Below are 70,900 nucleotides of genomic sequence, written 5' to 3'. Positions count from 1 at the left end.
TAAACTTTCCTCCACTGAGCTTCATGTGTCACTGCTATGAACTCTAAATCTACATTCTTGCTTCCAGCACCTAAATTTGGAAGCCTTTTCCAAGGTCTCAGATCAAATCCTCTGTTAAATTCTAAGCTTTGCTTACAAGACCAAAGGTCTGAGAATTCCCTACATTTCGGGTTCCAACAGCACTGATGCAGTGAGTTACAGAGTGCCCAGGACCTGTCTTGTAAGTCAACTCCGTCAGGAACAAGGCGGCTGCCAGGGGGCTGCTCATGGCCTCTGACACCCAATTGCTCAGGGCTTCCCAGTGCCCCAGCCCCTCAGGCTCTCCCCCAGCCCGGCCAAGCTGCCCGGCAGCAGCGCCGCAGCCCCACAGGAGCTCCAGAGGAGCCCCAGCCAGAGGCACCTGGGAGCCCTCAGCAATGCAGCCAGCAGCACACGGCCAGGAGGACACAGATGGCGCTTCCTGCCTGCCACAGGCCTTGTGGCCATCTCCAGGCACCGCTCCAGCAGGGATCCCCGCAGCTCCGGCCCTGCCCACCCGCTCTGGCGGCAGCACAAAGGCTTCAGCAGAACCACCACAGGCCAAGGGGCTTCTGGCCATTGTCCCTGCAGCACTGCACGCCTGGGCAGCTGGCTGAGTGCAAGCACCATTTTCCCCCTTCAGGGACCCCTCAGCTTGCTCTGCTGCTGAGCACAAGCATCTTTTTCACCGTTTCCTCTCTCTTGCCCTGCAGATCCTGGGCAGCAAAGAAAAGCTCCTGGGAGTCTGTGAATCATAACACAGTCTATATTTACAGAAATTCAAAAGAGGAAAAAAAAAAAAAAAAAAGAAAAATCTTAAAAGATAAAGGAAAATTCCCACTGGCTAGGGTTGCCCCCACCAAGTGTGCCTTGCCCATCAGTTCTCCTCAGAGCTCCGACAATGCAGCCAGCCGAGCCCTGACAGACGAGGCCGACTCTTCCATGCCCTGCGCAGCTGATCTTGCAGCCTCTGGAAGATGGAATAGTGCCCACGCTGAATTGCCCGGAGGACATGCAGTGTTTGGAGTGCCAGCTCTGACACGGCACTGCTCATATCCTCCGTCAGGAGTTCAAGGGCTGCATGAGAGAGGAACAGAGCCACAGTCAGATCCCGGATCTGCACGGAGACGAGGAGAGCCCCCTGCCAGGGCCATCCCAGCCGGCTCTTGCCATGGCCAGGAGGGAGCAGGGACCAAGGGCATCAGCCCAAAGCTGCTGGCCAGGAATGCCCCACATGGCCCTGAAACCTCTGTGCGTTCAGCCCACGGGAGCAGAGCCCTCCACAGCCGGGGCAGGGCTTGCAGGTCTCCATGCCAGTTCCTGCTGTCAGCCCACTGCCCTCACTCACCGCTGCAGATCATCAGGAGCTCTCCTGGCTGCCCCCTGAGGTGCCGCCCGGCCATCCCTGTGAACACAGAGCCTGTCACGGCGGCAGCGGCACAGCTCCCTGCCAGCGGCGCTGCCAGCGCTGCGGCCACACGCCCTGCTGGCCCGGCAGGGCTCAGCCCGGGCCCTTGCCGCATGCTGCCGCCCAAGGGCACGGCTGCCAGAGGGCGGCAGCAGCGCCCGGGCCAGGCGGGGCTCCACGGCGCCGGGCCCGGATGGCGCTGCCGGGGCAGCGGGCGGGCCTGGGGCCGAGCTGCGGCGGGCCGGGGAGGGAGCCCGGCCTCGGGGCTCACCCATGAACCTGATGGCCGCCTCTCGCAGGGGCTCGTGGGGGCTCTCCAGGTAGCGCAGGGCCCGGCGCAGCTGCTCGGCCGCTCGGCTCGTGTCCTCTGCCAGCTGCAGAGAGCGGCAGCAGGGAAGACTTGGCGCGGGCTCAGCCCCTGTGGCGGGCGCTCCCTGCGCCCAGCCCCGGCCTCCCCTGCCCGCACAGCCCTGAGGCGCGGCCAGCAGCCGCTGGCGCCGGGCTGCGCAGGGGGCAGAGGGCTGGCTGCTGCCTGGGGAGCCGCGGGGCCGCCCCGCAGCCCTGCCGGTTCTTAAGGCTGTTCTTACCAACACCTCGGCAAACGCCAACAGCTTCTCTGCCTCCACCAGCTCTTTGAGATCCCTCCTCTTCAGGAACCCGGCCGCACAATGCAGCGTTTCCCGAGAAGCCTGGAGAGCAGCAGAGACCCAGAGATAGCCCCACAGCCCAGGGCACAGGACTCACATCCCTGTGCCACAGCCTGGAGGAGGCTGCAGCTCGGGATGTGAGCAGGGCAGCCGGCAGCCCAGCCCCCTGTCAGGGGGACACCAGCAGCCCACGAGTCCTCACCTCGGCCACACGCTGATTCTCATCGTGGCAGTGGAAGAAGAGTGCAGGAAGGCTCTGGCACACCACTGACTTAAGAGGCTTTTTTCCCTCCTCTGCTACCAAATCCATCACCTTGAAGAAGAGGTCAAGGGAGAGCAGCTGCACATGGCTGTTGTCCTGAATGAAAGAAAAAAACTCAGCGCCATCTACTCCAGGCCCACCTGAAGAGTACAAAAATCCACAGTGCACAAAGTTTCAGGGCAGCACCCAGTGCCCGAGGCTGGGGATACAAATCCTTACGTGGTCGAAGAGCAGCAGGAGAGCCTCAGCCAGCTTCGGGGCAGTGGTGCTGGATACCAGCATGTCTTTGCTCTTGAGCAAATTAGTGAACACAGAGAGCGTCATGCCCACCAGCTCTCCGTCTGCATCACCCAGCAGCTCCAGAAGGCTTGGAGACAGAGTGCCCATTCTCCTGGCCTGTGTGGAACACAAGGCTGTGCTGGGAAGCCATGGACGGCTGCAGCGCCAGCACCGCCCTGACACTGCAACCCCACCCTGCTGCTGCAGGGCCCACAGGCCAAAGGCCTGCCCCAAAGCAGTGGGGCAGGTGAGGCAGGAGAGCTGGGAGCAGCTGCCTCAGCTGCTGAAGCCCTGCCAGCCCATGGGGCTGCTTTCCCCAGGGCAGCTTCAGCCGCTGCCCCTTCTCACCATCGAGGGATCCTTGCTGAGCACCACGAGGCCTCTGAGCGCTAGGCGACGCCTCTCCCTGCACTCGTTCCTCAGGTGCCTTGACATGATCTCCAGGATGATGTCAGCACATTCCCTCAAGTCCAGGCACTCGAGGACCTGAAAGGCACAGGGCAGTGACAGGGCACCCGGCCAGCAGCAGCCCGGAACCGCACAGGGCTGGGCCCAGGCAGCAGCACAGGGTACGGGCACCGTCCCAGGCAGCTGCGGCTACGAGAGGGCAGAGAGCTGGGAGGCAGCTCAGCCAGGCAGCGCTGGCCTTCAGGCTCACCTCCACAAGGAACGCCAGGCCGGGCAGATCCCAGTGTGGCTCCTCCCTGCTGAGCAGCCCAAGCAGGCGCAGAGCAATCCCAGAACACAAGGAGAGGGAGACACGGCGCATCTCTCTGGAAGGGGAAAAAAGACACCAAGAGCCTGAGGTGGGGGGACCAAACCTTGCCCAGGACTGACTCACAGAGGTCTGGTCTTTGCCCAGCATCCCTGGAGAGGATGTGAGCGCTGTGGGAGGTGGCCCCTTCTGGGCACCCTCCTCTCCCAGCCTTTTCCAGTCTCCTTGGCCGTCCCTTGGTGACAAGGCCCTCTGGCCCATGACCACAGGGACTGTGTGGGGCACCCGGGCACAGGGCACAAATGCTGGGGGCAGTGTGGAGGAGAAGGGGGTCTCACCTGGCCAGCAGACCCACGGCATAGTGCTGGGTGTGAGCACACAGCAGCGTGTCCCAGCCACACTTACGCTCCATAGCCATCACCTCCTGGTCACACTCCAGTCGACAGAGCAGAGCCTTCATGGCCTGCACTGCAAACCTGTGTGCAGAGCAAAGCCCAGGTCACACTGGGAGCACTGGCACTGGCCACACGGGCAGGGGAAGGGCAGGAGGACTGGGACCTGCTGGGCTTGCTGGGAAGGCGGTGTTCCTCCTGGCATGCTCTCCAGAAGTTTTCAACTTCCTCTGGTGGCATCTGCTGCTGTGTGGTGATGACAACATGGAAGAGCAGAGCCACAAACAGGCGGGAGGAATGAAGGATCATGGCCTCATGGCATTTAGGCACAATGACCCAGATCACCAGAGTTGCCTGCAGAAGAAGCAGCCCAAGACAGTGCTCAGTGCCCTGGTGTCCATGGGGCAGGGCCCAGGGGCAGATGCAGGGGGAGCAGTGGGCCTAGTGCCCCCTGAGTCTGCCCCTAGACCAAGTTTCATCCCAGCGACTGAGGCAGGGAGAGGATGGAGAGCTGCTGGAGAGGCAACCAGGTGGCAAGCAAAGGCCTGTTCCAGAAACTCACAGCCAGGGCAAAAATATCCTTGTTGTCCCCATCGGAGGTGCATGTGCTGTGCACAGGCCAATCCTCCATCACACAGAGCAGTGTTGCCAGCACCTTCTCCATTGTTGGTCGTGATGAGCCTATGGCTCTCCACATCATTGCAGCAGCTCTGTGGGATCAGGGCTCTGTGTCAGGGGAATCTCAGTCACAGTACCATGCCCTGTGCAGCTGTGGGGGCACAGGTGACAGAGCCCCGGTGCCCTGAGGGGCAGGGAGGGAGCATTGGCAGCAGGCTGGGCAAAGAGAGGGGCCCGAGGGTCCTGGAGCTCTCTACCTGTCTGGCAGAGCCCATTGGACAGGCTGTGATGGGCCACGGGCCCTAAAGGCTGGTGAGCCCTGAGCTCTCAAGGCACGTAGGCCCCGTACCTGTCACACGTTGGGGCACAGTGCAGGAGGGTCAGCGCCACGTCTGCAGGGTGTTCCTCAGCCAGCCTCACAATGTCACTGTGCAGCCTGGCATCCACAGTGACGTGGGACATGAGATTCTGGTGGATGTTCTTCACCATGGCTGGCACCTGGAGGAGGCATGGGGAAGACCTGGAGCGCTGTCTATGGGAGCAACTTCCCCAGTTTCCCCCCAAGAAGTGCCTCCTTTCCCGTCACAATCTACTGGCCTCAAAGGCTGAGGGGGCCCAGTGACCGAGGCTTGAGGGGACACACGGCCCTGGGAGGCCTCCAGTCCTGGCCCCAGGCTGCTTACCTGCTGCTGATAAGGAACAGCACTGTCCTGGAAAAAATCCACAGTGGAAGCACAAATCTCAGGGGGAGTGGGCATGGCTCCAGTATTTTTCAAGGCCTCAATCTCTTCATTGTCAGTGTTTTTTATGACTCCATCCTCAGTCACTGATGTGGGAAGAGCCTGTGGCCAGGTTTCAGTCCCTGAGGTGTCCAAGTCTTGCGAGAGCCCAGCTGAATCTGGGCTGACATCAGGCTCTGCTTGGAGCTGGGTCAGCCCCGAGTCAGGCTCAGCTGGGCCCTCAGCTGCTGTGGTGTTGGTCTTTCTACGCCGAATGTGCGGGAATTTTCGGAACATCTGCCAAAGAATAAAGGACAGGGAAGCCAGGAATGCTCCAAGTGTAGTGCTTGGCTGAGCAGGGACAGCAGGCCCAGCCCAGGTGGGCATGGCTGCAGGTACCTGCGCTGTTCTGCGGAAGCGGCCACAGCTGGATTGCTGCTCTTGTGTGCGCTCCACGGCTGCATCTGGCAAAGAGCGAGCACAGCCAGAGCTGAGGGGCTGCGGGAGAGGCCGGAGAACACAGCCCAGCCCTGGGCTCCCCAGGCAGGGACAGCCCCGGGATGCCCCAGGGGGATGGAGCACGGCCACTGCGGGGTGTCTGCCTGGGCCCTCTTGCGTCCTGTCCATGGGCATGGCCCCAGGGGATGGGATGGGATGGGACGGGACGGGACGGGACGGGACGGGACGGGACGGGATGGGATGGGATGGGATGGGATGGGATGGGATGGAATGGGGCCAGGCTGGCTGCAGGCTCCAGTCCTACGGCCCAGCTCTGCCACTCACTGTCCTGCAGTGTCTGGATCTGCTCTGGCTCTTCAAGTTGCTCTCCTGAAGCAGCTCCAGGGCCTTTCTCATTTTTCCCCCGGAAGCATTTGAACAGGCTGAAAAATCTGCCTGCCATTCTAACTTCCAGCCTTGAAGGCACCTTCTAGAGAGATGCCTCAGGATATTGCCAAGTCAGCAATTTCAGTTGTGCCTTGAAGATTTCTGAGACAGAGAGGTCTCAGGGTAGCTGCAGGACAGCAAGTCCTGCACTCTAGTCTTGGGCGCTCCTGCCACAATGACAGGAGATTCCTGGTAAATTACTCAGGTCAGCAAGTCCCACAGTCTGGCCTCGAGGTCAGCTGCAGGAACAACACCTCAGAACAGCTCCAGGTCAGACAGGAACGAGTGCACTGTGTGGGGGCTCCTCACAGCACCGCTCTGTCCCGTCCTGTCCCGTCGCCTGCTCCGAGCGCTGTGGAGTGTTCTTGTCACCCCCAGCTCCTATGTCACCACGTGTCACAAAGGACACACTCCTCCATTCCATGCCACGGTGACTGTGCTGCAGTGTGTCACAAAGGGCCCTTGCACACACTGCCACCTGCCCTGGGGCCCTGCCCAGCCCACCCAAAGTGGCCCCGGTTGGAAGGAATCCCTGGCCCCAAGTGTCTAAGGCAGCCCGACAGGATCTTTAGGAAGGGCTCAGCCCATCAGCAAACGCTGCCCTGCTCTGCAGGCTCAGGGCAGCAGAAGGAGCCCCCAGGGCTGCCGAGGCAGCCGCGCTGGCAAGGGCACGGGGCCTTCCACGGAAGCTGGCACGGCCTCCTTGGGACACGTCCCGGCTGCTGGCCATCCTAAAGCCGCGGCTGGGACAGGCACAGGGAACGTGTGGGGCCAGGGCACCAATGCTGCTCTGAGCCCTGGGGCCCGGGCAGCGCTGCCATCAGCAGGTGTGGCAGAGTCCCCACCCAAGCAGAGCTGCCACCCCCTGAGCCCTGGCAGCGCTGCTGCCCCTCTCCTGCCCCAGAGACCTGTGCCCCGGGGGGCTTGTGTGCCACAGGGAGCCAAAGCCCACGTGCACTGGGGGCTGTGCTCCTCCCTGCAGGGGCTGTTGGCAGCAGCACCTGGAGCACTGCTGCACCACTTGGTGTCTGTGAGAAGGCAGAGGCTGTTAGTCAGTCCTGAAATGATTTGCTCATGGAAGGGATTGGCAGTAGCACCACAACACCATCAGCTGCTGAGTTTCCCTGGACAATTGGATTGTTCAGGGGCACTGTAGTGTTTCATTGTGATCTTCTGTCAGTTCTTCTGGGAAAAACACTAGCCCCGTCTGTGATGTTCAGTGCTCCATTTGCTGTGTGTCTGTCTATGTCTTAGCTGATGCAAAGCAAATATTTCCTCCAGATCCAAAGAGCTGTGCCTGAAAATTCACAGAGCTACATCCATTTCTGATTTTTTTAAAAAGTTTGCCAGAGCCCGCTGATAATTTTCAAGGTTTTCAGAGAACCACAGAATAATGAGGTTGGAAGCCATGTCTAGGATCATCAAGTCCAACCTATGCCCCAACACCTCAATTAGACTATAGCACCAAATGCCATATTCCACCTTTTTTAAAACACATCCAAAGATACTGATTCCACCACCTCCCTGGGAAGAACATTCCAGTACTTTATTATTCTTTTGGTTAACTTTTTTTTCCTAATATCCAGCCTGTACCTTCCCTGACGTATCTTGAGACTGTGTCCTCTTGTTCTGTCAGTCGCTGCCCGGTGGAAGAGACTGACCCCCACCTGTCTACAACCTCCCTTCAGGAAGTTGTAGAGAGCAATAAGGTCACCTCTAAGCCTCCGTTTCTCCAGGCTAAACAACCCCAGTTCCTTCAAACATTCCTCATAGGGCTTGTGTTCCAAGCCCCTCACCAGCCTTGTTGCCCTCCTCTGGACGTGCTCAAGCATCTCAACATCCTTCCTAAACTGAGGGGCCCAGAACTGGACACAGTACTCAAGGTGCGGCCTCACCAGCGCCGAGTACAGGGCAAGAATGACCTCCCTGCTCCTGCTGGCCACACAATTCCTACTGCAGGCCGGGATGCCATTGGCCTTCTTGGCCACCAAGGCACATTGCTGGCTCATATTCAACCAGCTGTCAACCAGCACCCCCAGGTCCCTTTCTGCCTGAACACTGTCTAGCCACACTGTCGCCAGCTTGTAACATTGTAGGGGATTTTTGTGGCCAAAACGTAGAACTCGGCACTTAGACTTATTAAACTTCATGCTGCTGGACTCTGCCCATCCATCCAACTGATCCAAGTCTCTCTGCAGAGCCCTCCTTCCTTCCAGGAGATCAACACAAGCTCCCAGCTTAGTGTCAGCTGCAAATTTACTAATGAAGGACTCGATGCCCTCATCCATGTCGTCTATCAAAATATGAAATAGAACTGGTCCCAGCACAGAGCCCTGAGGGACAGCACTGGTGACTGGCCTCCAGCTGGATGCAGCACCGTTCACCATCACTCTCTGGCCCGGCCATCCAGCCAGTTCCTAACCCAGCCAAGAGTGCTCCTGTCCAAGCCGTGGGCTGCCAGCTTCTCCAGGAGTGTGCTGTGGGAGACAGTATCAAAGGCCTTGCTGAAGTCTAAATAGACCACATGCACAGCCTTTCCTGCGTCCACCAGGCGGGTCAGCTGGTCACAGAAGGAGACCAGGCTGGTCACACATGGCCTACCCTTCGTAACCCCTGATGACTGGCTCTGATACCCTGGCCATGCTGTAAGTGCTGTGTGATAGCACTCAGTGTGAACTGTTCCATCTTACCTGGTACTGAGGTCAGGCTAACTGGCCTGTAATTGCCAGGATCCTCCTTACCACCTTTTTTGTAAACAGGTGTCACATTGGCCAGTTTCCAATCATCTGGAACCTCACCAGTGAGCCACGACTCCTGGTAAATGATGGAGAGCGGCTTGGCAACCTCATCTGCCAGCTCCCTCATCACCCTAGGGTGAATCCCATCTGGTCCCATTGATTTTTAAATATCCAAGTGTCCCAGCAGTTCTCTGACTGCCTCCTCTTGGATAATAAGAGGACCATTCTGATCCCTGGCACCACCTACCAACCCTTGAGGACAGTTGTCATGAGGATAAGCTGTCTTACCACTAAAGACTGAGGTGAAGAAAACATTAAGCACTTCCGCCTTTTCCGCATCTTTAGTAACTAGTTTGCCTGCTCCATCCAATAAGGAACCGAGGTTGGTTATACCCTTCCTTTTACCATTAATATATTTGTAAAAACTTTTTTTTATTATTTTTAACAGAAGTTGCCAAGTTGAGTTCAAACTGAGCTTTGGCCTCCCTAATTTTTTTTCTACATGCCCTGGCAGCACCCTTAAATAATTCCTCAGAAATCACTCCCTCCTTAAAAAGATGATACATCTTTTTCTTATTTCTAAGTTCCTTCAAAACCTCATTACTCATCCAGACTGGACGTTTGCCTCGTCTACTCATCTTTTGGCACACAGGGACAGTCTGTTCTTGTGCCCTCAAGATCTCTGCTTTGAAGCACACCCATCTCTCCTGGACTCCTTTGTTTTTAAAGGCTGATTCCCAAGGAATTCTCTGGACAAGTCTTTTAAATAGGCCAAAATCTGCCCTCCGGAAGTCCAGTGTAGAGATCTTATTGATATTCCTCCTTACTTCACCAATTATTGAGAATTCTATAGTTTCATGATCACTATGCCCAAGCGGCCTACAACCTCCACATCACCTACCAGTCCATCTCTATTTGTAAACAATAGGTCTAACATAGCCCCTCCCCTGGTGGATTTGCCCACCAGTTGTGACAAAAAGTTATCCTCCACACATTCTAAAAACCTTCTAGATTGCTGGTTTTTTGCTGTATTGAGTTCCCAGCAGATGTCTGGTAGGTTGAAGTCACCTACAAGAACAAGGGCTGATGATCCTGAGACTTTGTTCAGTTGTTTATAGAATAAGTTGTCCACCTCTTCATCCTGGTTGGGTGGACGATAGCAGACTCCCAGTAGGATGTCAGCCTTGTTGGCCTTCCTCTTAATTTTTACCCATAGGGACTCAACTTCATCATCATTAGTCTCAATACCTGTGACATCCAAAACCTCCCTAATATAAAGGGCCACCCCTCCACCTCTTCTCCCTTTTCTGTCTTTTCTGAAGAGCTTGTAGCCATCCAGTGCAGTGCTCCAACTATGTGAGTCATCCCACCACGTTTCTGTGATGGCAACTACATCATAGTCCTGCTGATGCACCATGGCCTCCAGCTCTTCTTGTTTGTTACCCATGCTGCGTGCATTGGTATACATGCATCTCAGCTGGGCTGCTGATTTCTCCCCTAACACAGTCTTACCACCCCTGGGCCTGCTTCCAAACAGCCCAGCTGCATCCCCTTCCCCCTTCAAACCTAGTTTAAAGCCCTCTCAATAAGGTCTGCCAGTTCATGAGCTAAAAACCTCCTACCCTTAACAGAGAGATGTACCCCATCTGATTCCAATAGAGCAGGTGCCATAAAGGTTGCTCCATGATCAAAGAATCCAAAATTTTGCCGATAACACCAACCCTTGAGCCATTTGTTAATGATATGAATTTTCCTATTCCTTTCATTATTTTTCTCTGCCACCAAAGGGACTGAGCAGAACACTACCTGTGCACCTGTCCTATCAACCACTTGACCCAGTGCCCTAAACTCCCTTTTAATCACCTTGACACTCCTCTTTTCAATCTCATCACTGCCAGCTTGGAGTATCAGCAGTGGGTAATAATCAGAGGACTGAATCAGCCTAGGAAGTTTCTCAGTGATGTTTCGTACCTGGGCCCCAGGGAGGCAGCAGACCTCCCTGTGGGATGGGTCAGGTCGACATACGGGGCCCTCTGTCCCCCTCAGAAGGGAATCACCCATCACGATTACCCTTCTTTTTTTCTTGACATTAGAGGTGGTAATCCTCTTTTTAGGCAAGTCATAATTGGGAGGCTCACTGGGTAGATGATTTTCCTCTAAATCATCTCTCTGGCTGTCTAGATCCAGTGCCTCATACCTATTCTGAAGTGGCACCTGGCTAGGGGATGGGGGGCAGGAGGGGTTTTTTGTTATTACCACCCCGAGCAGGGACCCATTTCCACTCCCCTTCATCTACCAGGTGCCCCTCTATTGCCTGAGAGTGAAAGACATATGAGCCCTCTGACTCCTGGTGGGCCTCCCTTAAAGATGTAAGGCTGAACTCCACCAGTCTATTTCCTTTTCACTATCCCTGATACTCCTTAACCTTTCAACTTCTTCCCTAAGCTCAGCCACTAGCGAAAGGAGGTCATTCACTTGTTCACACCTCAGGCAGGCCTTCTCCATAACATCCCCTGAAGCCACTGATAAGCTCAAACACTCCGGGCAGGAATGGGTCTGTACGGACACATCCTTTTTGGAGGGCTCTACTTGGTCATATACACTTGTACCAACCACAGATTTTGACCAGGTTAAAACCATTGCTTAGGAGAAAGCCCAAGATCAATCAACCAATAAAACAATACTTCACCAAACTAGCTGGAACCTGCAGCCCTGCCTGCTTGCCCTGCCTGCGCGAACGGCTGTGACCCTGTTTGCCTGCTCCTGTTCACCGCACTCCGGGTCGCCGCGCTCCCCAGAGGTCTCTTACAATGGGTCACTCCGGAACAAGGAAGCTCCACCTCCTGCTCCTGAGTGGCTCACAAAGCAATTAAGGTCATTAAAGTCCTTGTGCTGTGTCTGTGCTGCTGAGCTGGGCTGGGCTCCTGGCACAGAGGCAGCTCCTGGTAAGCAAGAAGAGCTTCAAAAGCACATTTCTCTTGATGAGCAGCTCTTCTGCCAGCCCAGCAGGGCTGGGGCACTGCCTGCAGCCACCCCAGGCACAGCCCAGAGGCACAGAGAGCTTCAATCAGTCAGGGCTGGGAAGGTGCTGAGAAGTGCCTGGGGCAGAATCACTGCCAGCCCTTGGCACAGGAACCTCTGGCTGCAGGACAATGCAGCTGCAGCTCCTGGATTGATCTCCTAAAGCTGGAACATCCCAATGCCTGCAGACTCTATGAGTACATTCTCTGATTGTCTCTTGTGCAGAGCAGCCAGGGGTGGCCAGGGCTGTCCTGCAGAGCAGGCTCCTGCAGCCCAGGGCACTGTGCTGGGGCAGGGACTCTGCTGCCTGCCAGGGACAGCTCTCAGCCGGCCCTGGCAGCTGCTCCCAGCACTGGGGGACAAGATCTGGGGGGGAGGAGACAGCTGGTAAGGCTTGGAAGTGTTCTCCTTGTGTGGTGAGGATGCTGCATTGGTCAGGATTGCTCCCAGCATAACATTTAACTGCCGAACATCTACAAGTAGATTATACAGCTAACACAGCTAGTCAGGGGCTGGATAAAAGGGAAAATCCTGCTTTTTAAATCTACTGCTGTTGGTTGCCTGGATAGGAAATTCCATATAGATGTTAATCTCAGTTCAGGTGAAGAAAAATAAAAACAATTTTCTCAAATCTGAACAAACCAGGCAGTGACAGCAATCACCACAGTTCACTTTAAAGGCAGCATCAGTGTCGATTTTCCAGCCTGCTCAGGGTTGCTCTGATGTTGCCATCAGAGCCTGCAGAGCCAGAGCTGCCCCTGGGCAGTGCCAGAGCTGGGAGGGGTCTGCAGGGCAGAGCTGAGCCCCCAGGGCTGGGCTGGGCTCTGGCAGCACTGGCAGGGCCCAGCCCTGGGCACAGGGAAGCAGCTGCTGGCAGGGACAGCTCCAGGCAGCAGAGCCCTGGGCAGGCAGTGGGGGGAAAGTGTCCCCAGCCCGTGCTGGAATATTTAAAATCCTCTCCTAATGCAACTATTCTATGATTAATTTTTATACAGATCCCCATGCCAAGGCACCACAAATGTCCAACAGCAGGTCCATCAGCCACTTCCTCCTGCTGGCATTGGCAGACACGCGGCAGCTGCAGCTCCTGCACTTCTGCCTCTTGCTGGGCATCTCCCTGGCTGCCCTCCTGGGCAACGGCCTCATCATCAGTGCCGTAGCCTGCGGCCACCACCTGCACACGCCCATGTTCTTCTTCCTGCTCAACCTGGCCCTCAGTGACCTGGGTTCCATCTGCACCACTGTCCCCAAAGCCATGCACAATTCCCTCTGGGACACCACCACCATCTCCTACACAGGATGTGCTGCTCAGGTTTTTCTGCTTATCTTCTTCCTTGGATCAGAGCTTGCCCTCCTGACCATCATGTGCTACGACCGCTACGTGTCCATCTGCAAACCCCTGCACTACGGGACCCTCCTGGGCAGCAGAGCTTGTGCCCACATGGCAGCAGCTGCCTGGGCCAGTGCCTTTCTCTATTCACTGCTGCACACGGCCAATACATTTTCCCTGCCCCTGTGCCATGGCAATGTTCTGGGCCAGTTCTTCTGTGAAATCCCCCAGATCCTCAAACTCTCCTGTTCACACTCAAACCTCAAGGAACTTGGGCTCATTGCTATTAGTGCCTGTTTAGCACTTGGCTGTTTTGTGTTCATTGTTTTTTCCTATGTGCAGATCTTCAGGGCTGTGCTGAGGATCCCCTCTGAGCAGGGATGGCACAAAGCCTTTTTCACCTGCCTCCCTCACCTGGCTGTGGTCTCTCTGTTCTTCAGCACTGTCATGTTTGCTCACCTGAAGTCCCCCTCCATGTCCTCCCCATGCCTGGATCTGGCCCTGTCAGTTCTGTACTCAGTGGTGCCTCCAGCCCTGAACCCCCTCATCTACAGCCTGAGGAACCAGGAGCTCAAGGCTGCAGTGTGGAGACTGACGACTGGATGGTTTCACAAACATTAAACTGCAGGCCAATTTGGGAAAATCACTTGTAATAAAAGTCATCTTTGATACTTCTTGATTTCCTTGTCCAGATGCTTCTCTTTGTTTTACTTTTTTCATATTGTCCAAAAAGAAAAGTTATTGTTTGTGTAATTTTTCATTTTGTTTCTCCCCACCTTCCCTGTGGCCACAGACTGTCAATGAGGGGCTGCGCTTTCAGTGGCTTTAAAGGAACTAAAGGATCTCCCAGCACAGTTTTCTGCAGAGATGCCCTTTTGTTGCCTTCTCTGGAGCTGCAGCAGCAATGTCTGTGTGCAGAGATGGGGGCAGATCAGTGCTGGCACAGCAGCTGTGCCCAGCAGCAGCAGCAGCAGCACTTGGTGTTGCCAGTGCTGCTGCCGTGGCCCTGCCCCGCTGCCCTGGTGGCCCTGGTGTTGCTGCAGGACCTGAGTGCTCTCGGGGCCGGGCACAGTCCTGGGGGTGGCAGTGCCGGAGCTGCAGCAGGGACAGGCCATGGGCACTGCTGGGGCAGCGCTGACGCCTCAGGCCAGGCCCTGGGGGCTCCAGGCTCCTTGCCCAGGCTCTCTCAAGAACACGGCCAGGCCAATGCTCAGCACAGAAGAGCCCCAGGGTGAGCAGCCCCAGGCTGGCCGTGGGCAGGCTGGGGGTAAACAGCATGGCTGGGGCTCTGCAAGGGCTCTGGGGGAGATGGGAAGGAGCAGCAGAGCAGGGGCTGATCCATCCCCAGTGTGCTGCACAGCCCAGGGCAGCGTCCCAGGGCATCCTGATGGAGCTGCCAACAACATCCCCCCTCTGCAGCCCTGGCCTCTCCCCCAGCTCACAGAGGTGCCGCATCCTTGCAGGCACAGCCACGGCAGCACTGGCTCAGGAGCCCCTGTTTGCATTGCACAGAGCAGGCAGGAGCACCCCCATGCTGTTGATGTGGGGACATGAACCTGAGGGAGCACAAATGCCATCAGCCCCTGGGGCCAGCAAGGGCTGGCGGACACCAGGGACATCACTCAGCTTTGTCGTGGCCTTTGCAGTCAGCCAGAAAGTTTGTTCCCATCAGCTGGGAGTTTCCTGTGCCACTGCAGATGCTATTGCTCAGAGCCAGGCCTGACTGGCAGCCACCCCCAAACTGCCCTGAGCATTTTTGTTTACATCACCTTTGCTTTCTTCATGTTCCCTGCTACAAATTTCTTCCTGTTGTCCAGCCCTGTTCCCTCCCCTGCAAACAGCCCATCCCTATTTGCCCTTTCCTCTCTGACCCCACTCCCCATTTCAGTTCCTGACTTGGCACCATGGGAACGTCCCTTGGGGAGCAGGATCATCCTCCAAGTGCTGCAGCAATTGTCTGCAGACTCCTGCAGTGTCTTGTGCTGCTCCCTTGCCAGAGGCTCCCCAGGCCAGGGGGGCACATCTGGGCTGCTGTGTCTGCCTGTGGGGCTCCCTGTTCTGGGCAATGAGGAGGAGCTGCAGAGGCTCTGCAGGACTGACACGATGGGTTTTGGGGCTGGCAGGAGAAGCTGAGGGACCTGGGCTGCTGCAGCTTCTGAAGAGGAGGCCCAGGGCTCATCCTGCAACTGCTCCAAGAGTGGTTTCCGAGAATTCCAGAACCAGCACGGATGGAAAAGTCCTTGGAAATCATCAAGTCCAACCTGTGACCTGACACTGCCTTGTCTCCCCTGAGCCTCCTCTTCTCCAGGATAAACAACCCCAGCTCCCTCAGCCGCTCCTCACAGGATTTGTGTTCCAGATCCCTCACCAGCTTTGTTGCCCTTCTCTGGACACACTCCAGCCCCTCCATGCCCATCCTAAATTGGGGGGCCCAGAACTGGACACAGCACTCAAGGTGCTGCCCAACCAGTGCTGAGCACAGGGGGAAGAATCACTGCCCTGCTGCTGCTGGCCACACCATTCCTGATCCAGGCCAGGAGCCATTGGCCTTCTTGCCCACCTGGGCACACTGCTGCCTCATGTCCAGCCTGCTGTCCATCAGTCCCTGCAGGTCCCTTTCTGCCTGGCTGCTGTCCAGCCTCTCTGTCCCCAGCCTGTAGTGCTGCAGGGGTTGTTGTGACCAAAGTGCAGGACCCAGCACTGGGACTTGTTAAACCTCACCTTGCTGGCTTTGGGCCCTGGATCCAGCCTGTCCAGGGCCCTGTGCAGAACCCTCCTACCGTCCAGCACATCCACACTCACACCCAGCTTGGTGTCATCTGCAAATTTGCTGATGCTGGACTCATTCCCCTCATCTAGATCATCTATGCAGATATTGAAATCCACACTGGCTGGCTCTCATCCCTCAGCCATCCTGTGGGTGCCCTGTGATGGCTCTCAGGGTGATCTGTTCCATAACCTTGCCAGGCACCCAGGTCAGGCTGACAGGCCTGGAGTTCCCCAGATCCTCCTTCCAGCCCTTCTTGGGGATGGGCTCACACTGACACCTCCACTCCTCTGGAACCTCCCTGCTGAGCCAGGACTGATGGTAAATGATGGAGAGCAGCTTGGGGAGCTCATCCACCAGCTCCCTCATTCCCCTAGTATGGGTCCTATCCTATCCCACACACCTTTGAGCATCTGAGTGGCTCAGCAGGTCAGCAACTGCTTCCTCCTGGTTTCCAGGGGGCTGTTCTGCTCCCTGTGCCTATTCACCAGCTCAGTAGGACATTGGTCCTGAAGACAACCTGTCTTATGGTTCAAAACAGAGGCAAAGAAGGTGTTCAGTACCTCAGTCTTTCCTCATCTTTAGTAACCATATCTCCCCCTGCATCCAATAATGATGCAGATTGTCCTTGTCCCCACCTTTTGCCAATCATGTATTCATAAAAACATTTTTATAATCCTTCACAGAAGCAACCAGGTTAAGCCCCACTTCAGCTTTCACCTCTGTAATTTTCTTTCCCATGACCTAACGACATCCTTAAACAATTCCTGAGTTTCCTGCTCCTCTGTCCAAAGGTGATGTGTCCTCTTTTATCCCCTGAGTTCTTGTTAAAGCCCGTGCCCAGCCAGGCCAATTATTGTCCTTGCTGGCTCATTTTTTGTCACATAGGGACAGCCTGTTCCTGTGCCTTCAAGGTTTTGTTCGTGACATATGTCCATTCTTTTCTGAACAACTTTGCTTTAAAGGGCTTCTTCCCTTTAAAATTCAGTACCTGATTCAGAATATCCCAGATCTGCATCCTGAATAGGCTCAAGTCTGATCTCTGTATGTCCAGTGTAGAATTTTTGTTGATACCCCTCCTTCTTTCACAGAATATTGAAAACTTGACTGTTTTATGGTCACTTTGCTCCAGACAAACTCTGACCTCCACATCTCCCACCAGCCCTTCTCTGTTTGTGACCAGCAGCAGACAGAGCTTTCCTTGGGAGTGGGGATTGCAGCACAGCTCCCCAAAGTGCAGCTTGGAAGGTTCAGCCTGGAGCCTAGGAGAAAGCAAAGTCCCTGCCAGGGTAGAATTGTGGTGCTCGAGGTGTGGCAGCGTGAGGCTGGGCCATGGCCAGCTCTGTGTGCCAGGAGCCGGCAGCGCTGGGTGCAGGGAGCCCAGGGAGGGCACAGAAACGCTGGGTGAGAAATGCTGGGGCACAGCGAGAGGGGCGAGTGCAGCCGGCCAGGGCACAGGAGCAGCACGCACAGGGGGCACAGCCTGCAGGACAGATGGCCGAGGGCTGGGCAGGGCTGGCAGGGCCACAGGCACCCAGGCCTTTGTGCCCTGGGCTCGGGCAGCGCCTCTGGAGGCCCCACAGCAGGAACTTTCCTGGCAGGGGCTGCACTTTGGCTCTCCTTCGGCCTCCCTGGCCAGGCTGGCAGGGGCTGCAGTTTTATGGCATTTGTCCTTGCTGCCCCTCGCATCCCCCTGCCCCACAGAGAGCCCCGAGCCACCCGTGAGGGACAGGCCCTGCTGGCCCAGGCTGGGCTCAGGGCTTGGCCTTTCTGCTTCCCCCAGCCAGCCCAGGCCTTGCTCAGCATTGCAGTTCCCTGCCCAGAGCCTTGGGCTCCCCGCACTCCTGGCCTCAAGGATCTGCTCACACCAGTCCCTGGGGAGCCTTTGGCACTCCCTGCCCTCACTGGGGCCCAGCCATGCTCCAAGGCACTTGGAGTTTTGCTGCTGACTCCTTGAGCAGCTTCTTCATCCTTCTCTCAGTGCCTGAGGCTCCTGGACCCAGCTCCAAATCCACTGTGGGGCTGATTAAAACACAGAAAGCCCTCAGGAGCTCTTTGTCTCCCTTCAATTGTCTTCACGTCTCCAGGGCTTGTGCAGTGATTGGAGTCAGTTTGGAGTTCTGTTAAGGAGGAAGATGTCAAAGTGCACCAAACACATGACGTTTGGATTTAATGATATGGGTGGTTTTTTATTTTTCAGTTCAGAAAAGAGGTGATAGAAGCATTCCCAAAGTGATCTTGATGCTGAATGTCTCCTTAGGAGGTCTGGAGAAGAACAAGCCCCTTTTGGGCTGACCCTGGTTCCACAACCTGCTCCTCACCCCAGCCTCACCATGTCTGTAATAACCCACCTGGGACTGACATCCCAAAATATCAAAAAATGTTGCTGTAATTTATTCTTTTATTTTATTCTGTAACACATTATTTTGTGTGATTATTTAATTATGTATATATTTATTTTCATTTATAATATTAACAATGGTTTTTCTTACCTAGTTTTTATATTTGCATAAAAAATCTATACATTTTTACTAGCCAAGAACATTAATGTTCTTTGGTTCTATGTAGCACAATCCCCTTCCTTAATTAATTAAGGTCTATTGGCTATTTATTTCTTCCTCTTTATGGTAATTAGTAATATGTCCAGTCATTTTGTCATCATTTTTATCATCTTTTTCTCAGACAGGGGCATGGGAGAGCCCTTTGGTGTCCAGGGAGACATTTCTGGGGCACATTGGAGGCAGTTGTGGGTCTGGGGAGGGAATTTAGAAAGAACTTGAGGGTATGGACTACACCTGGGGGAGCCGGGTGGGCACTTAGAGGGGCACTCAGGGATTCTGAGGGACAGTTCGGGGTCCAGGGGAGCACTTGGGGGTCCAGGGGGGCCCTTGGAGGTCAGGGAGGGGAATTTGGGGCCCTTCGGGGTCCGGGCGGGCCCTTGGGGGGGCTCGAACGGGGCTCTCTGGGGCGCGGGGGGTGATGGGAGCTGTAGGCGCGGGTATAATACGGTTAAACGGGGCCGCAGAGCATCACGGGAGTTGTATGCGCAGCTGCAATGGCTTTTGGTGATGGCGGGGCATGACGGGAGATGAAGTCCCGGCTCGAAGAGCGCTGTACGTGCGCCGCGGAGCATGATGGGAGCTGTAGTCCCGGAAGTGGCTGGACCGCGGCGTTTGGGGGTTCAGGAAGGCACTTGGGGAACACTTCAGGGTCCGAGCCGCGAATTGAGGTCCTCGGGGGAACGTAAATGCTTCGGTAATACCTGGGGGGCGCTTGGGGAGCTCCAACTGGGCTCTGTAGGGCGCGGGGCACGGCACGAGTTTTAGGTGTGGGACTGTGCTCTGAGGGGCTCTGGGGCCGCGGGGGATGAGAGGAGATGAATTCCCACAAGCGGCTGTACCGGGCATCCGTGGGGTTGGGAGCACTCAGGGGATCCGGGGACGCTTTTGCGGGGTCCCGAATGGGCGCTGAGGGGCACTGAGGGATCCTGGAGGGTCTGGGGGACACTTAAGGGACAGATGGGGGGCGGATGCCGGGTGGGTTCTGTGGAGCGCGGGGCATGACGGGCGTTGTAGTCCCGGCTCCAATGGGGCGCTATCGGGCCGCAGGGCATGATGGGAGTTGTAGGCAAAAATAAAAGATGGCGCTGACACCAGGCACTGCTCCCAAGACCCCAATCCCTGCGCTGATTGGCCGCTGGCTATGATTGGCAGGACCATCGGCAAATGGGAGACAGTGGAGGTGGGAATAGCCCATTCAACTCCTCCAGTCCCTCCCAGCACAGCCCAGTTCATCCCCAGTACAGACCAGTACGACCCCAGTGCCTCTCCAGTCCCTTCCAATACACCTGAGTTCATTCCTAGTCCCTTCCAGTTCCTCCCACTGTCATCCACAGTATGGCCCAGGGCCTTCCAGTCTTCTACACTGTGTCCCCAGTGTTCCCAGTTTGTCCCAGTATCCCCCAATGTCACTCCCAGTATGCCCCAGTGTCTCCCACAGCGTTCCAGTGTTCCCCAGTATGTCCCAGTCCTCCCCAGTGTTTCCAAGCACAGTTTAATGTCTCACGGTTGCTGTGGCAGCCACTCCCAGCAGTGGGGTCAGGGCAGTGTCCATGGCCACAGCCCCTTGCAGAGGCCCAGTGCAGCTTGGGCTGATGATCCACCCTCACAGCTGGCCCAGGGCAGCTCTGCAGTGGTTTTGGTGGCACCTTGGGCTGGCACACACCTGAGGAGTGTGTCTGTGTTCAGTGGGGAAACTCAGGAGTTTGAGATTGCTTCAAAAAATACAAAAAGGGAAAACCCCTCTTAGGCTGAGTGCAGCCAGCTCTGCAAGCACAGCAGGTCCCAGGTGAGTGAGGACAGACAGGATGGGGCTGGGGAATGTGAAGCAAGGTTGTCCACACTGGGTCAGAGCTCAAGGCACAGCTTCTCTGAGCAGGCCAGAGCGCCTGAGGAGAGACCCTGGGTCAATATTAATCAGAGATCTAAAGAGAAATGTAATAAAATAAACCCTTTAAAATAGGTATGTGTATGTCCTACAAGCTCTTTGAAATATTTCTCCATAATTGGACTTGGAAAACTTTAATGACACTCTCAGGGCTTCGGTGTTGTTTACATGAGACTCGGTCCCTGAGAGAGTTTTCAAAGAACTTTTCAAGAACTCAAGGTTAAATTGAAACTCTGAACTTTCTTGAAGTTTTAATGGGTCCCACTGAGGGACACGACTGAGAAAGCGTCCCTAGGTTCCAGGTAAAGCAGAACACTGGAGGCAGTGATGACAGCTGGGGACAAACAAGGCAAAGGTGTCTCTGGTGCTGAGCAAACCTCGATGTGTTTCAGGAATGCAAAGGGCCAAGGCCTGAGCCCCAGCCCCTGGCCAGGCAGATCCTGTCCCTCCCTCATTGCTCAGGGCTCTTCCCGGGATGGGCTCTGGCATGTGGGGATGTGCAATGCCAAGGACGGGACCATGGGGTGGCCCCTGCCAGGCTGCTGAGCAGGGACAAGGAGGCAATGAGGCCCCAGGGCTGCAAGGGTCACTTGTCCCGTCGTGGCCTCAGGCCCAGGGCCAGCAGCCATGGCCAAAGTGCTGCCCAAGTTGGCTCTGTCAGGGCCTTGCAGCTGCTGCCCATCCCTGTGCCCTGTGCAGCCCAGGCTGTCCTACGGTGTCCCTGCCCTGCGCCTCTGTCCCTGCAGGCTGTCGTCATCCCCCGGCTGCCCCACCTGGCTGGCCCCTTCCTTTGCTGGCAGCTCTGCCTCCTGCCTGCCTCTGCCTGCCCACACAAAGCCTTGGGCTGACCCAGACCCATTCTGGGGGACGTGTTGCACCACAGCCCTGCCCTGGGAGAGAAAATCCTTTCTCCTTGCGTCCAGTCTGGACCTCCCCAGGTGACTCTCTGTGGCATGATTTTTTCTCAGGCTTTTTCATCCAATGAAGAAGAGCTCTACCATTTCTGAAACCACCCTTCAAAGCACTCTCAGGCTACTCCTGTTCTGTCATCAGTCTTCACACCACTGAGCCCTGGGCCATCAGTCTCTGGGTCATGTGCTTGAGGCCTCCCAATCCCATCTTGGAAGATTTTTGTGTCCTTTCAAGGTCTTTTCAGATTAAAACATTGTGGTCATAATCCAATAAAAATTGAAATATTTTTATAGGCCTGTAGTGGCAGAGAAAGGGACATAGCCTTTAGAATGCTCAAGGGTATTTTTAGATTTGATATAAGAAAGAAATATTTTGTGATAAGGTTGAGAATTTGTAAACAGGTCATCCATAGACATGAATACCCCATTCCAAAACATGTTCAAGGTCAGGATCTTTAACCATCTGTTCCAGTGGTAGTTGTGCCTTGCCACAGAAACGGGGCTGCAGTAGATGATATTTTAATGCCATTCCAATTTGAAAAACAGAAGATAAAAAACAAATTTATGAAAGTTCTGACACCTCCTCATGAAAGACTCACCAAGGGGGTCAATGGCAGAGCTTTCCAGCATGACCTTGCCAGTTGAGCATGGGGGGTTCTGCATTGGGTCTGAGATTCATGACGGAAATCCACAAGGGGCATTTGGGGAATGTGCAGCATTTCCCATGTGATGCCTAAGAAAGGCCCACAGGAAGGGAAAGGGTGGCACCATGGTGCTTTGTGAAAGAACAAACATGAATCAGCAGGGAAAAGGGGATGAAAGAGCTGGTCATGAGCAAACGTGCATCCCTGGCTACGCCCTACAGCTGATCCCCACAGCCTGTGGCATTTTCCTAAACCCCCATTGCCAGGAACTGTCTGGAACAAGGGAGCTCTCTCTGCGCTGGGTACCAAGGGATGTCCAAGTGCCAGATACTGGAGTGGGGACCACAAATCATCAGGTCCTGTGTCCTTTGGGGGCCCAGGCACTGGTGAAACTGGTGTGTGTGTGCACACAGCACTGGTGTGGGGGGCTGGTGTAACCACCAGGGAACATCAAACCAGAGCAACCAGTGAGCAGCAGAGGCCTGAGAGATGCTGTGTGAGATCCACTCCTGCAGGGATCCACATGGTCTGGGTGTCTCTGCAGCTCTGCCTCTCCTCCTGCCATGGTGGAGCACACAAACAGCCCATCCCTGTGTCTCTTCTCCACTGACTGTGCTTTGGCCTTGCCTGGAAACTACCCGAGGTCTCTCCCAGGAGGAGTCCCTGTGCATTTCCCTCCCCCATGCCTCTGCCCTTCCTGATCCAGCAGTGGTGGGGCAGGGAGAGGGCTGGCTCTGACAGGGCTGTTGTGGTTTAGGAATGGTGCTCTCCAATTTCCTACTCCCACTACAAAGACCACGTGTCTCCCCAGATTGATATTCCCACCATTGTCCCCACACCACAGGGGCTTTGCCTGCCTGGCCCTGCTTGATCTCAGACACGTTTCACAGTCAGGGATAACCTGGAGATGGTGTCCATGGTTAAACCTACCCCTTGCTCATGAGCCCATCTGGAGGTTGCATCTCTGCTCTGATGACCTGAGGTGTCCAGAAATAACTCACCCTTGTGTGGCCAGTCCAGACCCAGCTGAGACACTTTAATCCTGGCAGCCCCATCCTCCTCTCTGTTGTTTCGATGCTCTTCAGTGCCTGACTCTTGGGCAATGAGCATCCATAGGAGGGACTTTCACAGCCAACATCTCCCCTGGGCAACGATGTCTTGCCCTGGTCCAGCAGCCCAGATGGGTTTCCCTCTGCACTGCCAATTGTCCCTTTTCCATCATTCCAGCCACCCCACAGAGCATTTCCCACCATCCCTGAGTCAGTGCAGAGGTGCAGCGCTGGCCATTTCTCTCCCTCAGAGCTGCGGGTATGGTCCCAGTGCTGCAGTGACTGCAGGAAAGAGGACCCCACAATAGGTCATTTGTTGGTCAAATACAGACAGAAAGAGTGAGAAACTGTCTGTGACTTGGGTTTTGGCCTCGCAGCCCCTGCCGTGGTTTGCAGGGAGCTGCAGTGTGGCACAGCCCTGGCTGTGCCCTGCAGTGCTGGCCTGGGAGAAGGTGTCGGTGCCAGCTGGCGCAGGGAGCTGCAGCGTGTGGGGAACGAATCCCTCCTGGCCTCCTGCCCCCGGGTGACACTGCAGGGCCTCATGGAGCCAAGGGGCCATTGCAGCACTTCAGGGCCCCATGGAATTAAGGGGACTGTTTGGACATTGCAGGGTCTTGTGGGACTGAGGCCATTGTGACACATCAGAACCAAAGGGCAGTTGTGAAACTACGGGGCCTTGTGGAACTGATACTGAAATTGTCCAAATAGAAACTTTCTAACACAGTTTGGGTATTAGAAAGCAGCCATTCTTTATGCAGTGCTGGTCACTTGGGGGATCATTCATCCATGTGAGTGCCCCAAACATCAAGTAAGCAAAGGTCTTATCACACACAGTGATTACATATTCACAAGCTCTTCCTCTGTGGTGGCCTGTAGGTCTCACAGTATAAATAATTCCAACTTTATAACTGAAATATGTGATTGATTTTGTAATTACCTTACTTACGTAATTTGACCAGTAAGAGCAGGCCAGGCTGTTGGGGACTCAGGCTGCTGTTGGCTGGTTAGCCGAATAGTAACTGGCTCAGCCCATGAGGATTAACTTCATGGGCTTTCTTATCTATATAAGGAAGTGAGCTGGCTGTTGCTGCATGAACACGGAGTGTCAAGTCACCCGTCTCCGAAACTGAAACCATTGGTGACCCCGATGTGATCACGACAGCTTCCACCAATAGCACAGGGAACAGGCGGGGCAGCCAAGAGGAGCTGCCCACAGCTTTGAACTGTGAAAAGTGGCGTCCAGTGCTGCGGGGCAACCAGGAGGAGTTGCCTTTGCAGGCTTTACAGCCTTTGAGCTGCAAAGAATGGTGTAGAGAGCCGTGATCAGTCTGGATCCTCCCCTTTTTTCCCCTCTTATTCTTTTTCTTTTTGTAAGTGGAAGACACCACCAGCATGGGAGCAGAGGCTTTGACAACAGAGGACCCCCTCCTGCAGGTATGGACTCCTATTTTAAAGAAAATATTTGAAAAATATGATGAACGGACTTTATTAGTCCTAATAACATGACGTGAGAGCCACAGACTGGACGTGTTGGAAGGGGCTGCCCTAGATTTCAAAACTTGGGAGTGGGCTGGCTGATATATCCTCACAACTGCCTTTACAGGAGATGACTCTGCCATTAATGCTGTTAAACATTGGAGACTTGTAATGGACATGATAAAATAGCTGCAGAGCAAGCGGGTGGTTAGGACAGCAGAGGCATCGCAGCTGGTGAACGGCGAAAGCAGGGCAGGAGGGAGAGGGGGAGGTGGCAAGGAGAGCAGATGCTGTGCTGGGTGAGTGAGGCAAGAGGATGAATGCAGAAAACACAGGGTGCTGGGAGGCCACTGGGCAGCTGTGGACCCTCCCCAGGCGAGGGTGACCTGCCTGAGGAGCACCCTTACGCCCCCTGGGACCAGGCTGCTGCCCCAGCAGGGGTATTTGCCCAGTGGGATGTCGCCCAGTTGCCCGGTGCCATGCCATGCCCCAGGTGGGAGCGTGTTGGCAGCAGAGTGCGCCGTCCCTGGGGCCGGCAGCAGAGATGCCCCAAGCAGCCGTGCTGTGTTGAATGGGCACCCTGCAGCCCCTCTGTGCCCTGCCATGGCTGCTGAGACCCCTGCAATGCCTGGCTGCTTTGCTGCTCCGTGCTCTGCTGCTCCTTGTTCTGCTGACTGGCAGAAACCTCCACAACCACTCAAGACCAGTGCGTGTTGTCAACCAAGCATGGTGCTGCCAATCCAGAGGGTAGGGAGACGCTGTGCTGCAGATACATTGAATGGACACTCTGCTGCTCCCCCATGCCCTGCTGCACCAGCTGGGACCCCAGAAGTGATGCTTGGGAGTGGCAGGGAGGCGCTTTGCCACTGCGGCCACTGCAAGGCACCCAGCCATCCTTGCTGTGAGATGCCTTGCCCCTGTGGTAGGATGCCTGGCTGTGGATCAGGGCTTGCTGCCACTCCGCCAAGCCCTGCCACACTGGCTGAGATCACAGAAGCAGTGCCCAGCCCCTGTGAGATTCCAGCTCCTCTGTGCCATGCTGCAATGGTTGAAACCCCTGTAGCTGTCTCTGCCTGTGGCAGAGCCACCTCTGCATGCTTTGCTGGGCCTGAAAACACCCCTACAGCCATGCCTAGCCATGGTGAGACCATGCCTGGCCATGGTGGGATGGTACCCTTGTCTTTGTAAAAAAATCCTGAGGGTCAAACAGCTACCATTAGATCTTACATCACGGCAGCACCACTGAACCTGTGGGGAAGGACTATTTTATCTGCTTGGGGAGTCAGGGTGGGGATGAATTTTTAATGGCAACCACTGTCCTAAAGACTGTGAAACATCCCACGCCAGCCTTAAAATGGCTTAACACTCAGCCTGTCTGGGTGCCACAGTGGCCCCTTGAGAAACAGAAGCTACATGCCCTTAAGAATTTGGTGCAGGAACAACTGGCTCAAGGGCACATAGAATCATCCATAAGCCCTTGGAACACCCCTGTGTTTGTTATAAAAAAGAAGTCTGGGAAATGGAGGCTGCTCGACATTTTAAGAAAGATCAATGCAGTCATGGAGAGCACAGGAGCCTTACAGGCAGATATGCCATCTCCCACAATGTTTCCTGCCAATTGGGATATCCTAATTGTGTATCTAAAAGATTGCTTCTCTACCACTCCACTGCATCCAAATGATATCCCAAAGTTTGCTTTCACTGTGCCATCCATTAATAACGCTGCACCAGTGGAGCGTTATCAATGCAAAGTTCTTCCTCAAGTTTAAAAAGCAGCCCCATAATTTGCCAATGGTATGTTGCTCATGTTCTTTCATCAGTAAGGGAACAATTCCCAGAGCCATACTGTTACCATTTTATGGATGATATTTTAATAGCGATTCCAACTAAAGAAGATCTTTCACTCATTTGGCCAAGCCTGATGCAAGCAGTAAAAGCATTTGGACTGCAAGTGGCACCAGAAAAGATACAGCAGCAACCACCTTGGAAGTACCTTGGACTCCAAAGTGTGATTCATACAGCCCCAGACAATTCAATTTTCAACAAAAATTAGAAATGTAAATGATGCTCAAAACTTTTGGGTACCATAAACTGGTTCAGACCCTATATCAGATTGACCACTCTGCAATTAGCACCCTTGTTCAACCTTCTAAAGGGTGATCCTAATTTAACATCTCCCTGGACACTGACCCCAGAGGCAAAAGATCCTCTTCAAATAGCAGAGCAGCTCTCACAGACAGGTTCACCAAGTGTGCCTGGGAGTGTGTATCACTGTGTTTATTTTCAATGTTAATTTCCATACTGCCGCTGTCATTGGACAATGGGATACTCAGTGGTCTGACCCCTTTGCATGTTTTACAGTGGGTGTTCTTGCCCCATCAACCACAAAAGACAGCCCCTACCATCTACAAATGAATTGTCTGGTTAATTATTAAATGACCTCAAAGATGTTTGGAATTGAATGCAAAAGATCCATCTAAAATCATTTTCCCTGTAAAGCAGGAAGAATTTGAATGGTGCTGTGCCAACAGAACATCTCTACAACGTGCTTTACAAAATTTCAAGGGACAAATTGGCTACCATTTACCACTGCTGCAAATGAGTAAGACCACTGAGCTATCCCTAAAACCCCTGAGCAGTCGAACACCCTTAAAAGGAATTGCTGTATTCACTGATGGGTCTGGGAAAATGGTAAAGTCCATTGTGACATGGAAGGAAGGCAAATATTGGAAGGACGTGAGATTGGGTCACCTCAGTTAGTAGAGCTATGTGCTGTAGCTATGGCTTTTCAGTGTTTTCTCCACACTCCTTTGAATGTAGTTACTGACTCTGCACATGTTGCAGATAGAACACAAAAATTGGACTGAGCTCTATTAAAGGAAGTTAACAACGCACAATTATTTGGCTTGCTAAAAACCTTGTGGCACGCCATTCTGGCCAGAACTTGCCCTTATTACATCCTTCATATTAGAAGTCATACACATCTCCCAGGTTTCATTACAGAGGGCAATGCACAAGCAGATCACCTGGCTGGCCCTGCCTGGACAGCACCACAGCCAGATATGCTGGCTCAGGCAAAGGCATCACATGCCTTCTCTCACCAAGGCAATCAAGCCCTACGGGGACATTTTCTGCTTTCCAGCACAGAGGCTTGCAACGTAGTAAACACACGTGCTGATCACCAGGGCCACACTGCTCCATTACAGATGGGGGTTAATCTCCGTGGATTAAAAGCATTACAAATCTGGCAAACTGACGTCACATATATTCAAGAATTTGGAAAATTAAAATATGTGCATGGAGATCAATTGATACTTTTTCTTCTGCCATATGGGCATCAGTACATTCAGGGCAGAAAGGTCGGGATGCAATTGCACATCGGCAATTAGCCTTTGCTGCTTTGGGTATCCCTCATGATATAAAAACAGATAATGGACCTGCATAGACATCACAAAAAACTAGACCATTTTTACAGCTCTGGGGTGTGGCACACCAAACTGGAATTCCCTGACAAGCAAATGGACAGGCCATTGTAGAAAGGGCACATGGCACTCTAAAACGCATGTTAGAAAAACAAAAGGGGGGAATGTTTGGCAAAACCCCACAGAGCAAAGTGACAAAGACTGTTTACACATTACATCATTTGACAGTGTTGAAGCAATCTCAAAACCCAATAATCTTCAATCATTTCCTGTCACTGCAATCATCTGGTGATGCTCAATCACCCAAATCTAAAGTAATGATAAAAGACATTATGACAAACAAGTGGGAAGGTCCATGGGACCTCATTACACGGGGATGTGTGTATGAGTGTGTCTCCACAGAAACGGGACATGGTGGATACCAGCTAGATGTGTCCACCCTGATCTATGTCCTGCTCAGGATCAGAGACAACATCATCCCGATGAAGCTCCAGCAGATGCTGGGGAGCAGTGAGCTAAATAACTCATGTAACTGATACAGGACTTTTGAGATGAAAAGTTCATTTAAGGACTTCATCTATTTAGGGACATGCAGATTATATATATATTTAAGGATAGCAAATTGAGGATTTTATATATTTAAGAACATAAGACAAAAATCTGAAACTGGACAAGTCATTTACTGAGTTATTTGAATTTTCCCACAGTTCTGAAAGTTAAAATGTTTCCTGTTTGTAGAGTTATCAGTTTGTAACTTCTCAGTAATAAGCCTGTGGCATACCAATTAGAAAGCCTGAAATGCTGGTGATCCTGCCTGATAGCTTCCGGGAATGAATGAATCATCTTCAATGATAAGTGGAATGCATCACTGGCTGAGAGAGGTCAGGCTGGTTGAGTTTGGGACAATCATATGTGTCATCTTTCTACGCTGTCATTCTATCTGCAAAGGGTCCTTGAAGAAGGATGACAGAGAACACTTTGTATTTCTAATAAAACTGAAAGGGGGAACTGTGACAGCTATAGCTGGTCTACAGCTGCACAAACAATTTGGTCTTGACAGACACTCACTCGACCAGCTAGCTCATTAGCTCATTGAAGTAAACAAGTCCATAAGAATGAAAGTGATTGGCTGAATTCAGGCTCAAACAAGGGGACCCCAGCCAATTCCTTTGAGCCAGGGATGCAACCAGTGGGCTCGGCGGAGTTGAAACCTTTGTCGTCACTTCTGCATGAGTGGGAAATTTGAATCCCCTACAAAAGGGGCTGCCCTTCAATAAACATTGGCTGTTGCTGCATGGAGTGTCAAGTTGCCTGTCTGTCCCAAAACTGTGACAGGCACAGGCTTTTCCAGCCCTGCCTAGAAGAGGGTTGGGATGCACCTCCTCCACACCACACCCCTGTCATGGTGGCGCAGCTGGGATTTCCTGCAGTGGCTGTGGCACATCTTGGAACACCTGAGCTGCTCCCTGCAGCTGAAACGCTTTGACCACTTTGTCATAGGCAACAAGAGGGTTCCTGTGAAGTTTGTCCTTCAGCTTCTCCCAGGTATGTGAATGGTTGAACCATTTAAACTCTTCCAGCCTCTGGTGCGGGATCCAGCTGCCCACAAAGAGGCCATGCAAGCTCAGGGTCATTGGCAATTTTGGCTCTGGAAACACTCCCTACTTGGCGTATTTAATTTTAATTTAATTTTCCATAACAAAATACGTAGGTTAATTCCAGCTATCAATATTGTTGCTGTTCCTGTTTGTTCCTTATCTTGCCGCTGTTCGCAGTAAACTGTTCTTAGCTCAGCCCAGGATCTTTGCCTTTTCTGCTCTCCATGGGTGGTGGGAAAGGGAACGAGCGGTTTTAGCAAGAGCACAGAACTGGGGAATCCCATTCCTAAACCCAGTCTGTGGAAATCAAGCATCCCAGCTGGTCCCAGCCCTGGTGGCCATGGCAGCAGCCTTGGGAGCAGGTCCCTGGCTGGGGCTGTGGGAACCTCTTCCCTCTGGTGCCCAGGGACAGGACTGGAGGGAACGGCTGCAGCTGAGTTGGGGCAGGCTCAGGTTGGATCTCAGGAAAAGGTTTTTGCCCAGAGGCTGCTGGGGCAGTACCCAGGCTCCCCAGGGAAGGGTCCCAGCTCCAGGGCTCTCTGAGCTCCAGCAGCGTTTGGGCAGCGCTGCCAGGCCCAGGCTGGCATTGTTGGGGTGTGCTGTGCAGGGCCAGCAGTTGGACTCCAGGATCCTGATGGGTCCCTCCCAGCTCAGCCAATTCTGTGGATCTGGGGGAACAGGGGCCTGGTGATGGTTGCCATGGAAACTGACCATAGGAATGGGGCTGGTGATGCTTGCCCACTAAGGATCAGATTTGTCACAGGCCCTCAGAGGGGTTCCATGGGGACATTCCAAGAGTCTCCAGGCTGTTCAAGAGCTGGAATGTCACAGGCAGACACAGAGGCTCCATGGACACCTCCCAGGGGTTTCTGGGGATGGTCAAGAGCCCTGTGCTCAGAGGCAGTCACAGCCATTCCATGGTGACATCCTAGGGGACCTTGGGCTGCAAAGGCACCGATCTGTCACAGGCACTCACGGGGGCTCCACGGTGACATCCCAGGAGTCCCCAGGCTGCCAAAGGGCCGGGATGTCCCAGACACTCACAGGGGCTCCAGTCATGGGCACAGTGGGAGCTTCAGGCAAAAGCTTTATTTCTTTATTGGAGAAATTTCTGTTGAGACATGAGGTGGGGAAATGACCCCCAACAGCCACCATGGATCCTCAAACCCCTGCAGGGCCCCTAGACTTCTAAAATTCCTTTTAATACAGGAGACTGGGAGTGGTTGGATCCCATCCCAGCCCCAGACTTTTTCAAAGGTGTAAAGATTGGACAGGTGGAATGGAACCTTAATGCAATTTGTCCCACAGGATTAATGATGGAATGACAGATAAATTTACCTAGATACAGCCCTGATGGATTGTGATCATGACTAGTCAGAAAGATCTTAACCACAGTTATTTCACCATAGTACCGGAATTATAACAATGATTAGAATATAGTGCTGTAGGAAGCAATTTTGCAGTCAACAGGGCCTTGCTGGAGTTGTTGGAGCCCATTGCAGGCAGAGCCTCCTGCTCCAGCAGGAACTGCCTTTCCTGTGCCAGGAGCAGGGCAGGTCCCGCTGCAGGAAAAGCCCCAGGCCAGCCCCAGCACAGGGAAGGGCTCGGGCACAAGGGCAGAGTGCCGTGCTGGGAGCTGTGCCAGGCAGAGCCTGAGGCACCAAAGGCACCTTGGCAGCAGCAGCTGCTTGCAGGCCATGGCCAGAAGCCTCCCTTGGCAGCCCGGCCTGGTGGCCAGCACTGCAGAGCTGCTGCCTCAGGGCTCATATCTGCCTGGGCTCTGAAAAGCCACTTCTGCTCCAGGAGCTGCCTGGGAAGCCATTGGCCCCAGCACCTTGGGGACAAGATATGAGTGAAAAAACTCTTCATGCCAGCAGAGACAAGGCAGGGGCAGAGGAAAGGGGAGAGCCAGGCCCAGGGGAAAGGGCTGCCATGGTGATGGCTGTGAGGTCAGTGCCCCTGCAGCAGCCTGGCTGCCCTCAGCAGACATTCTGGCCAGAAGCGTTGTGAGGGCACCCAGCACATCAGAGAACCCACACAACAGGAATTCTGTCCTCAGGGAGGGAACAGGGTTTCATTGGGTCAGGTTGTACAAAGCTCTTGCTCTTGGATAATTCCTGAGATGGAGAATCCACTTCTCTGGAAGAACAGTTGCAGTTTTGTGCCATTCTCATAAATGTAAAATGTGGAGGATTTTGTGAACAGCTGGCTAGCTAACAAAGGTCACACTGACATAATACCGTTAGTTAGGGATGAAGGAGACGAGGATAGGAGTCAGCAGTCAGTGTCCAAACCTGGCAAGGGCACTGTGCCCTTGGTGCAACATCAGGATGGGGGAGAGGATCGTTAGTTAGAAACATGAAGAAAATATGTGAACAGCTGCAGCATAGTAGCCTCAAGAATGCTAAGGTAGGCGTAGTTAGCTCATAAGTAACTAACCAATAATGAGCTCGCCTTTTGCAATATGTATTAGCCTCATTAACACCAATATAAATGTATGTGCCTATCATTAAAGTTTTGAGATTTGCTGATCACTCATATTGAGTGCTACATTTCTTCCGCCGATTACCACAAATGGTGACCCCGGACGTTAAATCGGTAACGGCAACCACGGTGGATCGGTGAAGGAGTTCGGGTCCTACAGCAGCAAGGACGGCGAATAAGCACTGCTGAAAAAGCGAAAAGTGCCGCGCCCTGGGTGACCTTATAGAAGAGCCCGGCCGATACGTGCTGCCGAGACCTTGAAGGGCTGCAAAAACGTCGACGTTCTCAAAAATGGAAATGGAAATGGAAATGGAAATGGAAAGGCAAGCAGCATATTATTTATTTACTTGCTTTTTAAAAAAGCGTCAGGTTAAGGACATAGACTTGCAGAAAGAGCTCCCACAGTTGTTAGCTTACGGGTATGCACAAGGAGTTTCTCAAAATCCTTATACAGTACATGAATTAACAGAGTGGCGTAAGTTCGGGACCAGGAGGGCAACACGGGCCGCGGGAGAGCCCGGGGCAGACGCGGCGGCGAGAACGCGTGTGGCAGTGGTGGCATGCTCGGTGCTGGCGGCGGGCATGCGCACCGCGGGTCCAGTGACATGCACGGTGACAAAAACTCGCACGGCAGCTGTCCGTGGGGAAAGCGCACAGATCGCGAGGGAAGTGCCGGCCAGGGCTGGGCCAGACAAGGCGAGACGCGGGGGCCGAATACGCGGCAGCGTCAAGCGCAGTGCCAGTGGTAGCGGCGGCGGACGCACACCAGTAACGCGAAACCCGAAAGCTGGAGCTGGGAGGGCTTTTTCACTTTTTGCAAGCGCACAAAAGCACCAGCGGTGTGGGACATGCCCCCGCTGGCTGTGGGTGTTGGCGCAGAGCCAGGGGGAACCAGCCCGAGCGGAGATCCAGGCAGAGCGGAGCCCAAAGGAGATCGGGGCTGCGCGGGTCCGGGCGAGGGCGTTCTTTTCCGCACCCCCGGGATAGCACAGACTGAGGCTCTGCTGGAGCAGGCGGAGATGGGCGCGGGCTGACATTCCTCAAAGCACCGCCCTGTCACAGCTGCCTGGCAACCACAGCAGCCAGCCCATCGCAGCAATTCAAACAAGTGTCTGAGAAAAAACAGGTCAGGAATTTTCTTCAAGATCAGGATGAAAAACTTCTGAAAATTCACACAGTGCTTCATCCAGATGTTATACGGGGCATTTTACCCAACTGTTCCACAGGCTTTACAGTTTGTTTACCAGTTTTTTGGGTTTTTTTTTGTAAATGTGTTTGCTTTTTTAAAAGTGGTAGAGTATTTGGGTTTGATTGCTTAAAGTTTGATGACTTCATTGCCTTTCCCTTACCTGAGGCAGGAACAACCTTTTAAGGGAACAAAATCTAAATAAACTTCCTAGTTTCTTTTTGGACTACATGTGAGAAGATTTAAACTGTAATATTTCTGTATACTATGGTCTTTATAGTCTTTGCTCTCTTCTATTCATTAAGAGATGGCATTAGATAAATGGATGTAAATGTGCTAATTATTTTTGTACTGTCCTTATTTTAAGTGAAATTATTTGTGTTTGAAATTATCTGTCATCTTTCTCAGTTTTGTTTTAAAATATCTATGCAAACTGTCCAGCCTTACCAGCCTGTTATCTTTCAGTTAATGATTGTTGTCAATCAGTAAGAAATCTCAGTATAACAAAATGCCAGCTTAATTCATTAAAAAAAAAAAAAAAAAAAAAAAAAAAGGGAACTGCTTCTATTGTAAAAAATTATTCCCAGGGAAACAAAATGTCGTGTAAAGATGAAAGTATTAGTAAAGATTTAATTACCCAAGGTGTCTTGGAAGACAAAGCATTTGGGATAGGTCAATCAGACCCTGTTATGGGGTCATCAGTCGATTCCCCAATGATTCAAAGTTTTAAGAATTATTTATATTAAGTTTATAACCTTTGTTATTTTCAGTTTTTGTAAGTAATGCTGATAGATAGTGATTGTTGTTAATACTAGATGAATACTTTGGGAAGGTTGTCTTAACCCCTTCAAGAACTTCTTGTTAGGGAGTTTTCAGATTTTTGTGATGAGAGTTGTTGTTGGTGTGTTGTTGTGGTGTTTGCAGCCGGCTTTCATGTGTTTTTCTATTTTTTTTGTGCGATCACCTGCAAGACACGTGTCTCTTCAGGATCCTGTCTTTTATTTCCTAACTATTTAGATGTTTTTGAGGGTTTTTATCCAAATTGCCAGTTTTGTAGTTCTTTTAATTATTATTACAGGAATACTCCAGCAGAGAATTCAAGAAGTTTGCTGTGTTTGGAAAATCTCTGTCTTGACAGAAACTTCAGAAGGATTGAATTGTTTGATAATTTAATTGGTTTGTAACCCTAAAGTTTTTTGTTTATAAGGATTGTTTTTAAAAGTCCTGTTTAAAAAGTATGTTAAGTGACACTCACCAATTAGAGTTCGGGCTCTGGCCAAGCTCTAGCTCTATTTGGATGGAGTGATTGACAATCAACCCAGATGTTTTCTGCATCAAATAGTATTCAAGTCCTTTTGACTTGGCAATTTGACCATCTATGACGGCTGAGCCATTTTCAGAGGTGATTTGGAGAAACATGAATCCGGACATGATTTCTCCGATTCTCTGTCATTTTAAGGTTTATCAGCTGTCACAGACTCTGGGATAAGAGTTCAGTGTTGTAGTGTTTGGTAATTTTCTGATTTTGTATGTGTTGTTGATTGTGTGTATTATCTGAATTTATTCCTAATTACTCTTATCTTAACATTTCTCTATGTAACATTGCAAAATGAAACCAGGACCCATTCTTCACCTCTAAGATTTTGAGAAAATTCTTCATTCCTGCGGGGACGTGGGATTTGTTTGTGTTTTAACAGGTGCAAAGTCCAGATGGATTTCAATGAAGAATGTGAAACTTTATCAAGAGCAAGAGAAACGTTGACCATTCAACAAGCAAAGAAGACAGACAGATATTGGACTGTGTGACACAGGGCAGTGTCCGGAGACGAGACCTTAACCTCCCTATACAGCTGACAGTTTGGTGTGGAACTAAATACTTACTAGGTGCACTTACTCAGCAAAACAGAAAAACGGGGGAGGTGTGGGCCTTGGAATGGATATCTCCTCCACTTCAACAGCATAAAACCCTTCTTCAAAAAATTGAAATTTTGGCTGAGTTGCTCAAGAAGGGTCGTGAACGGACACTACAGATCATGGGAAAGGAGCCTGATCAGATACGGGTACCAATGAAGAAAGATACATTGACCTGGTACCTGATAAACAGTGTGGAATTACAAGAGGCACTGTTAAGAGCCGGAAGTGTGATTGCCACTGATGATATCCCCAATATACCGTTGAATTGGATAGGGCAATGGGGTTGGATTCAATGCCCAAAAAGGTCACAGAAACCCCTGTCGGATGCTGTAACAGCCTACACGGATGCAGGAAGAAAATCCAGAATTGCTGCAGTGACCTGGCAGGAAAAGGGACAATGACACCATCAGATTCTCCAGGCCTCCGAGTTGGATACTTTACAAACGTGGAGTTATTGGCTGTTGTTTGGGCCATGATGCATTTTTCTGGGCCCCTCAATATAGTGACAGATTCTTTATATGTCGCTGGAGTATGCGAGCGAATAGAAGATGCCTCTATAAAAGAAGTTCAAAACAGGAGGTTACATGAGCTGTTTATACAGTTACAGAGGGCAATTAAACTGAGGAAGTATCCTTTCTCTGTCATTCATATCAGAAGTCATAAGTGGGATATTGGCCTAGGAGAGGGTAATGCACGAGCAGATAAGCTAGTCTCAATCACACATGTGACTCCAATTCCCAGGCAGACTATGGCCAGAGAGGCACATTCCATGTTTCACCAAAATGCAAAAGGCCTCCATAGGGAATTTCAAATATCTCTGGAAGAGGCACGGGCAATAGTCAAAGCCTGTCCCATATGTAGTCATCATAACGGGGGCTGCGGGTTAGGTCTAGGAGTTAACCCCAGAGGGCTGAATACAAATGAGACCTGGCAAATGGATGTCACACATGTTGCTGAGTTTGAAAGGATAAAGTATGTGCATGTTACTATAGACACCTACAGTCATTTTATATGGGCCACAGCACAAACTGGTGAGAAAGCAGGGCACGTGGAGAGGCATCTCAGTAGCTGCTTTGCAGTAATGGGAGTGCCACGACATATTAAGACAGACAATGGGCCTGCCTACTGCAGCAAAAGAATAAAACAGTTCATGCAAATGTGGGGGATTGAACACGTGACAGGCATCCCTAATTCCCCGACAGGACAAGCGATTGTAGAAAGAGCTAATGGTACCTTGAAGAAATATCTAGGTAAATACAAAGATATTAGAGAGCCGCAAGAGAGGTTGCTAAAATGTCTATTTATCTTAAATCACCTGTGTGTTTTTGGGGAAAGCAAAGTTCCTGCTGTAATTCGTCATTATGTAATAGAGAAAGATAGTGTGAAGCAGAACGTATGGGTAAAATATAGAGATCCCAAGACAGGACAATGGCAAGGTCCTGCTAAGGTATTATACTGGGGCTGCGGATATCTTTGTGTTTCTACCCCTACAGGATCCTTGTGGGTACCTGCTAAATGGACCCGAGCAGCTGTGTTAGATGGAACCGGACCCCAGACAACTGAGCGAGGAGGACCGTCAGCGAGTGGAGGCAAAGCTGCTGATCACAAATCAACCGATACTTCTCAAGCTGAAGGACAGTGTAGCTTTGCCATTGACCGAGCGACTGATCGGTGTCAATCTCTGGACAGTATACTAAGCCTGATTCCAGCGCTTCATATGTTTTATCATAGAGGGCCTAAGAGATTAGCTTGTATTAAGTGTCAAAATACTCAGTGTGCTGCATGGATATTGTTCTTTTGAGGGGGGTGTCAGCAAACTAAGTGGGTGCATCAGTCACAGTTACCTGAGCTGTGGTGCAGAAGCTGTGCATTTTATTGGCAGCGGGATTCCTGGCAAGCAGAACTCCAGACCTTTACAGGGTTACCTGGCCGCCAAGGGTTACAGTTATATGAGTCCCCAGAACAGAAAATTCTCGCATGGTTTAGGTGGGAAACCCAGCACTTTGCCAGACGCGCTTTAGGGCAATCTCAGTCGTGTATCTTACAGTCTTAAGTGTGGTCGGGGTATTCCCCTCTCCCAGCTAGATGTAGTAGGTCCGATTCTGAGGGATCAAGATCCTAACCAAGCGTGGGACGATTGTTTAAGGGCTCTAAAAAGATTAAGTCTGGGCAGCTCAAGAAAGAAAAGGGGGAGAGGAAAGAAGAGACATTCTTAATTTCCCAAATGTCTGGATGGTTCAAAACAGCGCCCAGGAAAATCAGGGTGATGTGGCAGACTTATGCTGCTGTTTTACTCGTATTTGCCCTCTTAATAGACAGCCCAGACATTGCCAAAGGAGTGGGAACCCACCAAGCATGGGCCCCACCTCAGCCCAAGACTAATATTTAGATCACCATGGCAAATTTAACTAACCAGGAGGCTATTTGCTTGTCATTATCTTCTCCCGGTAATCCATTTACAACCTGTTTGGTTGGGCTACCGGCAGATCCCTGGCCATGCCCATCAAAAATACCCACCTGCAAAACCAATGACGCCAGGGTCAATGTAGATAACTGGGACCAATGGATTTCTCATTTTCCTATAGCACCGCAGGAACCCCAAGAATTGGAACTGTTAGGCTCAGTGATGGCGGATGCATGCCTTAGGTTTAAGCATAAAAGTCAGCTGCCAGCCAAAAACTATTCTACTATTGTAACCTCCAGCATGGCCATTTACCATAATGCAACAACCTGGTGCAATTATACCACAAAGAGGGTGTCGATCTCATCAAATGACCCTATTCAATTACCAGCAGGTTACTTTTTAATATGTGGGGATCGTGCTTGGCCCGGTGTCCCATCGCTGCTGAGCGGGGGGCCATGTACAATTGGTCGCTTGTCTCTACTCACACCCAATACGTCAATGATCCTTAATATGAGCCGCTGCTATCACAGAATTAAAAGAATGGCCCATGCGTTTGCTGCTGACTGCAAAGATGATGTAAAATTTTGGTCCCCAGGGGCCATAGTGGCAGCATCCTTTTTAGCTCCAGGGGTATCAGCAGCAGGTGCCCATGCCATTTTAAACAAGCTAGGATGCTGGCTTGCTAAACAAACTAATGCCACCTCTTTAGCACTTTCTAGCCTTTTGCTTGATGTTGATTCTATTCGCCATGCAACACTTCAGAATAGAGCTGCAATTGATTTCCTTTTACTGGCACAAGGCCATGGTTGTGAAGAATTTGAGGGCATATGTTGCATGAACCTCTCTGATCATTCCCAGTCCATTCACTCCCAGCTCTCTGAGCTGCGAAGGTTAACTGGAAATTTACAGGTAGAATCAGGCTCTGGTATTGATAAGTGGCTCAAATCTTTAGGCTTGGGATCATGGTTGCGCTCTGTTGTTAGAGTCATCATTATAGTAGGCATTATAGCTTTGTTAGTAGTGTTAGTTTTGCCTTGTTTTTGCATGTGCTTACAGAACATGGTTCAAAGAATGATATCTGCTGCATCTAATCAGACTATGCTTGTGCAACAGAAAAACAGGGGAAGTGTGGAGGATTTTGTCAACAGCTGGCTAGCTAACAAAGGTCACACTGACATAATACCGCTAATTAAGCAAGAAGGAGATGAGGATAGGAGTCAGCAGTCAGTGTCCAAACCTGGCAAGGGCACTGTGCCCTTGGTGCAACAACAGGATGGGGGAGAGGATCGTTAGTTAGAAACATGAAGAAAATATGTGAACAGCTGCAGCATAGTAGCCTCAAGAATGCTAAGGTAGGCGTAGTTAGCTGATAAGTAACTAACCAGTAATGAGCTCGCTTTTTGCAATATGTATTAGCCGCATTAACACCAATATAAATGTATGTGCCTATCAATAAAGTTTTGAGATTTGCTGATCACTCATATTGAGTGCTGCATTTCTTCCGCTGATTACCACAGTCACTTCTGCATGAGTGGGAAATTTGAATCCACTACAAAAGGGGCTGCCCTTCAATAAACATTGGCTGTTGCTGCATGGAGTGTCAAGTTGCCTGTCTGTCCCAAAACTGTGACAGGCACAGGCTTTTCCAGCCCTGCCTAGAAGAGGGTTGGGATGCACCTCCTCCACACCACACCCCTGTCATGGTGGCACATCTTGGAACACCTGAGCTGCTCCCTGCAGCTGAAACGCTTTGACCACTTTGTCATAGGCAGCAAGAGGGTTCCTGTGAAGTTTGTCCTTCAGCTTCTCCCAGGTATGTGAATGGTTGAACCATTTAATCTCTTCCAGCCTCTGGTGCGGGATCCAGCTGCCCACAAAGAGGCCATGCAAGCTCAGGGTCATTGGCAATTTTGGCTCTGGAAACACTCCCTACATGGCGTATTTAATTTTAATTTAATTTTCCATAACAAAATACGTAGGTTAATTCCAGCTATCAATATTGTTGCTGTTCCTGTTTGTTCCTTATCTTGCCGCTGTTCGCAGTAAACTGTTCTTAGCTCAGCCCAGGATCTTTGCCTTTTCTGCTCTCCATGGGTGGTGGGAAAGGGAACGAGCGGTTTTAGCAAGAGCACAGAACAGGGGAATCCCATTCCTAAACCCAGTCTGTGGAAATCGAGCATCCCAGCTGGTCCCAGCCCTGGTGGCCATGGCAGCAGCCTTGGGAGCAGGTCCCTGGCTGGGGCTGTGGGAACCTCTTCCCTCTGGTGCCCAGGGACAGGACTGGAGGGAACGGCTGCAGCTGAGTTGGGGCAGGCTCAGGTTGGATCTCAGGAAAAGGTTTTTGCCCAGAGGCTGCTGGGGCAGTACCCAGGCTCCCCAGGGAAGGGTCCCAGCTCCAGGGCTCTCTGAGCTCCAGCAGCGTTTGGGCAGCGCTGCCAGGCCCAGGCTGGCATTGTTGGGGTGTGCTGTGCAGGGCCAGCAGTTGGACTCCAGGATCCTGATGGGTCCCTCCCAGCTCAGCCAATTCTGTGGATCTGGGGGAACAGGGGCCTGGTGATGGTTGCCATGGAAACTGACCATAGGAATGGGGCTGGTGATGGTTGCCCACTAAGGATCAGATTTGTCACAGGCCCTCAGAGGGGTTCCATGAGGACATTCCAAGAGTATCCAGGCTGTTCAAGAGCTGGAATGTCACAGGCAGAGACAGGGGCTCCATGGACACCTCCCAGGGGTTTCTGGGGATGGTCAAGAGCCCTGTGCTCAGAGGCAGTCACAGCCATTCCATGGTGACATCCCAGGGCACCTTGGGCTGCAAAGGCACCGATCTGTCACAGGCACTCACGGGGGCTCCACGGTGACATCCCAGGAGTCCCCAGGCTGCCAAAGAGCCGGGATGTCCCAGACACTCACAGGGGCTCAAGTCATGGTCACAGTGGGAGCTTCAGGCAAAAGCTTTATTTCTTTATTGGAGAAATGTCTGTTGAGACATGAGGTGGGGAAATGACCCCCAACAGCCACCATGGATCCTCAAACCCCTGCAGGGCACCTAGACTTCTAAAATTCCTTTTAATACAGGAGACTGGGAGTGGTTGGATCCCATCCCAGCCCCAGACTTTTTCAAAGGTGTAAAGATTGGACAGGTGGAATGGAACCTTAATGCAATTTGTCCCACAGGATTAATGATGGAATGACAGATAAATTTACCTAAATACAGCCCTGATGGATTATGATCATGACTAGTCAGAAAGATCTTAACCACAGTTATTTCACCATAGTACCGGAATTATAACAATGATTAGAATATAGTGCTGTAGGAAGCAATTTTGCAGTCAACAGGGCCTTGCTGGAGTTGTTGGAGCCCATTGCAGGCAGAGCCTCCTGCTCCAGCAGGAACTGCCTTTCCTGTGCCAGGAGCAGGGCAGGTCCCGCTGCAGGAAAAGCCCCAGGCCAGCCCCAGCACAGGGAAGGGCTCGGGCACAAGGGCAGAGTGCCGTGCTGGGAGCTGTGCCAGGCAGAGCCTGAGGCACCAAAGGCACCTTGGCAGCAGCAGCTGCTTGCAGGGCATGGCCAGAAGCCTCCCTTGGCAGCCCGGCCTGGTGGCCAGCACTGCAGAGCTGCTGCCTCAGGGCTCATTTCTGCCTGGGCTCTGAAAAGCCACTTCTGCTCCAGGAGCCTGCCTGGGAAGCCATTGGCCCCAGCACCTTGGGGACAAGATATGAATGACAAAACTCTTCATGCCAGCAGAGACAAGGCAGGGGCAGAGGAAAGGGCAGAGCCAGGCCCAGGGCACAGGGCTGCCATGGTGATGGCTGTGAGGTCACTGCCCCTGCAGCAGCCTGGCTGCCCTCAGCAGACATTCTGGCCAGAAGCGTTGTGAGGGCACCCAGCACATCAGAGAACCCACACAACAGGAATTCTGTCCTCAGGGAGGAGACAGGATTTCATTGGGTCAGGTTGTACAAAGCTCTTGCTCTGCATAATTCCTGAGATGGGGAATCCACTTCTCTGGAAGAACAGTTGCAGTTTTGTGCCATTCTCATAAATGTAAAATATTTCCTCCTTTAAACAATTGTAAATCTGCCCTCATTCAGTTGAAAGATATTGAGCCTTGTTCTGTCACTGCAAGATTTGGGAGAAAATAACTTTGACCACTTTTTTCATTTTCACAGACCTTGGAGAGGACCCACAAACCTCTCAAGATATGGTTTGGAGGCCTTATCCCATAACCAGCAGTGAGAGGCGGCAGACTCTGGGCTCAGTGGTGTGGAGACTGAGGACAGAATAAGAGTAGCTGGGGAGGGATTGAAGGGTGGTTTCACACATCTTGGAGTTTTTCTTTATTGTATAAAACAGCCAGAGAAAGAGATAATGGCACCAAGGGCAGCTGGGGAGACCCAGACTAGACACTAGGAGAAAGGAATTTCCCTCCCGGGCAAGGCTATGGTGTACAATATCTCCCAATCAGAGCCTGGAGCAGCCCAAGGCTTTGTGTGGGCAGGCAGAGGCAGAGCTGTCAGCAAAGGAAGGGGCCAGCCAGGTGGGGCAGCCGGGGGATGACGACAGCCTGCAGGGACAGAGGCGCAGGGCAGGGACACCGTAGGACAGCCTGGGCTGCACAGGGCACAGGGATGGGCAGCAGCTGCAAGGCCCTGACAGAGCCAACTTGGGCAGCACTTTGGCCATGGCTGCTGGCCCTGGGCCTGAGGCCACGAGGGGACAAGTGACCCTGGCAGGCCTGGGGCCTCATTGCCTCCTTGTCCCTGCTCAGCAGCCTGGCAGGGGCCACCCCATGGTCCTGCCCTTGGCATTGCACATTCCCACATGCCAGAGCCCATCCCGGGAAGAGCCCTGAGCAATGAGGGAGGGACAGGATCTGCCTTGCCAGGGTCTGGGGCTCAGGCCTTGGCCCTTTGCATTCCTGAAACACATCCAGGTGTGCTCAGCACCAGAGACACCTTTGCCTTGCTTGTCCCCAGCTGTCATCACTGCCTCCAGTGTTCTGCTCTGCCTGGAACCTGGGGACGCTTTGACATGAATTGTGTCCTTGAGTGGGACCCATTTAAAGTTAAATACAGTTTGGACTTTGAATCTGATTTTGAGTTCCTGAGAAGTTCTCTGAGCACACTCTGAGGGACTGAGTCTGATGCAATAACCACCCAATCCCCAGAGGGTCATTCAATTCCTGCTGCTGTGTCTGTGCTGCTGAGCTGGGCTGGGCTCCTGGCCCAGAGGCAGCTCCTGGCAAGGGCAGCGCTGCAGAGAGACAGCTCTGGCCAGGAGCAGCTCCTGGGCACAGCCCAGCAGGGCTGGGGCACTGCCAGGGCAGCTCAGGGACACCAGCAGGGCACAGCCAGAGCTGACAGGGGCTCAGCACTGGCAGGGGCTGGGGGATGTCCCAGAGGGGGCTGTGTCACAGCAGCACCTCTGTGGCTGTGTCCTAGAGGCACAGAGCAGCTGTGATGTCAGCAAGGGGCTGTGTGACAGCACAGAGTGGGCTGTGTGAGGTCACAGGTTGGGCTATGACATCACAGAGTTTGTTGTGTGAGGTCATTGAGCAGCTAGAGCATCATAGAGGGGATTCTGTGACATCACAGAGCAGGCTGTGACTTCATGACATGGCTGTATGGCATCATAGAACAGGCTGTGAGGTCAAAGTGTGTGCTGTGACACTAGAGAGTGGCAGTATCACATCATAGAGAGGTTTTTTGGACATCACTGAGGGGGTTGTGACATCATAGAGCTGGCTGCGATGTCATAGAATAGGGTGTGAGGCCATGGAGCAAACTCTGCCAACATGGAAAGTGGCTTTGTGACATCAGAGAGTGGGTTGTGACATCTCCGTGTGACTGTGTAACATCACAGAGCAGGCTGTGACATCACAGAGTAGGTGTGTTTCATCTCAGAGTTGCCTGCGACATCGAGGAGTAGGCTCTGTGACATAAATGGCTGGACATCATAGAATGGATTATGCCATCACAGGCTATCTCTCTGACATCACAGAGGGGCTGTGACATCACAGATCAGTTTGTGACATCATAGAATGGCTGTGTGACATCCCAGGGTAGCTTGTGTGATATCACAGAAGAATCTGTGACATCATAATGTGGGCTGTGATATCACAGGGGGCTGTGTGACATCACGGGGCTGTGTGAGGTCACTGGGGAGGTCACTCTGCCCCAGCCCCCCTCACAGTTCCCCTAGAGCAGTCCAATGCTGCTCGTGCACAGCGGGGTCCCCTTTCCCCCCGGGTCCCCCCACCCCCAGCGCCGCAGCCTCCCCCAGAGGATGTTCCACGAGATCGACCCCAGAGCCTGACACGGGGACAGGGGACCAGGGCCCTGGGGGGTGGGACAGGGGGACAGGGACCGCCCTGGCAGTGTCCCTGTGTCCCCCAGGGCCAGAGCCTGGGCCTGGGCTCCTTCACCCTGTTATAAATGAGGGCTTGAGAGCACTGAAAAAATCCCCAGCAAGGGATCAGCAAAAAGCAGATTTAATATTAAGCAACAGCACCACAAAGTTCCTTGGTAAGAGTCACTCTGCTCCTGACTGGACACTTCAGGCACACCAAGGAAACAAAGCAACAACAAAACCAAACCAAATCCAGGCAATCAAACCAGAAATGAATCCAGAACTGTCCCTGTGTGTATGTGTGACAAGAGGACACTAGAGGGCAAGGACAAATGGAATGCAGCCCAAAAGCTCACTAGAGCTCAAACTTCACAGGACTTCACTTGTACCTTAACCTTAAGTGATATCTTAAACTTCACAATTTAGCAAAAGAACAAAGCTTAACAGTACTTCACCTAACTTAAAACGTATGACTTAGCAATTTAAAAGAGGAATACCACTTAGCAGTATTTAACTCAGCTTATAATTTATATTAAACACAGCAACTTAGCAAAAGAACAACTCTTAGAAACATTTAACTTAGACCTCTTGACTTAACCTGACTTCCAGGCCTGACAGACTCAGCTATCCAAGGCACTCCAACCCCTCCGAGAGCAGCATTTCTGCCCCATTTCCCCAGCACAGGCACTCCTGTGTGCACACAGACACAAAGAGTCAGTGCAAGGCACCTGTGACAAATTCCTCTGAGAGCAGGAAATGCTCCCTCTGGATGCTTTGGCATCTCCCCAGCGGGTGAAGGGTTGAGCCTGGAGGAGTGGGGGGATCGGCCCAGGCTCCGTTGCTGTTCAGGGATCCCCTAGTGCAGCAAACGGGAGAGTTCCCGGCTGGGAGAGGCCCCACTCAGAGGGAGTCGCTGGCCCAGGAGAGCTCCAAGGGGCTCCTTCTGCAGCGCTGTTTGTAGGGCCCCAAGAGAGGGGCTGCAGTCACAGCAATGGTTCATCCTGGCCGCACTTGGCATCAACAGCTTTCTTTGGCAGTGTGAGAACAGGGATGTTGTGCCACTGAGGGAACAAAACCAGTTCCCAGGGCTGCTCCTCCAGAAACCAGGAGCTGGTTGGGCAGCAGCAGTGCCTGGAGCAGACAGTGTTTGTGCTGAGCTGCAGAGGAGCTGAGCCCAGGGGCTGTTGGCCAAGGCCGAGGCCCAAGGAGCATTTCTGAGCTGGCAGGGCAGCCTGAGAAGAGGAGGGAGGAAGGCAGCAGCACAGGGCCCATGGAAGCAAGGGACCATTGTGACACTGTGGGGCCCTGTGAGACCAAGGGACCATTGTAACACTATGGGGCCTCATGGAATCACTGTGACTTTGCTGAGCTTCATGGAGCCAAGGGGACTGTACTGACGCTGTTTGGCTCCGTGGAATGTAGGGATCATTGTGACCATGTGAGGCCCCATCAAACCAAAGGTCCATTGTGAAACCGTGGGGCCTCATGGAACAAAGGGGACCATTATGACACTTTGAGGTGTCATGGAACCAGGGGTCCATTGTGACACTGAGAGATCCCATGGAGCCATTGTGACATTGCAAGGCCTCATGGAACAATGGAGACACCACTGAGACACTTCACAGCCTCATGGAACCAAGGGGCCATTTTGACACTATAGGGCACCATGGAACCAGTGAGACCGTTGTGACCCTGGGGGTCCCCACAGAACTAAGAAGACCATTGTGATAATGTGGGGCCTTGTGAAACCAAGAGGCCTTTGTGACACTGCTGGGCTGCATGGAACCAACGGTCCATTGTGACATTGTGGGGCCTGATGTCATTAGTAGTCCATTGTGACACTGTGGAGCCAAAAGAGGCCATTGTGACACAGCAAACATCCATGGTCCAAAGGTCCATTGTGACATTGCAGGGTTCATCAAACAGAGGAGTCACGTGACATTGTGGGGCCTGTGGAACCATGGAGACCATTGTGACATTGCAAGGCCCTATGGAACCAAGGTGCCATTGTGACACTTCAGGGCCCTATGGAACCAAGGGAACATGGAACATGTCTGGCTGGTTTGGCCTCCCAAGGGCTGCCTGACAGTTGACCTTGGCATGTTGAGGGTCTCTGATCATCTGCTGTTCAAACAATGGAACTCTGGGCTTTCCTTCCTATGGAAAAGAACTCTCCTCTTCCTCCAGGCATCCATGGACACAATTGGAATGTCATAGTCAAATTTGTTATATCTAGGGATTGCTCCCATAGGAGTATTTCCAGGACAAGTGTGGCTGGCTGTGGATTCACAAGGGTCACTTCCCACCTGTCCCCAAAACACTGGGGAAGGCTCCATGCTTTCCTTCCTTTGGAAGGAACTGTCCTGCTTCTCCAGGCACCCATGGCTGAGACTGGAATTCCACCTCCAATATTCCCTAAATCCAAAGACTGCTCCCAGACAAAATCTGCCATTACTGGTAAGTCTGGCTGGCCTTGGCCTACTGAGGATCTCACCTGCCTTCCAAACACTGGGGCTTGGTGCTTTCCTTCCTATGGAAAAGAACTGTCCTTCTCGGCCAGGTGCCCATGGCCAAATTTGGGATTTCACCTCCAACATTCCCTACTGTGACAGACAAGAGGAGATTGTTGGCTTAAAACATTTCATGTATGAGGGAGGAAGGGGCAGGTCCAGCCATGCCCTGCCCTGGAATCCCAGCACTGCCCTGCCCTGGAACCCCAATCCCCCTGGAACCTCTTTCCCAGCCCAGCAGTGGCTGCCAGTCCCTGGCACAGCACAGGCAATGCTCCACAGCCACCTCTGGAGCCCCAGCCCAACTCCTGAGTGACCAAATGAGCCCAAGTCCCACCTGGGGGAAGGGCCCAGCAAGACCAAGGGGTATTGAATGCTGGCCACAAGGCAAGCACATATCTTGACCTTACCTCCTCTTGGAATTTCCATCTGAACACTGCTGGAATCCAGTTGGTAGTACTGTGTGTGTGCTTCTCTGTATTTTTTTTTTGTCTTTCTCTCTTTCTGTGAGTTCTTCTTCTGTTTCTGTGCTCCTGCACATTTTGATTAACATTAAATTGAAGAGGCTTTGATTTTGTGAAGTTGAATGGGCCAAGTCAATGCTTTGAGAAATGTTTTATGTTCATTTAATGTCTGTTGTAGTTTGACATGAGAAGAATTTTAAAAAGTAACACAAAATTTTTTGTGCAACTGACAAGGTCTTAAACTACTAAGATACTGAACACGCCTCTGTGAAACACAGATGTTAAAGATGAAAAAACCCAGGAATCTCCTCTTTCTTTTCCACTCAACAAAGAAGCAGCAGGCCCTGCCCCGGCCCCATCTGAACCAAACCAAACCAAGCAGCCCTGCCCTGGGCCGAGCCCCTTCCCCCCTCCCCAGGCCCCCCCATGGGCCCCATTCTGACTAAAACAAACCCCAACAATGACCAAACAGGAAAACAAAAGAGGCTACAACACCCTAACCAGAACAAAGCCAGCCACAGCTGTTAAAATATTACCATCAAGTCCCCTCCCCCACAACTAAAACCAAAACCCCTACAACCTAGAACCCATACAAAATAACCCTACAACTAAAACTAAACACAAAAAAAACCAAAATCCAACCATAAACCAATCCTAACACAACTAAACCACAACTTCCACCACAAGTTACTCGCAGGTCAGGTGTTAATCCTTTCAATACTTCAATCCTCCATCAAGTAAAACAAAAAGCCAAAATAGACTTATGTTTAAAAAAATACATAAAATCATCAAAGTCAGTAAAGAAGAAATTAAATCCCAAATAAAAAAGCAGAAAAAATACCTTAACCTTAAACATGAAATCCTCTTATTAAGAAAAAAACTCTTTTTTATTTCACATAAAATTTAAAAAAGGAAAATATTCAAATTAGTATTAATACCACTTCCATAGTGAAATAATCAAATGTTAAAATAACTTCAAAAGTTTAAACAGAAAAAAAAGTCATCCAGTATCCCCAAGATAAGATCTCTATTCCCAGACATATAAATATTTTTAAAAGTGAGTAATAAAAACTTTCACCTTTAAAGAACTCATATTTAAAACAATACCCCCATAAGTCAACGTGGCCCATGAACAAGCTATAAAACAGCTTGTAGTAATAAAAACAACTACACAATAACAAAGTTCCCCAGACAACTGTTATCCATGACAAAATTAAGAGCCACAAAAAAACTATTTTTTCCTCATATAAACCAAATCTCCAAACATTAATAAGAAAAACTTCTCTCCCTAAGTAAACTAAAAAAAGACTATTCTAGAAAGAATAAACTAATTAGAAATTTTAAGTTTAGTTTCTTTAAATTGTCAGTAAAAAAAAGGTGTAAAGAAATAAAGTGTTCTAAAGAGTTCATTTTAATTCTTACTACCTTTTCCTTTTAGTTACTTTTAATAAAATTTTCTTTATACCCTCTCAAAGTTTTAAGCCTACTTTACCTTTCTCCTAATCCTATCCCACAACAAAATAAATACATAAAAAATAAACTGACATTAAAATCCACCACACTCATCAATACATTAATTAAGGAATCTCAAAATTAGAACAATAACCAATCAAAACAATTACAATGTCATAATAAACCTTTTGCCGAAGTTTCTCCAATTTTCTAAACTTCCCAGTAAAGGCTGTTTTGTTTTGAGCTCTTCAGAATCTCTTATTGGTATTTCTCCAGGGAGTCAAACTCAGAGTACACAAACAACTGTAATTCCATTTGAATGTCTCCTTCAGAGAGTTTTTTAGTGGATGGGGGTCAGGGCTTGCCTGTCCTGCTTGGCACAGCCCAGGCAGGGCTTTCCCAGCCACATTCCACACTCCATTGCCCAGCTGGAGCCGCTGGTGCCTCTGAGTTCTGCTGGCCCAGCCCCAGGGACGCTCTCCTTGTCTGCCCATTCCCCCATGGTCTCTGGGCAGGGATGGCCTCAGTGGGGGCTGCTGACATCCTCAGCAACTTGGAGGCTGCTGCTGGATTTCACTGCTCCAGAGGCTTGTTCAGCCTTCAGCTCTTCAGTGCAGGAATTCAGTGTCCCAGGGCTCATTAACATTCAGAACCCCTTAACAAGCCAAGCCTCTGGGGATAATTTGATTTCAGATTTCAAATAATTTGTGGCTAATTAGACAGATTTCAGAAGCCTATTCAAACTCAATATATTCTATTTTAAAAGACAAGGAGAAAACATTTTTTAGGTCCTGTTTAGGTTTTTTTTCCTCTTAATAAACTGATATATGCCAATCTCCAATTAGCACTGAATCCAAGTACCTCCTCATGCAGTCTGAATAGATATGAAAATCAAGACCCTTCATGGCTGACAATCAATCAGACTCTGTCCCTACCCCCACCCCACCATTTCCCCCATCCAAGCCCTGGCACTCAGAGCAGCCTTGGGCAAATCTCAGCTCCCTCCAGCCCAGGCTGCACCTGCAGTTTTCAGCTCCCTGGCTCCAACTCCCACCTGCTTTCCTTGGAGAAGGAGCTGCCCCAGACACAGAGGGATGTTCATTGATTGTCAGCCAACAAAGCCAAGGGAAGGCACAGCTCCATCAAATGCAAAGTCATTCTTCTCCTTGGCTCTGCCCTGCCCCTGATCCCCACAGCCTGTCCTGTTTCCTTCATCCCTCCTTTGCCAGGCACTTTCTGGGATAAGGGAGCTCTGCTCTGGCTATGGAGGGAGATCCAAGTGCAGCCACTGGGGTGGGAACCACAACTCATCAGTTTTGTGTCCTTTGGGGGACCAGGAACTGGTGAGAATCAGAGGCACAGAAAGGTTTCTCTTCATGGCACACATCAAAAATGTGAGCATGATAAAATTTAATAAACATCAAAACCCTTCCCTGAGCTCCTTGTGACAGCAACATCTGACATGTCCACCATCCAACAATCCATTCCTGTATGGATTGCCATACAGGAAGATCTAGACAAAGACTTAGGAAGAGGTGATATAAAAGATAAAAACTCAACTAAGATGCTGACTAAGAAGGTATTTAAAGTTTTGAAAAATTGGCCAACTCCCTGATTCTCAAAGCATGAAGCCAGACAAGGGAGACACATTGGAATGACCAGAGAAGAGCTGCAGGAGGAAATCTGGGAGCAAGGGGAAGGGCATAGATCCAGCTGCTCTAAATGAAGAGATGTCCTTAGACACGGGCATTTAACCAGAAGAGCTGGAAACACCTAAAGGAAGAGGGTCGTGAAATACTAGACTGAATGTTGGTGGCAAAGGTAGAGGGGAAGATCAGTATTTTTTCTCCTGCCATGAGTAGAAGAATCCATGAGATCCAGGAAACTCCTGTTCCTGGTGGGAAAACTTTGCCATTTTTTATAAGTACTCAAGTAATCCAGATAAGAAATATTTTCTGGTGTATTATGAAACTAACAGGTTTTAAAACCTGTGCCCCTTTCCAGGCAGACATCTGTTGTGTGCCCATGAACAGGCAGTGCCACTTGTGCCCTGAGGTGCCCAGCTGGGATTGGATCTCTCCGAGAGCACCTGAGGGAGAGCAGAGCACCTTGCAAGCTGCAGGTCCCTGCCAGCCCCGCAGGGCTCCTGTCCCATCAACATCTGCTCTGCTGCCAATCACAGCTGGGATAGCACTGCCCCTGCTGTGTGATTGACAGCTCTGCCAGGGCTGGGGCCAGGGCTCTGTCCCACCACAAACCAAGGCCTGACCCGGCCCTGGCCCCACACGGGCATTCCGAGCATCCCGAGGTGTCTCAGGACATCGATCTCATCCAGACTCTGACAGCGACCACGGTGACACTCCGGAACCTCATGGAACCAAGGGCCACTGTGACGATGCGGGTCCAAGGAAACTATGGTGGGACTGTGGAACTTCATGGAATCAAGGAAACCATTGTGCAGTTCAGGGGCCCTATGGAAGCAAGGGTCAACGATCAAACTGTGGGGCCCATAGAAACAAGGAGCCATTGTGGCACAGCAGGGCCACATGGAGCCAAGGGACCACTGTGACTCTGTGGGGGCTCATGAATCCAAGAAGCCATTGTGACATTGCCAGACTTCATGGAATCAAGGAGACCATTGTGATGGTGTGGGGACCCATGATATCAGCGGAACATGGAACAGGTCTGCCTGCTTTGGCCTCCTGGGGCCTGTCTGACAGGTCCTGCTGAATTTGACATGTCAAGGGCCACTTCCCATCTAACTGTGAAGCACTGGGGCTCCATGTTTTCCTTCCTATGGAAAAGAACTATCTTTCTTGTCTAGACTCCCATGGCTGAAATTAGGATTCCACCTCTAAAATTCCCTATATCCAAGGCTTTCGCCCAGACAAAATCTGCCAATCCAGTCAAGTCTGGCTAGCCTTGGCCTCTGGTGACTGCCTCTCATCTGCCCCTGGGGCTGGGCTGTTTTCTTCCTGTGGAGACCACTGAGAAACTGTGGGGCGTTGTGGAGCCAAAGGGCATTGTTACACTCTAGGAACTTGTGGAACCAAGGGGATCATTGTGACACTGTAGGGACTTGAGGAACCATGGGATCATTGTGACACAGTGGGGTCTTGAGGAATCAGGGAGACCATTGTGGCACTTTGGGGTCTTGTGAAATGCAGGGCCATTGTGACACTGCAGAGCACCATGGATCATAGGGACCAGTGTGACACTCTGGAGCCTCACGGAACCAAGGACATCACTGTGGTTCTGTTGAGCCCCATGGTCCCAAGGGGCCAGTGTGAAGCAGCAGGGCTTTGTGGAACCAAGAGGCCATTGTTGCATTTCAGGGCCTCATGGAGCCAAAGGGCCGTTGTGATCCTGTGGGGCACCATGGATCCATGGAGAGCATTGTGGCACTGCAAGGCCCCATGAAATCATTGTGACACTCTGGGGCCCCAGGGAACCAAAGAGCCATTGTGACTCTGCAGGGCCTCAAGGAGGGAAGGGGTCATTGTGACACTGTGGGAAGCTGTGGAACCATTGTTGCACTACTGGGCCCCAACAGAACCAGGGGACCATGGTGACACAGCCGGGCTTCATGGAACACAAAGACCATTATGACACTGTGGGGCCTTTGGGAACCATGGAGACCATTAAGATCCTTAAGGACTTGTGTAACCAAGAGGCCATTATGATGCCACAGGACATCACGGAAGCAAGAGAACCACTGTGATGTTGCAAGACTTCATGGAAGCATAGAGCCATTGTGACACTGCAGGGCCCTATGGAACCAAGAGAACACAAAATAGGTCTGGCTGCCTTGGCCTCCCACGAGTCACCTGACAGGTCTGGCTGACCTTTGAGTGTTGAAGGCCACTCCCATCTGCCGCTGAAACACTGGGGCTCTGGGCTTTCCTTTGTATGGAAAAGAACTGTCCATCTTTTCCAGGTATCCATGGCCAAAATTAGGATTTCACCTCCAAATTCCTGTGTATCCAAGGATTGCTGCCAGAGAAAATCTGCCAGGACTGACAGGTCTGGCTGGTCTGTGACTCCTGAGTGCCAGCACTGACCTGTTTTCCAAACACAGGAAAGGTCTCTATGCTTTTCTTTTTGTGGAAAAAATCCTCCTTCTCCAGGCACAAATGTCTGAAATTAGGATTCCACATTCATAATTTTGAATATCCAAGGGTTGCTTAGGATGGGCTTGGGAGTTCTCCATAAGCCTTTAGTGTTGTTATGCTAAGTTGTCCAAGCTCGGCTTCCCTACTGGTTACTTGTTTCCCCTATATGGGTACTGTTCTAGAGTGTTCTACCCCCAAGTGTATATATTGTTACTTTGTCTCAGGTCATTGGCTCCTGCCCCTCATACTGGGCTTGATTTCTCCATGTTTTTTGTTTTTCATCCCATTTTTAAAGTTCTTTTTGGGCACCTCCCAACCCGGGACCTCCCCTGAAACCTGCCTTTCTTGGACTCTCCATGATGGTCCAAGATGGCAATGGCCACGCTGTCTTGGAGCATTGTGCCCTGGAAACCCAAGATGGAAGAAGCCCGAATGTGGCTCAGGAGCCTGGCCATCCTCCCTCCATCTTGGCTCCTCCACCTCCTGCTACCACAACCTTCTCTTCCACTCTGAACGAACCTCCAGACTCCACCGCCGTGACTGCACCTCGCGCCTCCACTGTCATTCATTCCACCTCCACCCTGGGCCACAGCTCCAGAAAATGACAAAATGGCAGCGCCCTTTACTCACCCTCCGGCAACAAAATAAACCCCATGGTCAAGGATACTAAGCCAAACTGTCACACTATTTCTAATCCAAGTGTTTCTGCTCCAAGTTATTCTTCCTCCCCAGAAGACACTTTGGATTCCCCAGAGCCACCTCTCCCCTCAACCCTAGAAGATCCCTGGGAAAGGATCTGGAAAGAAGCAGTTAAGGAAGGAGACTGGCAAATAGTCTTGAAACTCCTCATTGCCCCAGGACATTAGGAAAGAAGGGAGCAGAATCCCAGGTATCAGCCATTGGTTTACGGGGAAATCAAGGAGCTGTGTAGGGCAGCTAAAGACTAGAGGCAGGACTCACCTTGTTTTAATGGCCTAATGAGAGCCATGTTTACAGGACATGTAACCCCCTATGATTTAAAATATATGATAACCATGTTTTTATCACCTACAGAATACACCCTGTGGGAAAGGGGGACAGAAGTGATTATTAAATCAATTAATAGCAGACTATGCTAATAATGAGGCAAGGGTGCAATGGACAATCAGCCATCTAGCTGGAGAAGGACAACACAGCCTGCCAGATGATCAAGCAGCAGGTATCCCCAGAGAAGTATTGGACGATATAAAGAGATGGCTTTGAAAGCTTTAATCCAGGTACCGGATGGTAGCACCCCCAGTTTGGACTATGTAAACATAAGACAAGAACCCAGAGAGCCCTGCATGAAATTGATTGATTGCCTTAAACAGGCACTAGAGAAACAAGTCCGGGATGAAAAGACTCAAAATGAATTACTAAACTCATTGGGGGTAGCCAATGCCAACCTGGAATGTAAGAAAGGGCTGAGTGCCCTTCCACTAGAGATGGAACCCACACTCCTGCAGATGACTGAGGCTGTAATTGCCTCAGGACAGCAGAACACGTAGCGGCCGTACAAGCCCAGGCCATTGGGCAAGGAGTTGCAGAGGCCCTAGTGGCCATGCCATTCCCCTTTAAGGGGCCCCAGCAACAATTACAGGGCCCAAAAATATGTTTCTGGTGTGGTCAACAAGAACATTTTAGAAAATATTGTGTCTGCGGTGGGGGGGTATCCGGTCTCTAACAGAAATCAACATCAAACTAAGCAGAATTTCGCTTTTTGCAATGGCCCAGTGCAGGTTGGGATGATGATCTGCCCTCACAGCTGGCCCAGGGCAGGCCTGGAGTGGCCTTGGTGGCACCTTGGGCTTGGCACAGCCTTGAGAATAGTCTGTTTTCAACAGAGAAACTCAAGAGTTTTAGATTGCTTCAAAGAATTAAAAAGACAAAACCCGTCTTTGGCTGTGTGCAGTCAGATCTCCAAGCAAAGCAGATCCCAAGTGAGTGAGGAGAGACAGGATGGGGTTGGGGAATGTGGAGCAAGGTTGTTGACACTGGGTCAGAGCTCAAGGCACAGCTTCTCTGACCAGGCCAGACCTCCTTAGGAGAGTCCCTGGATCAATATCAGTCACAGAATGCTTCAATCACCTCTTGTGTAATAAGAAAAATAATAAAAGACATCCTTGAAAATAAGAATACATATTTCCTAGAAAATCTTTGAAATATTTCTACAGCAGGAAAACATCCTGATGAACAGCACTAGAGCAGAGGGAAATCAAGGCAGAGCCATGGTTTGTCAGGATTTGCTTGATGCTAATAAGGCCCATGGTGCATTTCGAGCTGAGCCCTGGAACCTCAGGCCCTGAGAGGAGATTGCACAAACCTGTCCAAGAGTCAAAGTCAGAAGAAAACCCCAAAGTGTGTCAAGGCATGAATGGGACCCACTGAGGTCCATCCCCAACACAGGCTCCTCATGGACTCTTTGGAGGAGAGAATTGGAAGCGAAGCCAGGATGGCACAAAAACTTCTCAAAGACTCAGTGTGAAAAGGAAAATACAAAATCCTTTAAAAACCTTGAGTACCTCACAGTATTAATGAGCCCCACTGAGTGTCCGTACAAGGCTCTCAAGGGACTCGTTAAAGCAGATAATTGGGGCCATGATTGCACAAACCTCTCCCAGAGTCTGTATCAAAGGGAAACACCAAGTACCTTCAAATAACTGAAGTACCTTGAAGCATTAATGAGTCCCACTGAGTGTTGTTACTGCCAAAACCCCTCCAGGGACTAATTACACCAGATAATTGGAGACCATGATTGCACAAACCTCTCAGAGACTCCAAGGCAAAAGCCAAACCCAAAGTCCTTTGAAAAACCTGCAGTTCCTGGGAGCATTCAGGAGCCCCCAGGGCCATTGCTGAGCAAGGTTCCCCAGGGACTCCTTCCAGCAGATCCTTGAGGCCACTGGGATGTGGGCTAGGGGGGGATGCTGAGGGCAGGACAAGGGGCTGAAAGTGCCCAGCCTGGCTGGGGCTGTGCCAGGAGGCCCCCGGGCCTCAGGACAAGGTGTCTCCTCCCAGCCCTTGCTGGCACAGACCCTGCTGCTGTGCCCCAGGCCACCAAGACTTGGCTTCTCTTTGTCCCCACTTGTCATCAGTGCCTCCAGTTCTCTGCTCTGCCTGGGGCCTGGAGACACTTTCTCAGTCGTGTCCCTCAGTGGGACCCATTAAAAGTCCAAGAAACTTTGGAGTTGGATTGTGACTTGGAGTTCTGGAGAGGTTTCTTCAGCTGCCTCTCAGGGACTAATGTTCAGGGCCTGAGCACAAAGCCCCAGAGGGTCATTAAAGTCCTGCTGCTGTGTCTGTGCTGCTGAGCTGGGCTGGGCTCCTGGCCCAGAGGCAGCTCCTGGTAAGCAAGAAGAGCTTCAAAAGCACATTTCTCTTGATGAGCAGCTCTTCTGTCAGCCCAGCAGGGCTGGGGCACTGCCTGCAGCCAGCCCGGGCACAGCCCAGAGGCACAGAGAGCTTCAATCAGTCAGGGCTGGGAAGGTGCTGAGAAGTGCCTGGGGCAGAATCACTGCCAGCCCTTGGCACAGGAACCTCTGGCTGCAGGACAATGCAGCTGCAGCTCCTGGATTGATCTCCTAAAGCTGGAACATCCCAATGCCTGCAGACCCTGTGAGTACATTCTCTGATTGTCTCTTGTGCAGAGCAGCCAGGGGTGCCCAGGGCTGTCCTGCAGAGCAGGCTCCTGCAGCCCAGGGCGCTGTGCTGGGGCAGGGACTCTGCTGCCTGCCAGGGACAGCTCTCAGCCGGCCCGCGGAGCTGCTCCCAGCGCTGGGGGACAGGATCTGGGTGCAAGGGGAGTGCTGGTGAGGCTTTGAATGGTTCTCCTTGTGTGGTGAGGATACTGCATTGTTCAGGGCTGCTCCCAGCACGGCATTTAACTGCAGAACATTTCCAACTAGATGATAGAGGGAGAGCAGCAAGGCAGGAGTTACATAAAAGGGAAAATCCTGCTTTTTTACTCAACTTGTCTGGGTTGTCTGGATGGGAAATCGCACAAATATATCTCTCAGTCTAGGCCGAGGAAAATGAAATTTTTTTCTCGCATCTTACTAAATTAGTCAGTGACAGAAATCACCACAGGACCCCTTCGAGGCAGCATCAGTGTCGCTTTTCCAGCCTCCTCAGGGTTGCTCTGATGTTGCCATCACAGCCTGCAGAGCCAGAGCTGCCCCTGGGCAGTGCCAGAGCTGGGAGGGGTCTGCAGGGCAGAGCTGAGCCCCCAGGGCTGGGCTGGGCTCTGGCAGCACTGGCAGGGCCCAGCCCTGGGCACAGGGAAGCAACTGCTGGCAGGGACAGCTCCAGGCAGCAGAGCCTGGGCAGGCAGTGGGGGGAAAGTGCCCCCAAGCTGTGCTGGGATATTTAAAGTCCTCTCCAAACCCAACTGTTCCATTATTACTTGTTTTGCAGATCCACGTGCCAAGGCACCACAAATGTCCAACAGCAGCTCCATCAGCCATTTCCTCCTGCTGGCATTGGCAGACACGCGGCAGCTGCAGCTCCTGCACTTCTGCCTCTTGCTGGGCATCTCCCTGGCTGCCCTCCTGGGCAACGGCCTCATCATCAGCGCCGTAGCCTGCGGCCACCACCTGCACACGCCCATGTTCTTCTTCCTGCTCAACCTGGCCCTCAGCGACCTGGGCTCCATCTGCACCACTGTCCCCAAAGTCATGCACAATTCCCTCTGGGACACCAGGAACATCTCCTACACAGGATGTGCTGCTCAGCTCTTTTTCTTACTGTTCTTCATGTCAGCAGAGCTTTCCCTCCTGACCATCATGTGCTACGACCGCTACGTGTCCATCTGCAAACCCCTGCACTACGGGACCCTCCTGGGCAGCAGAGCTTGTGCCCACATGGCAGCAGCTGCCTGGGCCAGTGCCTTTCTCTATTCACTGCTGCACACAGCCAATACATTTTCCTTGCCCCTGTGCCATGGCAATGCCCTGGGTCAGTTCTTCTGTGAAATCCCCCAGATCCTCAAGATCTCCTGCTCACAATCAAACTCTAGGGAAATGTGGCTTCTTGCTTTTAGTTCCTGTTTAGGATTTGGTTGTTTTGTGTTCATTGTTTTCTCCTACGTGCAAATCATTAGCACTGTGCTGAGGATTCCCTCTGAGCAGGGAAGGCACAAAGCCTTTTCCACCTGCCTCCCTCACCTGGCTGTGCTCTCCCTGTTCCTCAGCACTGCCATATTTGCTCACCTGAAGCCCCCCTCCATCTCCTGCCCATCCCTGGATCTGGCCCTGTCAGTTCTGTACTCAGTGGTGCCCCCAGCCCTGAACCCCCTCATCTACAGCCTGAGGAACCAGGAGCTCAAGGCTGCAGTGTGGAGACTGATGACTGGATGGTTTCAGAAACATTAAACTGCTGGCTAGTTTCTGAAAATCACATGTAATAAAAATAATCTTTGATATTTCTTGTTGGTTTTATTTTGGATGTTCTTTTTCGCTGTGTCGGAAGTCGGAACCCAGGACACCCCTCTGGGTGACCTGGATGGTTTGGGCCCCTGGTAGGGGGCTGACGAGCCCTGGCAGAAGGCAAAAAACACTTGGGAATTTGATCTTAGCCTCTGGGAGAAATTACAAACCTTGTATGAAGAGTCACAAGTCATAAAATTTTAAATAGCATAGTAGTAGCAATCACAGCATGAAGGGAAGAATTTTAGAACCATGTACTGGGAGGTTTAGAGCCATGTACAAGGGGGTTTGGGATTCTGTACATGGGGGTCAGGGGTTCCAAGATGGAGGGATTTGGACGTGCCCTGTCCTCCTTTTTTCTTCTCCCTGACATCCATGTTCAGGATGATGCTAGCATTGACATATTGGTTTAGAGTAGAAAGTCACTGTCTAACATAGGTGATAGGTATTGGAACATAATTGTAAATATAGTACACGTAGCTTTTAGTATAAAAGATAACACTAGCCCGGGAGGCAGGCAGTGTGCATCAGACCGCCCTGCCAGTCAGGCCTGTGGAGGGTCGGAGGCAAAACATCTTGGATAAGAAACAATAAACAACCTTGAGAACTACAAATGAAGAATTCCAGCAATTTCTTCGACCATCGGGCCGGCTCGGGGTCATCCCGATCATAGGGAACCTTTGTGGGCTTTTTTCCTATTGCCCACAAAGAAATGTCATGGTTTATACCATTTCTCATTTTGTTTCTCTCCACCTTCCGTATCCACAGACTGTGTCAATGAGGGGTTGCACGCTTGGTGGCTTTAAAGGAACTAAAGTATCTCCCAGCAGAGTTTTCTGCAGAGATGCCCTTTTGTTGCCTTCTCTGGAGCTGCAGCAGCAATGTCTGTGTGCAGAGCTGGGGGCAGATCAGTGCTGGCACAGCAGCTGTGCCCAGCAGCAGCAGCAGCACTTGGTGTTGCCAGTGCTGCTGCCGTAGCCCTGCCCCGCTGCCCTGGTGGCCCTGGTGTTGCTGCAGGGCCTGAGTGCTCTCGGGGCCGGGCACAGTCCTGGGGGTGGCAGTGCCAGGGCTGCAGCAGGGACAGGCCATGGGCACTGCTGGGGCAGCGCTGACGCCTCAGGCCAGGCCCTGGGGGCTGCAGGCTCCTTGCCCAGGCTCTCTCAAGAACACGGCCAGGCCAATGCTCAGCACAGAAAAGCCCCAGGGTGAGCAGCGCCAGGCTGGCCGTGGGCAGGCTGGGGGCAAACAGCATGGCTGGGGCTCTGCAAGGGCCCTGGGGGAGACGGGAAGGAGCAGCAGAGCAGGGGCTGATCCATCCCCAGTGTGCTGCACAGCCCAGGGCAGCGTCCCAGAGCGTCCTGATGGAGCTGCCAACAACATCCCCCTCTGCAGCCCTGGCCTCTCCTCCAGCTCACACAGGTGCCGCATCCTTGCAGGCACAGCCACGGCAGCACTGGCTCAGGAGCCCCTGTTTGCATTGCACAGAGCAGGCAGGAGCACCCCCATGCTGCTGCTGTGGGGACATGAACCTGAGGGAGCACAAATGCCATCAGCCCCTGGGGCCAGCAAGGGCTGGGGGACACCAGGGAAACCACTCAGCTTTGTCCTGGCCTCTCCAGTCAGCCAGAAAGTTTGTTCCCATCAGCTGGGAGTTTCCTGTGCCACTGCAGACGCTGTTGCTCAGAGCCAAGGCTGCCTGGCAGCCACCCCCAAACTGCCCTGAGCATTTCCTTTGCTTCACCTTTGCTTTCTTAAATTTCCTGATAAAAATTTCTTGCCCACCCCTGTTCTTTCCCTTGCAAACAGCCCATCCCTGTTTGCCCTTTCCTCTCTGGCCCCACTCCCCATTTCAGTTCCTGACTTGGCACCATGGGAACGTTCCTTGGGCAGCAGGATCATCCTCCAAGTGCTGCAGGAATTGTCTGCAGGCTCCTGCAGTGCCTGGTGCTGCTCCCTTGCCAGAGGCACCCCAGGCCAGGGGGGCACATCTGGGCTGCTGTGTCTGCCTGTGGGGCTCCCTGTTGTGGGCCATGAGGAGGAGCTGCAGAGGCTCTGCAGGACTGACAGGATGGGCTTTGGGGCTGGCAGGAGAAGCTGAGGCACCTGGGCTGCTGGAGCTTCTGAAGAGGAGGCCCAGGGCTCATCCTGCAACTGCTGCAAGGGTGGTTTCAGAGAATCCCAGAATCAGCAGGGTTGGAAAAGACCTTGGAGATCATCAAGTCCAGCCTGTGCACTGACACTGCCTTGTCACCCCTGAGCCTCCTCTCCTCCAGGATAAACAGCTCCAGCTCCCTCATCTGCTCCTCACAGGACTTGTGCTCCAAGCCCCTCACCAGTCTTCTTGCCCCTCTCTAGACCTGCTCCATCCCCTCCATGTCCTTCCTAAATTGGGGGGCCCAGAACTGGACACAGCACTCGAGGTGCTGCCCAACCAGTGCCCAGCACAGGCGAAGAATCACTGCCCTGCTCCTGCTGGCCACACCATTCCCTATCCAGGCCAGGAGCCATTGGCCTTCTTGGCCACCTGGGCACACTGCTGCCTCATGTCCGGCCTGCTGTCCATCAGTCCCTGCAGGTCCCTTTCTGCCTGGCTGCTGTCCAGCCCCTCTGTCCCCAGCCTGTAGTGCTGCAGGGGTTGTTGTGGCCAAAGTGCAGGACTCGGCACAGGACGTGTTAAACCTCACCTTGTTGGATTTGTTCCCTGGATCCAGCCTGTCCAGGGCCCTGTGCAGAGCCCTCCTACCCTCCAGCAGATCCACACTTGCACCCCACTTTGTGTCACCACAGTTCCATGAGGCCGTAGTGTGTCCCAACAGTCTCCATGAGGCCTCCCAGTCTCACAATGTCCCTTTGGTTCCATAGAACCCCTTGGTGTCACAATGGTGCTGTGGTCCCCCAAGGCCCTGCAGTGTCCCAAGGGATCCTTGGTTCCATGAGGTCTGGCAGTGCAGCAATGCTCTCCTTGGTTCCCACAGTCTTTTATGCCTCCCACTGTCAGACAATTGAATTACACCTGGTAGATGAAGAAGAGTGGGAATGAGTACCTACTCAAGGAGGTAATAATAAAAATTTTTCCTGACCCCCACTCCCAAGCCAGGTGCCACTTCAGAACAGGTATGAGCCCCTGGATCTGATGAGTCAACCAGATGATTTAGAAGAAAATCATCTGCCCAGTGAGCCTCCCAGTTATGATTCATCTATGAGGATTACCACCTCTAACATCAAAAAGGAAAAAATGGTAATGATGGTGGTTACTCCCTCCTGATGGGAACAGAGGGCCCATATTTCGACCAGACCCACCTGACAGAGAGGTCTGCTGCCTCCCTGGGGCCTGGGTACAGAATATCACTGAGAGACTGCCTGGGCTGATTCAGCCCTCTGAGTATTACCCACTGCTGATACTCCAGGCTGGCAGTGGTGAGACTGAAAAGAGGAGTGTCAGGACAATTAAAAGGGACTTCAGGGCACTGGGACAAGTGGTTGATAGGACAGGGGCACAGGTAGTCTTTTCCTCAGTCCCTTTGGTGTCTAAGAAAAACGGTGAAAGCAATAGAGGAGCTCACATTATCAACAAGTGGTTCAAGGGTTGGTGTCATCAGCAGAATTTTGGATTCTCTGATCGCGGGGCAACTTCTGCAGTACCTGGCCTGCTGGAACCAGGTGGGCTCCATCTCTGTGTTAAGGGCAGAAGGTTTTTAGCTCGTGAACTGGCAGAACTTGTTGAGAGGGCTTTAAACTAGGTTTGAAGAGGGAAGGGGATGCAGCTGGGCTGTCTGGAAGCAGGCCCAAGGGTGGTAAGCCTGAGTTAGGGGTGAAATCAGCAGCCCAGCTGAGGTGCATGGATACCAGTGCATGCAGCATGGGTAACAAACAGGAAGAGCTGGAGGCCATGGTCCAACGGCAGAGCTGTGATGTAATTGCCATCATGAAATGTGGTGGGATGACTCACATGGCTGGAGTGCTGCACTGGATGGCTACAAGCTCTTCAGGAGAGACAGGAAAGGGAGAAGAGGTGGAGGGGTGGCCCTTTATATTAGGGAGGCTTTGGTGCTATGGATGTTGAAAGTAATGATGAAGTTGAATGCCTGTGGGTGAGAATTAGGGGGAAGGCCAGCAAGGCTGACATCCTACTGGGAGTCTGTTATTGTCCACCCAGCCAGGAAGAAGTGGTGGACAGCTCATTCTATAAGCCGCTAGAGAATGTTTCTGGATCATCAGTCCTTGTTCTTGTAGCTGACTTCAATTTGCCAGACATCTGCTGGGAACTTAATACCGAAGAAAAAGGCAGTCCAGGAAATTTTAGAGTGTGTGGAGGACAACGTTTTGTCACATCTGGTGGGTAAACCCACCAGGGGAGGGGTTGTGTCAGATCTGTTGTTTGCAAATAGAGATGGGCTGGTGGGAGATGTGGTGTTGGAGGCCACTTGGGGCAGAGTGATCATGAGATTATGAAATTCTTGATATTTGGTGAAGTCAGGAGGAACATTAATAAGACTTTTATACTAGACTTTCAGAGAGCAGAATTTGGTGTATTTAGGAGGCTTATTCAAAGAGTTCCTTGGAAAGCAGCCCTTAAATGCAAGGGGGGGTTCAGGAAAAGTGGATGTGCTTCAAAACAGAGATCTTGAGGGCACAGGAACAGACTGTCCCTGTGTGCTGAAAGATGAGGCAACGAGGCAATCACCCAGCCTAGAGTAGGAGGGAGGATTTGGAGGACCTTAAGAATAAAAAGAGGATGAATCCTCTTTGGAAGGAGGATCAGGTCTCTCAGGAAATATTTAAGAGGGGTTCTAGAGCATATAGGAAAACAAATCAGGGAGGCCAAAGCTCATTTTGAAATTTAAATGTTGACTTCTATAAAGAATAATGAAAAATGTTTTTTACAAGTATATTAATGATAAAAGGAAGGGTTAGACCAACCTCTGTTCTATATTGGATGAGGGAGAGAACTTGGTAACTGCAGATGCGGAGAAGGCAGAAGTGCTTAATACCTGCCTTGCCTCAGTCTTTGGTGGGAAGACGGCTTGTCCCCAGGACAACTGTCCTCTTGGGTTGGTTGATGGTATCAGGGAGGAGAATGGTGCCCCCATTATCCAGGAGGAGGCAGTCAGAGAACTTCTGAGCTAGCTGGATGTTCATAAATCCATGGGACCAGATGGGATCCACCCCAGGGTGATGAGGGAGCTGGCGGATGAGCTTGCCAAGCCTCTCTCCAGCATTGACCAGCAGTCCTGGCTCACTGGGGAGGTTCCAGATGACTGGAAGCTGCCCAATGTGACACCCATTCACAACAAGGGTGGGAAAGAGGATCCTGGTAATTACAGGCCAGTCAGCCTGACCTCAGTACCCACTAAGGAAATGGAACAGTTTATACTGAGTGTCATCACCCAGCATTTACAGCATGGCCAGGGTATCAGAGCCAGCCAGCAGGGGTTCAGGAGGGGTAGGTCGTGTTTGACCAACCTTGTCTCCTTTTATGACCAGGTGACCCTGGTGGTGGATGCAGGACAGGCTGTGGATGTGTCTATTTGGACTCCAGCAAGGCCTTTGGCACTGTCTGCCACAGCACAGTCCTGGAGAAGCTGCAGCCCAGGGCTGGGACAGGAGCACTCTGTGCTGGATTCAGAACTGGCTGCATGGCCGGCCCAGAGAGTGCTGGTGAGTGCTGCTGCATCCAGCTGGCAGCCAGGCACCAGTGCTGTCCCTCAGGGCTCTGTGCTGGGGCCAGCTCTGTTCAATATTTTTACTGATGACATGGATGAGAGGATTGAGTCTTTCTTTAGTAAACCTGTGGATGACACTGAGCTGGGAGCGTGTGTCCATCTGGTGGAAGGTAGGAGGGCTCTGCAGGGAGACCTGGAATGGTTGGAGGGAAGGAAGAGTCCAATAAGATGAAGTTTAATAAGTCCAAGTGCCGAGTCCTGCATTTTGGCCACAATAACCCCCTGCAATGCCAGAGGCTGGAGACACTGTGGCTGGACAGCAGCCAGGCAGAAAGGGATCTGGGGGTACTGCTCGACAGCCGGCTGAACATGAGGCAGCAGTGTGCCCTGGTGGCCAAGAAGGCCAATGGCTCCTGGCCTGGATCAGGAATGGTGTGGCCAGCAGGAGCAGGGAGGTCATTCTTCCCCTGTACTTGGCACTGGTGTACTTGGCATTCTTCCCCTGTACTGGCACTGTACCTCGAGTGCTGTGTCCAGTTCTGGGCCCCCAGTTTAGGAAAAACATGGAGGGGCTGGAGCATGTCCAGAGAAGGGCAACAAAGCTGGTGAGGGGGTTGGAACACAAATCCTGTGAGGAACGACTGAGGGAGCTGGGGAAGAGGAGACTCAGAAGTGACCTTATCTCTCTCCACACCTTTCTGAAAGGTGGTTGTAGTCCGATGGGGGTCGGTCTCTTTCTCCAGGCAACAACTGACAGTACCAGAGGACACAGTCTTTAGCTGCACCAAGGGAAATATAGGTTGGATATTAGGAAAATTTCTTTACAGAAAAGATTATAAAGTATTGGATTGGTTTCCCCAGGGATGTAGTAGAGTCACCATCTCTAGATATGTTTAAGACTGGATACGTTTAAGAAAAGGCAGGATGTGGCACTTGGTGCCATGGTCCAGTTGAGGTATTAGGGCTGCGTTGGACTCGATGATCTTGAAGATCTCTTCCAACACAGTAATTCTGTGATTCTGTGACTTGATGATCCCAATGGGGCCCTGCCAGCTCAGCCCCTTCTGCAATTGTCACCTTTTGGCTCAGCCTTTGTGTCCCCTCGAGGCACTGGCAGAGCTGTTGGGGACAGGGCAGGAGCGGGGCAGCCCCAGCGTTCCCCTGTGTGTGACACCCCAGCAGTGACAGCCCCAGCGTTCCCCTGTCTGTGACACCCCAGCAGTGACAGCCCCAGCATTCCCTCCCTGCAGACGCTCCAAGGGAAGCGTCCAGAGCCGCGTCCAGTCCATGGAACTGAGCGGCCACTGCCCAGCCCGGCCTGGGTTGATGTGGATTCCTCTGCACACAGCTCAGGGAAGGTCCCCCTGGCCACCTGCACAGTGCCACAGACAAGTGACAGACACAGTTACAGAGCTCTGCCCAGCACTGACATGGGAGTTAATTAAAAAAAACCTGAAAAAACACCCCCCCGCAACACACACAAAGAAAAGAAAAGAAAAGAAAAGAAAAGAAAAGAAAAGAAAAGAAAAGAAAAGAAAAGAAAAGAAAAGAAAAGAAAAGAAAAGAAAAGAAAAGAAAAGAAAAGAAAAGAAAAGCCATACCAAAAAACCACCCTACCACCCAAACAAACAAACAAAAAAAAACCACAAAAACCCAAAAAAAGAAAGAAATACAAAACAAAACAAAACCAAAACCCCAGTAAGAACAAACAACCCAAAAAAAAACCCAAAGAAGAAACCACACCAAATCTAACCAAACCAAAAAAAAAAAGAAAATAAAAAAAAAAGAGTACTTTTTCAAGTAGAGGTCTTCCATCCTTCAGCAGTCACACCTGCCCACACACAAGACCTGGGGCTGCAAAAAATGAGGATTCCTTTGAACACATCTTCAGGAAAACCAGGTTTAGGACAGGCTCTCAGCAGAACTCTTCTCAGCTGAGCCAAAAAGGCCCCTTTGGCAGCTGCAGGGCCATTGCAAATGCAGAGCCTCAGCCCACAGGGCAGAAAAGGGCTCTGAGCTCCCCTCCCCTGACACCAAACCCTGTTCCCAGGCTGCTTCACACACAGGATTCTTCTGCAGGACTGTGCAAAGCTGAGAGTGGGCTTTGGCTTCTCCATGGTGCGTGTCCTAAAGCTGCCTGGGAGAAGAAATTTCGGGTCAGGGATTTGGCACAATCCCTCCTGGCACAGGGCACAGCGCCGGGAAGGGCTTTGGGTGCCGAGGCTTTGCTGCAGCCAAGGAAAGCTCCTGGCTCAGGGTCACCTTTGCTGCTCAGCCAGAGCCCCGAGTGCCCCAGCAGCAGCAGCAGCAGCAGCAGCAGCAGCAGCAGAGAATGGCAGCATTGCCATGGGCTGGCACAGGAGGGGAGATTTCCCCCTGGAGAGAGGCTCCTATTGCAATTTTTGCATTCAGGCAGCTGCAGATGGCTCAGCTTTGGCTGCACAGCAGCTGGAAATGCAAGTCCAGGAGCTCTGTGCATGGTCAGCCCCAGCAGGTGACAGCAAGGACAGGGCCCTGGCACAGTGACATTTGCAGGGAGCGCCTTCAGCAAGCGCTGGGGGCTGGGACTGTGTGCAGAAAACACCCTGGGGGTCTCTGCAGCCAGGCCAAAGGAACAAAGTTTCAGTTGTGGCCTGGCCAGGGAGCACCAAAATCCATTGTTTTCCATTGCCGGGTGTTGTAGGAGCGCCAGAGGAGAGCCCAGGGGGCCGAGGAATGGAGAGCGGGAACTGTGCAGGAGCCGGAGCAGCGAGAGAGGCCGGGCTGAAGGTGCGGGGCGGGCACGGGCTGGGAGGGGGCCCAGCCCGGGGGTCCCGCAGAGCCTCCCTGCTCCAGAGCCCAGCTGCGACAGCGGGGCAGCTGCCGGGATCCCTGTGCCAGGGACGGGCCGCAGCTGGGGCTTCCGAGGGGCTGGGCTGGAGCAGCTTTTTGTCCCGATGCACCGGGGGCACTGCCGCGGGGTTGGGGTCCCTGGGAAGGCGCAGCAGGACAGGGTGGCAGGGGTTGGTTTGTGGATTTGTTGCTGGGATGTTTTGTTGGTGGCCCAGAGCCACCTGGGGATCGCCCGGGACCGGCAGGGCTGGCAGGGAAACCGGCACTGGGGGGAGCAGAAACGGGCAATGCGAGACCTGGGGGTGCTCCAGAAGCCTGGACATGTTGGCAGCATGGACAGGGGGGAGCCATGGATACCCCAGGACTCTGAAACAGGGACCCTGGCCAGTGCTGACCCCGGGACGCCTGTGATGCCAAAGTGGTGAGCCCAGAGAAGGGGAACCTGCGGGATTGCCAGCAGCCCCAGCAGCCCAGAGAGGGGAACACCAATACAAACCTGACCCGCAGCAACCCTGACAGGGGGGCCTCCAGAAGCCGAAAGAGAGACCAGAGAGGGGAAATCCAGGGTTGGGTGTTTTTGCTGAATCTTGGACATTTCTGTATTTTGGGGGACTAAATCTCAGTGTTTTGGGGGTTTACATGGGCACCAGATTCCCAGTGACTTCTAGAGTGTAGAGGCGCAGGTGCCCAACATTGGAACTGCAATACCTCAGGGCAAAGGTGACCAGGGTCAGAGAGAGACACCCCTCTGAGGACAATGGTCTCACCATCAGCATTTGCAGGCTCATGTGAATGCAGCAGGCTTCATTGGTATCACCCAGTCCAGCTGCCCTTTTTTCCTTATATGGACTCCCCCTAGAATGTTCTCCCCTCTCTTGTCCCCCATTGGTCCTGGTTTACTGCAGTGCTCCGCCCCTGTTACCTCATTGGTTCCCCAGTTGGCTGCCCCTCCTCTGCACCACCTGTGCTCAGTTCCCATTGGCCCTTGGCCCTCAGACCCGCCCCTTTCCCCCCTTATCAAACCCTGTGTCCTCAGCCCCATTTTGTCTCTGTGCCTGGACCCTCTGCATTGCAATAAACTGTGTTTGGAGCTGTGCACACAGACCCATCTCTGGCCTTGTCCATCAGCAGGTTAAGCAAGCGTGCTCTGGGCTCTGGCAGTGCAGGTTGCTCACAGGGGCTCATTGTGGATGTGCCGCAACACTGTAGATGGACTTGGGCAGGAGGAACCCCCTAACTCAATGTATTTTTCCCCAAACCAGGATTTCTCATTCCCAAACCTTGGCTGGATGGAGGAGGAGTCTGTGAGGAAGAGGAAAATGGCCCGGGACACGCAGGCAGGTGAGGAGGAAGTCAGTGCCATTTTCTCCCTGTTTCCTGCTCCATCTCCCAGCCCAGAAATGCCCCCGGCTGCAGGACAATCCCACTGCTGTCCTGCTGGGGATGCACTGGGGGATCTTCTTCCCTTTCCCTGTGGCATAGGGGCAAAACCCATCCTCTCCTTGTCCTTCCTGCCCCAGACAAGGAGGTGAGGATGGAGACCAGGGAGGACAAATCCCCACAACAGAACCTCGGGGAAGAGGCAGATTTGAGCGGCTCCACAGGTCTGGAATCCAACAGGGAGGAAAAGCTCCAGTGATGGCACAGGAAGAGGGGCACCCAATCCAGCCCAGGGTGCTCTGAGGTGAAAGGCTGCACCCTGAGCCAGGAAGGTGGACAGAGCTTCATCCAGGGATTGGAGCTGGTGACCCATGAGCAGCTTCATGATGGGGAGAAGCCCTACAAGTGCTTGGAGTGTGGGAAGAGCTTCAGGCAGAGCAGCACCCTGATCAGCCACCAGATGATCCACACCGGGGAATGGGCCTACGAGTGTGGGGTGTGTGGGAAGGGCTTCAGGTGCAGCTCAGAACTCATCATCCACCAACGCATCCACACTGGGGAGAGGCCCTATGAGTGTCCTGTGTGCCAGAAGAGGTTCCAAACCAGCTCCAATCTCCTCCTGCATGAGAGAATTCACACACAGGAGAGGCCCTTCCGCTGTCCTGACTGCGGGAAGGGCTTCAACCACAACTCCCACCTCATCACCCGCCAGTGAATCCACACTGGGGAGAGGCCCTACGAGTGTTCCCAGTGTGGGAAGAGCTTCACCCAGAGCTGTAACTTGAACAGACACCACCAGAGGCACAGTTAAGGGAAGCCCTACAAATGCCCCAACTGCAGAAAGAGGTTTGTGCACTGCCCTAACTTTGTCCCCCCATTGGAGAACCCACGTTGGGAAGAGCCCTATGATCCATGGTCCCTGTGATCCATGCTGGGGAGACACATGTACCTTTTCCTGCTTCTGCCAATGACATGATGTGGGACTGAAGAACATGAGGATGTGGCCATGTCTGTGATGTTACATTCAGTCCCGCCTTAGGTTATTGCCAGTGGCAGGCAAGGGACTCTCTCTCTCTCGCAGAGGAGAAGGGTGTCCTTTCCAGGCAGGAGGAAATATGTGGTCAGGAAGAGACGGTTATTGATGTTGTAGTTTTACCTGTAAATAGTTTTACTTACCCTTCTGTTGTCATTGTTGTCTTTGTTGCTGTTTGTTGTTTATCTCGTTTCTATTCCCAGTAAATTGTTCTTATCCCAGCCCGGGATCTTTGCCTTTTGTGCTTTCCATGGGAGGCAGGAGGGCAGCGAGTGGCAGCGCAGTTTTAGCAGGAGCAGGAAATTGGGGAATCCCAGTCCTAAACCCTGGCCCATGGAAACCGGGCATCCCAGCTGGTCCCAGCCCTGGTGGCCATGGCAGCAGCCTTGGGAGCGGGTCCCTGGCTGGGGCTGTGGGAACCTCTTCCCTCTGGTGCCCAGGGACAGGACTAGAGGGAACGGCTGCAGCTGAGTCGGGGCAGGCTCAGGTTGGATGTCAGGAAAAGGTTTTTCCCCAGAGGCTGCTGGAGCACTGCCCAGGCTCCCCAGGGAAGGGTCCCAGCTCCAGGGCTCTCTGAGCTCCAGCAGCGTTTGGGCAGCGCTGCCAGGCCCAGGCTGGCATTGTTGGGGTGTCCTGTGCAGGGCCAGCAGTTGGACTCCAGGATCCTGATGGGTCCCTCCTAGCTCAGCCAGTTCTGTGGATCTGGGATCCCAGGACCCTGGGGATGGGGCTGCCAATGGTTGCCATGGCAACGGGCTCTGGCTGCAAGCCTGAGCTGGTGTCCATGGCAACCACCCCTGGCATGGGGTCTGCATGGAGCTGCCAAGGGACTGAGCATGGCAACAGGGGGCTGGTGATGGTTGCCATGGAAACTGACCATAGGAATGGGGCTGGTGATGGTTGCCTGTTAAGGATCAGATTTTTCACAGGACCTCAGAGGGGTTCCATGGGGACTTTCCCAGAGTCTCCAGGCTGTTCGAGAGCTGGAATGTCACGGGCAGAGACAGGGGCTCCATGGACACCTCCCAGGGGTTTCTGGGGATGATAAAGAGCCGTGTGGTCAGAGGCAGTCCCAGACATTCCATGGTGACATCCCAGGGCACCTTGGGCTGCAAAGGCACCGATCTGTCACAGGTACTCACGGCGGCTCCATGGTGACATCCCAGGAGTCCCCAGGCTGCCAAAGAGTCGGGATGTCCCAGACACTGACAGGGGTTCCTGTCATGGTCACAGTGGGAGCTTCAGGCAAACTTTATTGGAGAAGTTCCTGTTAGGTCACGAGGTGCAGAAAGGATCCCCAGTAGCCCTCACAGATCCCCAAAAGTCACTGTGGAGTCAGAGATGACACAGACTCAGGTCAGAAGGCTGAGATCTAAAAGCCCCCCGTTTATTCAGTCCTCTTCTTTTATACCTTCGTTTGCTACAAGTGGACCTCATTGGTCATTTAATCAACACATTTCACATGATTGGCTAATTAAGAAAACACCTTCCATTAAACAACTTTATGGGAAAAAAACCAACTTATTACAAACAGCACCTGTGGATAGTTTACAATTCTTTCTCTCCAGCTCCCTAAAAGTTCCCAGACCAATTCATGGGAAAGCTTATCTTGCTTTCTCTGTCTCTGACCGGACTGTCATATCCACACCCAAATACCCCGAAGAACCTCCAGGCTTTCTAAGCTCTTTTTGTGAGAACAGCATTGGAGCAGCTGGTTCCAGTCCCAGCCCTGGACTTTTCAAGCGTTTGTGTGTAGAGAATTAATGAGGTGGAATTAACATTTTGTTATGGTTTGACCAGGAAGTGAGTTTCTGGGAAAGTTGTGGTCAAACCAATCAGTGCCCAGATTTGAAAATTTGGACGAGGTGTGGCCACTGGGGACCTGGATACGCCTCTGGGAACACAGGGGTTAAAAGCAGAAGATTCCCAGAGGGACTCTCTCTTTTGAGTCCAGTGATTCGTTGATCTGACCTCCTCCCCTGCCCAGCTGCGTCTGGGTGGGGCAGGGGCAGCCATGCGGCCTGTGGGGAGGGAGGCCGGAGCCCAGCAAGGGGCAGGGGTGGAGGAGACCTGGGATGTTTGGGCAGCTCCCCCGGGAGAGAGTGATAGAGACTGTGCTGGCTTGAAATTTGATGTCTTGTGCTGGCACCATGGCCAGGAGAAGAAGTGGGAGGGGGGGAAAGGTGCCCAGCCGCGGGCAGACCGCGCCTAAGGTTTTAATTCTTTTGTGTTGAGACAATGGAAGCTGTAAAAACACTGATCCTCCCCAGCTGAGAATTGAGAGGGGACAGGGGATGAGCAAATGAGAAGAAGGTTTGAGTGAATAAAGAAA

General features: G+C 52.1%; 1 protein-coding gene and 1 long non-coding RNA gene across 2 annotated transcripts; both read left to right on the top strand.

Moving 5' to 3' along the window:
• The first annotated feature begins 18,949 nt into the window (after positions 1-18,949).
• On the top strand, positions 18,950-38,810 carry LOC135287674 (uncharacterized). Its single transcript, XR_010351235.1, has 3 exons — positions 18,950-19,054; positions 21,214-24,283; positions 36,423-38,810. It is a non-coding gene; the product is annotated as an uncharacterized LOC135287674 (long non-coding RNA).
• Positions 38,811-56,673: 17,863 nt separating this feature from the next.
• On the top strand, positions 56,674-57,606 carry LOC135287581 (olfactory receptor 14C36-like). Its single transcript, XM_064400871.1, has one exon. It carries the CDS (start codon positions 56,674-56,676, stop codon positions 57,604-57,606), a length of 933 nt encoding a protein of 310 aa, XP_064256941.1.
• Positions 57,607-70,900: the final 13,294 nt, after the last annotated feature.

This window comes from Passer domesticus, chromosome 30 (genome assembly GCF_036417665.1).
Source record: "Passer domesticus isolate bPasDom1 chromosome 30, bPasDom1.hap1, whole genome shotgun sequence".
NCBI classification, from domain to species: Eukaryota; Metazoa; Chordata; class Aves; order Passeriformes; family Passeridae; genus Passer; species Passer domesticus.
This window is presented reverse-complemented; position numbering and strand designations above follow the sequence as displayed.

Bases quoted from the DNA above. Each gene is read 5' to 3' on its own strand.
- LOC135287581 (XM_064400871.1), top strand. From the start codon at position 56,674: ATGTCCAACAGCAGCTCCATCAGCCATTTCCTCCTGCTGGCATTGGCA.